At 42.4% G+C, this 72,089-nt stretch overlaps 3 long non-coding RNA genes across 3 annotated transcripts; 2 read left to right on the top strand and 1 right to left on the bottom strand.

The window, feature by feature from the left end:
- Positions 1-17,231: 17,231 nt before the first annotated feature.
- On the bottom strand, positions 17,232-42,313 carry LOC123739872 (uncharacterized). Its single transcript, XR_006767983.1, has 4 exons — positions 42,177-42,313; positions 42,031-42,086; positions 41,707-41,937; positions 17,232-17,270 (listed from the first exon to the last, which is right to left on the bottom strand). It is a non-coding gene; the product is annotated as an uncharacterized lncRNA (long non-coding RNA).
- On the top strand, positions 21,962-22,472 carry LOC106598342 (uncharacterized). Its single transcript, XR_006767982.1, has 3 exons — positions 21,962-22,068; positions 22,159-22,214; positions 22,308-22,472. It is a non-coding gene; the product is annotated as an uncharacterized lncRNA (long non-coding RNA).
- On the top strand, positions 36,296-36,807 carry LOC123739871 (uncharacterized). Its single transcript, XR_006767981.1, has 3 exons — positions 36,296-36,404; positions 36,494-36,549; positions 36,643-36,807. It is a non-coding gene; the product is annotated as an uncharacterized lncRNA (long non-coding RNA).
- Positions 42,314-72,089: the final 29,776 nt, after the last annotated feature.

Here is a 72,089-nt window from a genome sequence, read left to right as displayed (position 1 = left end):
GCGACTGCATTTGAAGAAACTTTGAAAGTTCTTGACATTTTCTGGATTGACTGACCTTCATGTTCTTATTTGAGCTGTTCTTGCCATAATATGGACTTGGTCTTTTACCAAATGAGGCTATCTTCTGTATGCCACCCCTACCTTGTCACAATACAAATGATTGACTCAAACTCAGTAATAAGAAGGAAAGAAATTCCACAAATGGACTTTTAACAAGGCACACCTGTTAATTGAAATGCATTCCAGGTGACTACCTCATGAAGCTGGTTGAGAGAATGCCAACCAAGGCAAAGGGTGGCTACTTAGAACAATCTCAAATATATTTTGATTTGTTTGAAACCTTTTTGGTTACTAAATTATTCCGTATGTGTTATTTAATAATTTTGATGACTTCAATATTATTCTACAAGGTAGAAAGTTGTATAAATAAAGAAAAACCTTGGAATGAGTCGGTGCGTCTAAACTTTTGACTGGTACTGTAAATGGAAAGATCATGTCATAAATGTTGAAATAAAGTGTAAGAAGGTGCTGAATCTTATGAGCTCGGTCTCTGGTTATGAATGGGGTGCTGACAGACAATCGTTGAAAGATATTTATAGAGTTCGAATCAGGACGACAATTGATTACGGGTAAATAGTTTATGGAAAAGCGGCAAAGACTTGGCTTCAGAAGCTGAATCCAGTAAATAGCTTAAAGGTGTCATGCCTCTCCAGGCTGAGGATCCAAGGCCTCATATCAGCTTGGCAAATGGCGGACGATGATCAGACCCATCTCACCCACATAAGAGAAGAGGGGGGGGGCGGTTTTGACACCGTAAAACTGTCAAAAATTCTTCAGTATTGGGAAAGGAATGTTCCTTTGTCTACAGAAGACATTTGCCGCTAAAACTACACTGCTCAAAAAATAAAGGGAACACTTAACCTCTCTGGGTTAGTCGGGACGAATTCGTCCCACCTACGCAACAGCCAGTGTAATCCAGTGGCGCGATTTTCAAATACCTTAAAAATCCTATTACTTCAATTTCTCAAACATATGACTATTTTACAGCTATTTAAAGACAAGACTCTCGTTAACCTCTTACATCTAGTCGTTCCGCTAGCGGAACACCTGCTCCAACATCCAATGATAGGCGTGGCGCGAATTACAAATTCCTCAAAAATACAAAAACTTCAATTTTTCAAACAAATGACTATTTCACAGCATTTTAAAGACAAGACTCTCCTTTATCTAACCACACTGTCCGATTTCAAAAAGGCTTTACAGCGAAAGCAAAACATTAGATTATGTCAGCAGAGTACCAAGCCAGAAATAATCAGACACCCATTTTTCAAGCTAGCATATAATGTCACAAAAACCCAGAAGATAGCTAAATGCAGCACTAACCTTTGATGATCTTCATCAGATGACACACCTAGGACATTATGTTATACAATACATGCATGTTTTGTTCAATCAAGTTCATATTTATATCAAAAAACAGCTTTTTACATTAGCATGTGACGTTCAGAACTAGCATACCCCCGCAAACTTCCGGAGGAATTTGCTAACATTTTACTAAATTACTCACGATAAACGTTCACAAAAAGCATAACAATTATTTTAAGAATTATAGATACAGAACTCCTCTATGCACTCGATATGTCCGATTTTAAAATAGCTTTTTGGTGAAAGCACATTTTGCAATATTCTAAGTACATAGCCCAGGCATCACGGGCTAGCTATTTAGACACCCGGCAGGTTTAGCCTTCACCAAAATCAGATTTACTATTATAAAAGTTTGATTACCTTTTGTTGTCTTCGTCAGAATACACTCCCAGGACTGCTACTTCAATAACAAATGTTGGTTTGGTCCAAAATAATCCATCGTTATATCCAAATTGCGGCGTTTTGTTCGATGCGTTCCAGACACTATCTGAAAGGGTAAATAAGGGTCGCGCGCATGGCGCAATTCGTGACAAAAAAATCTAAATATTCCATTACCGTACTTCGAAGCATGTCAACCGCTGTTTAAAATCAATTTTTATGCCATTTTTCTCGTAAAAAGCGATAATATTCCGACCGGGAATGTCCATTTACCTAAACAGAGGAAAGTAAACAAAGCTTTCGGTCGACGCGGGCACGAGCCTGAGTCTCACAGTACTGTAACCAGCCACTACCCAAACGCGCTACTTTTTTTCAGCCAGAGCCTGCAAAGCCACAATTCAGCTTTTTACCGCCTTCTGAGACCCTATGGCAGCCGTAGGAAGTGTCACGGGACAGCTAAGATCCTCACTCTTCAATAAACAGAGACAAGAAGAACGACACCTTGTCAGACAGGCCACTTCCTGAATGAAACCTTCTCAGATTTTGGCCTGCCATATGAGTTCTGTTATACTCACAGACACCATTCAAACAGTTTTAGAAACTTTAGAGTGTTTTCTATCCATATGTAATAAGTATATGCATATTCTAGTTACTAGGTAGGAGTGGTAACCAGATTAAATAGGGTACTTTTTTATCCAGCCGTGAAAATACTGCCCCCTAGCCATAACAGGTTAAACAACACAATGTAACTCCAAGTCAATCACACTTCTGTGAAATCAAACTGTTCACTTAGGAAGCAACACTGATTGACAATAAATTTCACATGCTGTTGTGCAAATGGAATAGACAACAGGTGGAAATTATAGGCAATTAGCAAGACACCCCCAATAAAGGAGTGGTTCTGCAGGTGGTAACCACAGACCACTTCTCAGTTCCTATGCTTCCTGGCTGATGTTTTGATCACTATAGAGTGCTGGCGGTGCTTTCACTCTAGTGGTAGCATGAGACGGAGTCTACAACCCACACAAGTGGCTCAGGTAGTGCAGCTCATCCAGGATGGCACATCAATGCGAGCTGTGGCAAGAAGGTTTGCTGTGTCTGTCAGCGTAGTGTCCAGAGCATGGAGGCGCTACCAGGAGACAGGCCAGTACATCAGGAGACGTGGAGGAGGCCGTAGGAGGGCAACAACCCAGCAGCAGGACCGCTACCTCCGCCTTTGTGCAAGGAGGAGCAGGAGAAGCACTGCCAGAGCCCTGAAAAATGACCTCCAGCAGCCCACAAAAGTGCATGTGTCTGCTCAAACGGTCAGAAATAGACTCCATGAGGGTGTTATGAGGGCCCGATGTCCACATGTAGGGGTTGTGCTTACAGCCCAACACCGTGCAGGACGTTTGGCATTTGCCAGAGAACACCAAGATTGGCAAATTCGCCACTGGCGCCCTGTGCTCTTCACAGATGAAAGCAGGTTCACACTGAGCATGTGACAGACGTGACAGAGTCTGGAGACGCCCGTGGAGAACGTTCTGCTGCCTGCAACATCCTCCAGCATGACCGGTTTGGCAGTGGGTCAGTCATGGTGTGGGGTGGCATTTCTTTGGTGGGCCGCACAGCCCTCCATGTGCTCGCCAGAGGTAGCCTGACTGCCATTAGGTACCGAGATGAGATCCTCAGACCCCTTGTGAGACCATATGCTGGTGCGGTTGGCCCTGGGTTCCTCCTAATGCAAGACAATGCTAGACCTCATGTGGCTGGAGTGTGTCAGCAGTTCCTGCAAGAGGAAGGCATTGATGCTATGGACTGGCCCACCCGTTCCCCAGACCTGAATCCAATTCAGCACATCTGGGACATCATGTCTCGCTCCATCCACCAACGCCACGTTGCACCACAGACTGTCCAGGAGTTGGTGGATGCTTTAGTCCAGGTCTGGGAGGAGATCCCTCAGGAGACCATCCGCCACCTCATCAGGAGCATGCCCAGGCGTTGTAGGGAGGTCATACAGGCACGTGGAGGCCACACACACTACTGAGCCTCATTTTGACTTGTTTTAAGGACATTACATCAAAGTTGGATCAGCCTGTAGTGTGGTTTTCCACTTTAATTTTGAGTGTGACTCCAAATCCAGACCTCCATGGGTTGATAAATTGGATTTACATTGATTATTTTTGTGTGATTTTGTTGTCAGCACATTCAACTATGTAAAGAAAAAAGTATTTATTAAGATTATTTCTTTCATTCAGATATAGGATGTGTTGTTTAAGTGTTCCCTTTATTTTTTTGAGCAGTATATAACGTCCAAAAAGTAAACACTGGAACAATATATCTATATTTCTTTCTTTGTTAAGAATAGGAATGAGATTGTAGTTCCTAATGAGATAATTGTTCTTCATATAAACTATGCACAGTGACTAGCCACGCCCCAAGTGAGTTCAGAGTACGTGTCAGCATGCCGGAACACCCACTTTGGCCAGAGTGCCTAAAAGGACACGCTAAGAATTAACATACCAGACCAGAAAAGCGTGGAGCGTTAGCTACATGTTGAAAATGGTTACAACTTAACCTCAACCCGAGGTGAAGAAGATAACGCCCAGACTAGACCTGAACATTGCCAGCCTGCAGCTGTGTGTGTAAAGTGCTTCAAACTCAGACTAAAGACACAAGGTGGGAAGGATAAAATCCCATCTCAGATAATCATTGGTGCGTCTGAATATCTGCTGTGAAAACACTCCACTACAAGCACAGACAACTAAGAAGAAGGACGTTGTGACCTCTGGTGGACAATCAGAGCCTTTCAACCACGTGAGAGCCCACCGAAACAACCTTCCGAGAGGGCTTGGTTCTGACCGAGATAGACGACTAATGAAAGCATTCAACACGTAAATACATTCGTTATTTTCTTACCCCAAACGGGCGGTGGTTCATGTGCAAGGTATATGATTATTGTGGGGATAGTTATAGAATGTATCCACGATTAATTCCCTTTTTCTTTCTGTGTTTTCTCAACCCCCTTCTGTATCTCTGTGTAATAAGACGTCATATCTTGTCAGTCCACTAGGGACTTTTGTCTCATGTAAGTGTGTATGTGTAGTCTGTGTTATTATTTAGTTAGTTAGAAAATAAATAATTAAATCAATGTGTAGTACTGAATAATCAGTAAAGCTGGGGTTCTTGCAGATCCAAGAAGGTTACGACTGCTCAGAATGAGACTGATTTGAGGCAATGATTAATAAGCGATTGTTATCGAAAAATAATTTCTTCAAGAATTTAATTTGGGCGATGGTAACTTGTTAAACAACTTCTTCCGTTTTGCCCCAAATTCCTAATTAGTTCATTTAAACGGGTTAACAATTAAACATAGTTAGTGGATTAAATAAATAACAGTCATCACATTAATGAAAGTCACGTCACGACAAAGGATATGTATTGGTGCATTTAAATCAACATCTGTATGTGTCTACTAGTGGAGGCAGGTGAGATGCCTTTGGATATACAAAAAATTGTCAGTAGCTTATTGGGTTGAAAGGCTGTGAGGTTTAGCATACCACTGCTACTGTTCTAGATGAATGTTGGGAATATACTAGTAGACAAGGTAGTGGTTTTGGTTGGACTGTTGGAAAGCTTGCTGATGTGAGTGGTTTGAGGGACGTCGGAGGTTGACCCGTCTGTGGTCATAGGGGATGTTCCTCCATGGTTACTCCCAGATCCTGTTGTTGATCTAACTTTGGTAGAGAAAAGGAAATATTGGTTCAGAAGTCAGTGAAACTGGTTGACAATTACATTGATCTATGTCTTTACTTGGCTCATTGCGCTCTAGCGACTCCTTGTGGTTGGCCGGGCACCTGCAGGCTGACTTCAGTCGTCAGTTGAACTGTGTTTCATCCAACACATTGGTGCAGCTGGCTTCCGGGTTAAGAGGGCAGGTGTCAAGAAAGTAGCGCGGCTTGGCGGGGTCGTGTTTCGGAGGACGCATGTGTCTTAATCATTAATAGCAATTAAATGTATTACAACTATGTTTATATCCACAATTAAATATTACCGCTACTACTGAAACTCTTGTCTATGTCATCGTGTCAGCTAAACTGGATGCCGTGTCAGAATTAAGGCTACTGTTGAACTCGTCATCTTTCTTCTAGAATCCAGAGGACATAAAACAGTATAGAGGCAAGATGGATATCGATTTCAAGACATGTAAATATTTTAATATATGCTTTTCATATTAATGCAAAATTACTGTTCTTTTAAAAATATTTGTCACAAAAACAAGCGTATCTCTGTGAAATGTCAATGGAGCACTGAGCGTACCACAAGCTTTTTATTTTCAAGGCCATTTACATTTAATTCAGGTCTTCTCATGTTCATTTTGCTTTTTGAGACCCACGGAAGAAACTTTGAAGACAATCACCACAACGTGGTGCAAGTAGGCTGTTGGTAGAACTACTATTTACATTTTTTTATTTTCGTGTTTTTGCTTTCAAAATCAACCTTTGTTAATATAAAAACAATAACATTGGATGTACACAAAAAAGTAAAAAGAAAATCAGGAGACCACCTTTAAGGTCTGGGAAAATCCTATGAAATTTAGATTTGTTCTTTTGTGTGAGTTATCCATTAATTCAAGTGAGCAGGCACAGAGTACTGTTGTTGGGTTAGCTGTGTTTCTGTAGTACAGGCAGCTAGCACTGTTGTTGGGTTAGCTGTGTTTCTTTAGTACAGGCACCTAGCACTGTTGTTGGGTTAGCTGTGTTTCTTTAGTACAGGTACCTAGCACTGTTGTTGGGTTAGCTGTGTTTCTGTAGTACAGGCACCGAGCACTGTTGTTGGGTTAGCTGTGTTTCTGAAGAACAGGCACCTAGCACTGTTGTTGGGTTAGCTGTGTTTCTGTAGTACAGGCAGCTAGCACTGTTGTTGGGTTAGCAGTGTTTCTGTAGTACAGGCACCTAGCACTGTTGTTGGGTTAGCAGTGTTTCTGTAGTACAGGCACCTAGCACTGTTGTTGGGTTAGCTGTGTTTCTGTAGAAGACATGAGATGGAGTTTGCCGAACAAAAGGCCACTGGATTGATGCAAGTAGTCATGATATCATTCTGACAGGTAGGTATAGGCTACTTTGTAGCTTTGTAGCTGGTCAACATTTAATAGAGAAGGTTTTAGGGAAAGCCTTTCAGATCTACCAGAAGACAGTTAGGTCTATCATTACCATCTCTATATTTTATTCGTTCCTTAATTGTTTGAAACCTGGACCTTTGTTCTTCATATTATGAGGCATGTCTTACCTTGCTTCAAGGTAGCCAAGCCAAAATACTACCATAAAAATGTTGAGGGAAATATTTTATAAACTCATATGTGCTCTCTAGTTGTTCAAATCAACTTTCTTTTAATGTCTAGCATTCATTGTCTGACTGTCGACAGAGTGCGGATTGGTACTTATCACGGTAGGAGGCCGTTCCTTATCATGCTAGAACAGAAGACATACTTGCTGTGTGTGGATGAACCTGACTTTGGCTGACAACTTGACTTTGAGCCAATCAGAGAGCAGGAACCTCCATATGGGGAAGCGACAAGAAAAAGGAAAAAAAGAAGGCAATTTTCATCAGAATTGTTGTACCTAAAACAATAATGCTGCATAATACAACTTTTTTTTCTATATCAAGTCTTTCTATATTTTATGTCTAGCTAAGAGTTTTGTGTTTGAAGAAGGATTTTTTGTTAGGTTTGATAATGTACACTAGATTATTAGTTAGCTACTGAGCAAGGCAGTCACACACACTTCATATGAAACGAATGGTGTGGTGAGTGCAGCATAATGCTAGCACAACAGCTAGCTAGCTAGCGAATCATGGTAACCATTTAGCTAACTTTAGCCAGGTAGCTAAAAAAATGTATATTTTGGCTGTATGCAATTATGGAGAGTGGATAAAATTGTTTCTTTGTCATCTTGCTAGCTAGTTATCTAGCTGTGGGCATCTGACTAGTATCAACAAGGTCTTTCTACAACACCAGCACAGCTAGCTAACATTGACTAGAACATAAAGCAAAACACACGGACATGCATTGCCAACAAACGCAAGCTTCTGGTTTGGAATATTTTAACAAGGCTGAGTGGTTGACGACTTCACAATCTTTTCTGTGTGAACATAAAAGAGATTGACTGCCGACAATAATTGGAGGTGTTAAATACTAATCGGCAGGCAAACATTTGACAATCCTACCGGTGTGTCTGAGCTGTAACGGATTGATGAATGTTAACCTCTATGGGCTAGGTGGGACGCTTGCGTCCCACCTACTCAACAGCCAGTGTAATCCCGTGGCGCGTTATTCAAATACCTCAAAAATGCAAAAACTTCAATTTTTCAAACATATGACTATTTTACACCATTTTAAAGACAAGACTCTCGTTAATCTAACCACACTGTCCGATTTCAAAAAGGCTTTACAACGAAAGCAAAACATTAGATTATGTCAGCAGAGTACCCAGCCAGAAATAATCAGACACCCATTTTTCAAGCTAGCATATTATGTCACATAAACCCAAACCACAGCTAAATGCAGCACTAACCTTTGATGATCTTCATCAGATGACAACCCTAGGACATTATGTTATACAATACATGCATGTTTTGTTCAATCAAGTTCATATTTATATCAAAAACCAGCTTTTTACATTAGCATGTGACTAGCATGTGACTAGCATTCCCACCGAACACTGCCGGTGAATTTACTAAATTACTCACGATAAAGGTTCACAGAAAGCATAAGAATTATTTTAAGAATTATAGATACAGAACTCCTCTATGCACTCTATGTCCGATTTTAAAATAGCTTTTCGGTGAAAGCACATTTTGCAATATTCTCAGTAGATAGCCCGGCATCACAGGGCTAGCTATTTAGACACCCAGCAAGTTTAGCACTCACCAAAGTCAGATTTACTATAAGAAAAATGTTATTACCTTTGCTGTCTTCGTCAGAATGCACTCCCAGGACTTCTACTTCAATAACAAATGTTGGTTTGGTCCCAAATAGTCCATTGTTATATCCAAATAGCGGCGTTTTGTTCGTGCGTTCAAGACACTATCCGAAAGGGTAAATAAGGGTGACGAGCATGGCGCAATTCGTGACAAAAAAATTCTAAATATTCCATTACCGTACTTCAAAGCATGTCAACTGCTGTTTAAAATACATTTTTATGCCATTTTTCTCATAAAAAGCGATAATATTCCGACCGGGAATCTGCGTTTAGGTAAACAGACGAAAGAAAATAAAGCATGGGGTTCGACTCGGGCACGCGCCTAAGCCCATAGTACTCTGATCGGCCACTTGCCAAACGTGATAATGTGTTTCAGCCAGAGGCTGCCTCGATATCGTTCAGCTTTTTCCCGGGCTCTGAGAGCCTATGGGAGCCGTAGGAAGTGTCACGTTATAGCAAAGATCCTCAGTCTTCAATAAAAAGAGCCAAGATGAACAACAACTTGTCAGACAGGCCACTTCCTGCATGGAATCTTCTCAGGTTTTGGCCTGCCATATGAGTTCTGTTATACTCACAGACACCATTCAAAGAGTTTTAGAAACTTTAGGGTGTTTTCTATCCAAAGCCAATAATTATATGCATATTCTAGTTACTGGGCAGGAGTAGTAACCAGATTAAATCCGGTACGTTTTTTATCCGGCCGTGTCAATACTGCCCCCTAGACCTAAATTTAGTGAATTGTTAGTAAATTCCCCGGAAGTTTGCGGGGGGTATGCTAGTTCTGAACGTCACATGCTAATGTAAAAAGCTGTTTTTTGATATAAATATGAACTTGATTGAACAAAACATGCATGTATTGTATAACATAATGTCCTAGGTGTGTCATCTGATGAAGATCATTAAAGGTTAGTGCTGCATTTAGCTGTCTTCTGGGTTTTTGTGACATTATATGCTAGCTTGAAAAATGGGTGTCTGATTATTTCTGGCTGGGTACTCTGCTGACATAATCTAATGTTTTGCTTTCGCTGTAAAGCCTTTTTGAAATCGGACAGTGTGGTTAGATTAACGAAAGTCTTGTCTTTAAAATGCTGTAAAATAGTCATATGTTTGAAAAATGGAAGTTTTCGGATTTTAGAGGAATTTGTATTTCGCGCCACTCCCATCATTGGATATTGGAGCAGGTGTTCCGCTAGCGGAACGTCTAGATGTAAAACAGATCACCCGACCATTTCGAATCCCACCGTACCTTCTCAGCTATGCAATCTGGTTTCCGAGCTGGTCATGAGTGCACATCAGCCACGCTCAAGGTCCTAAACGATATCATAACCACCATCGATAAGAGACAATACTGGGCAGCAGTATTCATCGACCTGGCCAAGGCTTTCGACTCTGTCAATCACCACATTCTTGTCGGCAGACTCAATAGCCTTGGTTTCTCAAATGACTGCCTCGCCTGGTTCACCAACTACTTCTCAGACAGAGTTCAGTGTGTCAAATCGGAGAGCCTGTTGTCCGGACCTTTGGCAGTCTCTATGGGGGTGCCACAGGGTTCAATTCTCCAGCCGACTCTTTTCTCTGTATACATCAATCATGTCGCTCTTGCTGCTGGTGATTCTCGGATCCACCTCTACGCACACGACACCATTCCGTATACTTCTGGCTCTTCTTTGGACACTGTGTTAACTAACCTCCAGACGAGCTTCAATGCCATACAAATCTCCTTCTGTGGCCTCCAACTGCTCTTAAATGCAAGTAAAACTAAATGCATGCTCTTCAACCGATCGCTGCCCGCACCTGCCCGCCCGTCCAGTATCACTACTCTGGACGGTTCCGACTTAGAATATGTCGACAACTACAAATACCTAGGCATCTGGTTAGACTGTAAACTCTCCTTCCAGACTCACATGAAGCATCTCCAATCCAAAATTAAATCTAGAATCGGCTTCCTATTTTGCAACAAAGCATCCTTCACTCATGCTGCCGAACATACCCTCGTAAAACTGACTTTTCTGCCGATCCTTGACTTCGGCCCACCCGTAGCACGCGCTCCAGCAGGTATATTTCACTGGTCACCCCCAAAGCCAATTCTTCGTTTGGCCGCCTTTCCTTCCAGTTCTCTGCTGCCAATGACTGGAACGAATTGCAAAAATCACTGAAGCTGGAGACCCATTTCTCCCTCAATAACTTTAAGCACCAGCTGTCAGAGCAGCTCACAGATCACTGCACCTGTACATAGCCCATCTGTAAATAGCCCATCCAACTACCTCATCCCCATAAAATAATTTATTATTCATTTTTTTACTCCTTTGCACCCCAGTACCTATCTCTACTTGCACATTCATCTTTTGCACATCTATCACTCCAGTGTTTAATTGCTAAATTGTAATTATTTCGCCACTATGGCCTATTCATTGTCTACCTCATTTATCTTACCTCATTTGCACTCACTGTATATAGACTTTTTCTCTATTGTATTATTGACTGCATGTTTGTTTATTCCATGTGCAACTCTGTGTTGTTTGTGTCTCACTGATTTGTTTTATCTTTGCCAGGTCGCAGTTGTAAATGAGAACTTGTTCTCACCTAGCCTACTTGGTTAAATAAAGATGAAAAAGAATATCAATGTGCAAACTCCACCCTCCAGCACACCAGTGTACACCAGCTGAATGAAATCCAGAGCACCTAATCCAATTGGGAAATTGAACCAATTGAAATGAAGTTCATTGGCTAACAGCTGAACATAATTAGCCATCCAGGATAGAAGGGTCTGGGATTCCTTTATGAGGTGCAACCAAAACAGCTGTTTGACATAGCAACGGGATATTCTGTCAAGGTGTCTCTCTAGCATTTGTTCTTAATACCGTTGTGGTTTTGATCACTAAAATGGCTGTGACTTTTGGACTCTCGTTGAGGTTAGTTTTTCAATGTAGTCATCTGGTTGGTTTACCTTGTCTTAAAGTTTCACTGGTTACTTGTGTTTAACTGTCTGAATGTTTTGTAGTGTTTCTTGGATTTGCTGCCTGCTAATTGGAGGGATAACTTGTTTTACACTTAAAGGTGTGTTTTGGTTTACACTACTTCAGTTCAAATCAGTCTAGTTCCGATAGCTTAAGGCTGGCATTTTACCACAATGTTTATTTTGTTTTCTAGGTAATTCTAATGGGCATCATGCCTACACTGGACCTGAACCAACTGGATCCTATGCCAAAGCAAGTGTGGTGCCTAGTCCAAATGCTAAAGCTACTGGCCACAATGCCACGTCAGCAGAAGCTACTGGCCACAATGCCACGTCAGCAGAAGCTACTGGCCACAATGCCACGTCAGCAGAAGCTACTGGCCACAATGCCACGTCAGCAGAAGCTACTGGCCACAATGCCACGTCAGCAGAAGCTACTGGCCACAATGCCACGCCAGCAGAATCTACTGGCCACAATGCCCCGTCAAGTGTGAAGTCCGGCCCCAGCGCCTCAGCAGAAGCGTCCGGCCCCGGCGCCTCAGCAGAAGCGTCCGGCCCCGGCGCCTCAGCAGAAGCGTCCGGCCCCGGCGCCTCAGCAGAAGCGTCCGGCCCCGGCGCCTCAGCAGAAGCGTCCGGCCCCGGCGCCTCAGCAGAAGCGTCCGGCGCCTCAGCAGAAGCGTCCGGCGCCTCAGCAGAAGCGTCCGGCGCCTCAGCAGAAGCCTCAGCAGAAGCGTCCGGCCCCGGCGCCTCAGCAATAGCGTCCGGCCCCGGCGCCTCAGCAATAGCGTCCGGCCCCGGCGCCTCAGCAATAGCGTCCGGCGCCTCAGCAATAGCGTCCGGCGCCTCAGCAGAAGCGTCCGGCCCCGGCACCTCAGCAGAAGCGTCAAGCCTTGAACAGACCGCCCGACCACTCAACTAGGGAGATCATAATTTGGTTTGCATAACTCCTTAATTGTCGTTCCCCTGTTACTGTGCCTCCCTTTAGAAGAAAAGGTAACTGAGGTGGGGAAATGTGCCAACTAATGCTCTTGTTTGAAATGAGGATCTCCTTCACTTGTCCAGCGTCATGCAAATTGTTTACAGGGGTGGACACTACAATGGTATAAATGGTTTTTATAACCATACGACTAAAATTGACTTCTGACTTGCCAATATTGCTGACACACTTTTAGGTTCTACGGTTATGCTTTTGATTTAGCCTGGTGTTCCTGCTACTCTTCCATGATATGCTCAATAAACAATTTGACTTTCAATATACCTTGTCCTTAAAATATAATATTCTCTTCTGCCTGCCATGTGCTTGCTGTTTGGGAACAGACTGTGGGTCTGGAGTAAAAGGGAATGTGGATCACAACACTTGTGTAAACAGGTATGTTTACCTTTGTTTCTGGTAGTTCAAATGCTCAAGTTCTCTAAATTGTCAGAGCTCCCTCATATGTTCATACTTTACCTGTCCCTTTGTGAAGGGTGTTTGATTTACTGTAATCTGCCTGTTACCATAGGTGCCTAAAGAATGCGAGTGCAGTTTACCTCATCGTCCCATTGCTTGTCACTAACCTGTCCCAGGGACGCTAAAGTTTCTCCTTGGCCTTATTCAGAAACAAATCAACTTGACTCATTTTGCCTGTTCTACAATGTTGGTCTGGCCAGACACATGGATGCAATCGTGTATATGCGTTCATCGCTTTCAGCTGTAAAAAATACTCCACTTGGAGTCGTTCAGACATTCCTTATTTCAACTCTCAATGTGGTCTTCTGCACAATCCATTTCTACCTGAACACAATGAGGTTGCACTTGCAGAACCCCCTGGCAGGAACTTTAGATTTTAAAAGGTGCACTTAAGCTCTCACTTTGTACGAAATTATCTAGAGATGTAAATATGGCCTGGCTGGTGACTAACTTCTTTAGCTTTTTTGTTATCAAGGCTTCAAACAATTTCAAAAAACACTTAGCGTTCTTATATTTTAGGATTTTCAAGCAACTATACTGGGGGGAATTCTCACTGTCAGGCGTTAATTTTCAGCAAACTTAACATACAAAGATTTGTATGAACATAAGATTCAACAACTGAGACAAACTGAACAAGTTCCACAGATGTGACTAACAAATGGAATAATGTGTTGTGGACACCAGATGCATTAAGAACTGCACCAGATTTGCCAGTTCTTTCTTGTGAGATGTTACCCCACTCTTCCACCAAGGCACCTGCAAGTTCCCGGACATTTCTGGGGGGAATGGCCCTAGCCCTCACCCTCCGATCCAACAGGTCCTAGACGTGCTCAGTCTGCAGGAAGGGTACCACATGAGGGAGGAGGATGTCCTCCCTGTAACGCACAGCGTTGAGATTGCCTGCAATGACAACAAGCTCCGTCCGATGATGCTGTGACACACCGCCCCAGACCACGACGGACCCTCCACCTTGTAAAGTGTAGGTCCCATGTTTCATGAGCTAAAATAAAAGATCTGTTGCCAGAGGATTTAATGTTAGGTTTTTTACGATAAGCCGCCTCAACTTCGATTTAGAGAACTTGGCAGCACATCCAACCGGCCTCACAACCACAGACCACGTGTAACCACATCAACCAAGGACATCCACAACCGGCTTCTTTACCTGTGGGATCGTCTGAGACCAGCCATCCGGAGAGCTGATGAAACTAAGGGGTATTTCTGTCTGTAATAAAGCCCTTTTGTGGGGAAAACTCATTCTGATTGGCTGGGCCTGGCTCTCAAGTGGGCCAGGCCCACCCACGGCTGTGCCCCTGCCCAGTCCTGTGAAATCCATAGATTACAACCTTCTAAATATATGTCAATTGAGTAATTTCCTTATATGAACTGTACACTGAGTAAATTTGATAATTGTTGCATGTTGTGTTTATATTTTTTCAGTGTACAGTACCAGTCAAAAGTTTGGACACACCTACTCATTGAAGCATTTTTCTTTATTTTTACTGTTTTCTACATTGTAGAATAATAGAAGACATCACCACTATGAAATAACACATATGGAATCATATAGTAACCAAAACAGTGTTAATCAAATCATAATATATTTTATATGAGATTCATCAAAGTTGCAACCCTTTGCCTTGATGACAGCTTTGCACACTTTTGGCATTCTCTCAACCAGCTTCACCTGGAATGCTTTTCCAACAGTATTGAAGGAGTTCACACATATGCTGAGCACTTGTTGGCTGCTATTCCTTCACTCTGCGGTCCAACTCATCCCAAACCATCTCAATTGGGTTGAGGTCGGGTATTGCAGCACTCCATCACTCTCCTTGGTCAAATGGACCTTAGACAGCCTGGAGGTGTATTGTGGGTCATTGTCCTGTTGAAAAACAAATGATAGTCCCACTAAGCGCAAACCAGATGGGAAGGCGTATCGCTGCAGAAGGCTGTGGACTCATTTGGACTCATCAAACCAAAGGACAGATTTCCACCGGTCTAATATCCATTGCTCGTGTTTCTTGGCCCAAGCAAGTCTCTTCTTATTATTGATGTCCTTAATAGTTTTTTTAAGCAATTCAACTATGAAGGCCTGATTCACGCAGTCTCCTATGAACAGTTGAAGTTGAGATGTGTCTGTTACTTGAACTTTGTGAAGCATTTAATCAGGAAGCAATTTCTGAGGCTGATATCTCTAATGAAGTTATCCTTTGCAGCAGAGGTATTTTTTGATTTTCCTTTCCTGTGGCCGTCTTCATGAGATCCAGTTTCATCATAGCGCTAGATGGTTATGCGACTGCAATTGAAGAAACTTTGAAAGTTCTTGACATTTTCTGGATTGACTGACCTTCATTTTCTTATTTGAGCTGTTCTTGCCATAATATGGACTTGGTCTTTTACCAAATAAGGCTATCTTCTGTATGCCACCCCTACCTTGTCACAATACAAATGATTGACTCAAACTCAGTAATAAGAAGGAATGAAATTCCACAAATGGACTTTTAACAAGGCACACCTGTTAAGAAACAATTCATATTTACATCTCTAGATAATTTCGTACAAAGTGAGAGCTTAAGTGCACCTTTTAAAATCTAAAGTTCCTGCCAGGGGGTTCTGCAAGTGCAACCTCATTGTGGTCAGGTAGAAATGGATTGTGCAGAAGACCACATTGAGAGTTGACATAAGGAATGTCTGAACGACTCCAAGTGGAGTATTTTTTACAGCTGAAAGCGATGAACGCATATACACGATTGCATCCATGTGTCTGGCCAGACCAACATTGTAGAACAGGCAAAATGAGTCAAGTTGATTTAATGTTTCTGAATAAGGCCAAGGAGAAACTTTAGCGTCCCTGGGACAGGTTAGTGACAGGCAATGGGACGATGAGGTAAACTGCACTCGCATTCTTTAGGCACCTATGGTAACAGGCAGATTACAGTAAATCAAACACCCTTCACAAAGGGACAGGTAAAGTATGAACATATGAGGGAGCTCTGACAATTTAGAGAACTTGAGCATTTGAACTACCAGAAACAAAGGTAAACATACCTGTTTACACAAGTGTTGTGATCCACATTCCCTTTTACTCCAGACCCACAGTCTGTTCCCAAACAGCAAGCACATGGCAGGCAGAAGAGAATATTATATTTTAAGGACAAGGTATATTGAAAGTCAAATTGTTTATTGAGCATATCATGGAAGAGTAGCAGGAACACCAGGCTAAATCAAAAGCATAACCGTAGAACCTAAAAGTGTGTCAGCAATATTGGCAAGTCAGAAGTCAATTTTAGTCGTATGGTTATAAAAACCATTTATACCATTGTAGCGTCCACCCCTGTAAACAATTTGCATGACGCTGGACAAGTGAAGGAGATCCTCATTTCAAACAAGAGCATTAGTTGGCACATTTCTCCACCTCAGTTACCTTTTCTTCTAAAGGCACAGTAACAGGGGAACGACGATTAAGGAGTTGGGCAAACCAAAATATGATCTCCCTAGTTGAGTGGTCGGGCCGTCTGTTCAAGGCTTGACGCTTCTGCTGAGGCGCCGGGGCCGGACGCTTCTGCTGAGGCGCCGGACGCTATTGCTGAGGCGCCGGGGCCGGACGCTATTGCTGAGGCGCCCGGGCCGGAAGCTATTGCTGAGGCGCCCGGGCCGGACGCTATTGCTGAGGCGCCCGGGCCGGACGCTTCTGCTGAGGCGCCGGGGCCGGACGCGTCTGCTGAGGCGCCGGGGCCAGACTTCACACTTGACGGGGCATTGTGGCCAGTAGCTTCTGCTGACGTGGCATTGGGGCCAGTAACTGCTGACGTGGCATTGTGGCCAGTAGCTTCTGCTGACGGGGCATTGTGGCCAGTAGCTTCTGCTGACGGGGCATTGTGGCCAGTAGCTTCTGCTGACGGGGCATTGTGGCCAGTAGCTTCTGCTGACGGGGCATTGTGGCCAGTAGCTTCTGCTGACGGGGCATTGTGGCCAGTAGCTTCTGCTGACGGGGCATTGTGGCCAGTAGCTTCTGCTGACGGGGCATTGTGGCCAGTAGCTTCTGCTGACGGGGCATTGTGGCCAGTAGCTTCTGCTGACGGGGCATTGTGGCCAGTAGCTTCTGCTGACGGGGCATTGTGGCCAATAGCTTCTGCTGACGTGGCATTGTGGCCAGTAGCTTCTGCTGACGTGGCATTGTGGCCAGTAGCTTTAGCATTTGGACTAGGCACCACACTTGCTTTGGCATAGGATCCAGTTGGTTCAGGTCCAGAGTAGGCATGATGCCCATTAGAATTACCTAGAAAACAAAATAAACATTTTGGTAAAATGCCAGCCTTAAGCTATCGGAACTAGACTGATTTGAACTGAAGTAGTGTAAACGAAAACACACCTTTAAGTGTAAAACAAGTTATCCCTCCAATTAGCAGGCAGAAAATCCAAGAAACACTACAAAACATTCAGACAGTTAAACACAAGTAACCAGTGAAAACTTTAAGACAAGGTAAACCAACCAGATGACTACATTGAAAAACTAACCTCAACGAGAGTCCAAAAGTCACAGCCATTTTAGTGATCAAAACCACAACGGTATTAAGAACAAATGCTAGCGACACCTTGACCGAATATCCCTGTTGCTATGTCAAACAGCTGTTTTGGTTGCACCTCATAAAGGAACCCCAGACCCTTCTATCCTGGATGGCTAATTATGTACAGCTGTTAGCCAATGAACTTCATTTCAATTGGTTCAATTTCCCAATTGGATTAGGTGCTCTGGATTTCATTCAGCTGGTGTACACTGGTGTGCTGGAGGGTGGAGTTTGCACATTGATATTTTTTTTTCATCTTTATTTAACCAAGTAGGCTAGGTGAGAACAAGTTCTCATTTACAACTGCGACCTGGCAAAGATAAAACAAAGCAGTGAGACACAAACAACACAGAGTTGCACATGGAATAAACAAACATGCAGTCAATAATACAATAGAGAAAAAGTCTATATACAGTGAGTGCAAATGAGGTAAGATAAATGAGGTAGACAATGAATAGGCCATAGTGGCGAAATAATTACAATTTAGCAATTAAACACTGGAGTGATAGATGTGCAAAAGATGAATGTGCAAGTAGAGATAGGTACTGGGGTGCAAAGGAGCAAAAAAATGAATAATAAATTATTTTATGGGGATGAGGTAGTTGGATGGGCTATTTACAGATGGGCTATGTACAGGTGCAGTGATCTGTGAGCTGCTCTGACAGCTGGTGCTTAAAGTTATTGAGGGAGAAATGGGTCTCCAGCTTCAGTGATTTTTGCAATTCGTTCCAGTCATTGGCAGCAGAGAACTGGAAGGAAAGGCGGCCAAACGAAGAATTGGCTTTGGGGGTGACCAGTGAAATATACCTGCTGGAGCGCGTGCTACGGGTGGGCCGAAGTCAAGGATCGGCAGAAAAGTCAGTTTTACGAGGGTATGTTCGGCAGCATGAGTGAAGGATGCTTTGTTGCAAAATAGGAAGCCGATTCTAGATTTAATTTTGGATTGGAGATGCTTCATGTGAGTCTGGAAGGAGAGTTTACAGTCTAACCAGATGCCTAGGTATTTGTAGTTGTCGACATATTCTAAGTCGGAACCGTCCAGAGTAGTGATACTGGACGGGCGGGCAGGTGCGGGCAGCGATCGGTTGAAGAGCATGCATTTAGTTTTACTTGCATTTAAGAGCAGTTGGAGGCCACAGAAGGAGATTTGTATGGCATTGAAGCTCGTCTGGAGGTTAGTTAATAAGCGATTGTTATCGAAAAATAATTTCTTCAAGAATTTAATTTGGGAGATGGTAACTTGTTAAACAACTTCTTCCGTTTTGCCCCAAATTCCTAATTAGTTCATTTAACCTCTTAGGGCTAGGGGCAGTATTTACAACGCCGGATAAAAAACGTACCCGATTTAATCTGGTTACTACTCCTACCCAGTAACTAGAATATGCATATACTTATTTGATATGGATAGAAAACACCCTAAAGTTTCTAAAACTGTTTGAATGGTGTCTGTGAGTATAACAGAACTCATATGGCAGGCAAAAACCTGAGAGATTCCTTTACAGGAAGTGGCCTGTCTGACCATTTATTTGCTTTCTTTGACATCTCTTTCCAAAACAAAGGATCTCTGCGGTAATGTGACACTTCCCACGGCTCCCATAGGCTCTCAGAGCCCGGGAAAAAGCTGAATGTCATCATTCCAGCCCCAGGCTGAAACACATTATCGCCTTTGTCAAGTGGCCGATCAGGGGACAGTGGGCTTAGGCGCGTGCACTGGTCGCCCCCGTCTTTCTTTTTTTTCCTCTGTTTACCGAAACGCAGATTCCCGGTCGGAATATTATCGCTTTTTTACGAGATAAATTGCATAAAAATTGATTTTAAACAGCGGTTGACATGCTTCGAAGTACGGTAATGGAATATTTAGAATTTTTTTGTCACGAAATGCGCCTTGCTCGTAACCCTGATTTACCATTTCGGATAGTGTCTAGAACGCACGAACAAAACGCCGCTGTTTGGATATAACGATGGATTATTTGGGACCAAACCAACATTTGTTATTGAAGTAGAAGTCCTGGGAGTGCATTCTGACGAAGAACACCAAAGGTAATAACATTTTTGTTATAGTAAATCTGATTTTGGTGAAGGCTAAACTTGCTGGGTGTCTAAATAGCTAGCCCGTGATGGCTGGGCTATGTACTGAGAATATTGCAAAATGTGCTTTCACCAAAAAGCTATTTTAAAATCGAACATATCGAGTGCATAGAGGAGTTCTGTATCTATAATTCTTAAAATAATTGTTATGCTTTTTGTGAACGTTTATCGTGAGTAATTTAGTAAATTGTTAGTAAATTCCCCGGAAGTTTGCGGGGGGTATGCTAGTTCTGAACGTCACATGCTAATGTAAAAAGCTGTTTTTTGATATAAATATGAACTTGATTGAACAAAACATGCATGTATTGTCTAACATAATGTCCTAGGGTTGTCATCTGATGAAGATCATCAAAGGTCAGTGCTGCATTTAGCTGTGGTTTGGGTTTATGTGACATTATATGCTAGCTTGAAAAATGGGTGTCTGATTATTTCTGGCTGGGTACTCTGCTGACATAATCTAATGTTTTGCTTTCGTTGTAAAGCCTTTTTGAAATCGGACAGTGTGGTTAGATAAAGGAGAGTCTTGTCTTTAAAATGCTGTAAAATAGTTACATGTTTGAGAAATTGAAGTAATAGCATTTTTAAGGTATTTGAATATTGCGCCACGGGATTAGACTGGCTGTTGCGTAGGTGGGACGATTTGGTGCCACCTACCCTAGAGAGGTTAAACGGGTTAACAATTAAACATAGTTAGTGGATTAAATAAATAACAGTCATCACATTAATGAAAGTCATGTCACGACAAAGGATATGTATTGGTGCATTTAAATCAACATCTGTATGTGTCTACTAGTGGAGGCAGGTGATGCCTTTGGATATACAAAAAATTGTCAGTAGCTTATTGGGTTGAAAGGCTGTGAGGTTTAGCATACCACTGCTACTGTTCTAGATGAATGTTGGGAATATACTAGTAGACAAGGTAGTGGTTTTGGTTGGACTGTTGGAAAGCTAACAGATGAACTGTCATTTTACTCTGTTGAACTGTTGGTGATAATAGTTGCCCTCCAGTGGGTGTCCTACTGGGTAGAGGTGAGGCCAAATGTAAGATCAAAGCCATGTTGATAGATGTGTGGCAGAAGAGATGAGACTCTGAGCACAAGGGCCGGAATTTATATGCCCTCCAAAGACATTTTGGTGGACCAAGATTCAAAGGTCAGATTAGAAAGGGAGAGGTGGTGTTTGCTCGTTTGCGTTTAGGTTATTGTACATTGACCTCGTCATTACATCTGGTTGGAAAACATGTGAATGGTTTGTGTCTGGATTACCTACTATATAGCCTACTATAGCCTGGAGTGTATGGTTGATGAAACGTTGGACAATGTGTTGTTATATTGTTGTAAGTATGTTGAAGAGAGGTAAAGACTGAAGTGTAGGATCATTGAGGTTGGACTGGGTTGGGGGGGGGGTTGGAAGGGATTTGGGGGATGGGGAGGGTCTATTAGAAGTTAGTAGGGCTCTTTTTATTTTCTCAGAAGTACTGAGTTAGGAAGGGGGATTTATAAATGTTGTAAACAGCGATTGACACTGCAGCACAGTAGGTGGCGGCATGCACCTTTTAACATTGGTTTGCGGACCGCCGTTATATCATAGAAGAAAAAGAGGACTACGACAACTGCCTGGACAGTTTCTTATTGCCGGTGCAGATTTTTGTTAGTAGTGTCTCTAAACTTAAGTTATGGGCAAAACAGCTGATCTGATTGGTGAAAAGACCAATTAGAAGGAAAAAGATCAGAATTTGGCAGCTATAGACTCAAGAACATGTATGAAATTGAACATGCATTCTTCAATTGTCTGTTTTCTGTAAAATGTTGAGCTGAATTTGGTGGTTTTCTTTTGTCGTCCAATCATCTCTGTTGTTCACCATACGTCAACGGATGACTCCTGTTGAAAAACAATTTGCTCAATCCGGAATGGGTGGGTAGAGTTCACTCTTTAAAACCGTCGGATTGGTCCATGATATGCAAACTCCACCCTCCAGCACACCAGTGTACACCAGCTGAATGAAATCCAGAGCACCTAATCCAATTGGGAAATTGAACCAATTGAAATGAAGTTCATTGGCTAACAGCTGTACATAATTAGCCATCCAGGATAGAAGGGTCTGGGATTCCTTTATGAGGTGCAACCAAAACAGCTGTTTGACATAGCAACAGGGATATTCGGTCAAGGTGTATCTCTAGCATTTGTTCTTAATACCGTTGTGGTTTTGATCACTAAAATGGCTGTGACTTTTGGACTCTCGTTGAGGTTAGTTTTTCAATGTAGTCATCTGGTTGGTTTACCTTGTCTTAAAGTTTTCACTGGTTACTTGTGTTTAACTGTCTGAATGTTTTGTAGTGTTTCTTGGATTTGCTGTCTGCTAATTGGAGGGATAACTTGTTTTACACTTAAAGGTGTGTTTTGGTTTACACTACTTCAGTTCAAATCAGTCTAGTTCCGATAGCTTAAGGCTGGCATTTTACCACAATGTTTATTTTGTTTTCTAGGTAATTCTAATGGGCATCATGCCTACACTGGACCTGAACCAACTGGATCCTATGCCAAAGCAAGTGTGGTGCCTAGTCCAAATGCTAAAGCTACTGGCCACAATGCCACGTCAGCAGAAGCTACTGGCCACAATGCCACGTCAGCAGAAGCTACTGGCCACAATGCCACGTCAGCAGAAGCTACTGGCCACAATGCCACGCCAGCAGAAGCTACTGGCCACAATGCCCCGTCAAGTGTGAAGTCCGGCGCCTCAGCAGAAGCGTCCGGCCCCGGCGCCTCAGCAGAAGCGTCCGGCCCCGGCGCCTCAGCAGAAGCGTCCGGCCCCGGCGCCTCAGCAGAAGCGTCCGGCCCCGGCGCCTCAGCAGAAGCGTCCGGCCCCGGCGCCTCAGCAGAAGCGTCCGGCCCCGGCGCCTCAGCAGAAGCGTCCGGCGCCTCAGCAGAAGCCTCAGCAATAGCGTCCGGCCCCGGCGCCTCAGCAATAGCGTCCGGCCCCGGCGCCTCAGCAATAGCGTCCGGCGCCTCAGCAGAAGCGTCCGGCCCCGGCACCTCAGCAGAAGCGTCAAGCCTTGAACAGACCGCCCGACCACTCAACTAGGGAGATCATAATTTGGTTTGCATAACTCCTTAATTGTCGTTCCCCTGTTACTGTGCCTCCCTTTAGAAGAAAAGGTAACTGAGGTGGGGAAATGTGCCAACTAATGCTCTTGTTTGAAATGAGGATCTCCTTCACTTGTCCAGCGTCATGCAAATTGTTTACAGGGGTGGACACTACAATGGTATAAATGGTTTTTATAACCATACGACTAAAATTGACTTCTGACTTGCCAATATTGCTGACACACTTTTAGGTTCTACGGTTATGCTTTTGATTTAGCCTGGTGTTCCTGCTACTCTTCCATGATATGCTCAATAAACAATTTGACTTTCAATATACCTTGTCCTTAAAATATAATATTCTCTTCTGCCTGCCATGTGCTTGCTGTTTGGGAACAGACTGTGGGTCTGGAGTAAAAGGGAATGTGGATCACAACACTTGTGTAAACAGGTATGTTTACCTTTGTTTCTGGTAGTTCAAATGCTCAAGTTCTCTAAATTGTCAGAGCTCCCTCATATGTTCATACTTTACCTGTCCCTTTGTGAAGGGTGTTTGATTTACTGTAATCTGCCTGTTACCATAGGTGCCTAAAGAATGCGAGTGCAGTTTACCTCATCGTCCCATTGCCTGTTACTAACCTGTCCCAGGGACGCTAAAGTTTCTCCTTGGCCTTATTCAGAAACATTAAATCAACTTGACTCATTTTGCCTGTTCTACAATGTTGGTCTGGCCAGACACATGGATGCGTTCATCGCTTTCAGCTGTAAAAAATATGTCAACTCTCAATGTGGTCTTCTGCACAATCCATTTCTACCTGACCACAATGAGGTTGCACTTGCAGAACCCCCTGGCAGAAACTTTAGATTTTAAAAGGTGCACTTAATTTTGTACAAAGTGAGAGCTTATCTAGAGATGTAAATATGAATTGTTTCTTAAGCCTGGCTGGTGACTAACTACTTTAGCTTTTTTGTTATCAAGTCTTCAAACAATTTCAAAAAACACTTAGCGTTCTGATATTTTAGGATTTTCAAGCAACTATACTGGGGGGGGAATTCTCACTGTCAGGTGTTAATTTTCAGCAAACTTAACATACAAAGATTTGTATGAACATAAGATTCAACAACTGAGACAAACTGAACAAGTTCCACAGATGTGACTAACAAATGGAATAATGTGTTGTGGACACCAGATGCATTAAGAACTGCACCAGATTTGCCAGTTCTTTCTTGTGAGATGTTACCCCACTCTTCCACCAAGGCACCTGCAAGTTCCCGGACATTTCTGGGGGGAATGGCCCTAGCCCTCACCCTCCGATCCAACAGGTCCTAGACGTGCTCAATGGGATTGAGGTCCGGGCTCTTCGCTGGCAATGGCAGAACACTGACATTCCTGTCTTGCAGGAAATCACGCACAGAACGAGCAGTATGGCTGGTGGCATTGTCATGCTGGAGGGTCATGTCAGGATGAGTCTGCAGGAAGGGTACCACATGAGGGAGGAGGATGTCCTCCCTGTAACGCAGCGTTGAGATTGCCTGCAATGACAACAAGCTCCGTCCGATGATGCTGTGACACACCGCCCCAGACCACGACGGACCCTCCACCTCCAAATCGATCCCGCTCCAGAGTACAGGCCTCGGTGTAACGCTCAAACGCGAATCCGACCATCACCCCTGGTGAGACAAAACCGCGACTCGTCAGTGAAGAGCACTTTTTGCCAGTCCTGTCTTGTCCAGCGACGGTGAGTTTGTGCCCATAGGCGACATCGGTGAGGACCTGCCTTCAGTCCAGCCTCTCTCAGCCTATTGTGGACAGGCTGAGCACTGATGGAGAAATTGTGCGTACCTGGTGCAACTCGAGCAGTTGTTGCCTTCCTGTACCTGTCCCGCAGGTGTGATGTTCCCATGTCCCGATCCTGTGCAGGTGTTGTCACACGTGGTCTGCCACTGCGAGGACGATCAGCTGTCCATCCTGTCTCCCCGTAGCGCTGTCTTAGGCGTCTCACAGTACGAACATTGCAATTTATTGCCCTGGCCACATCTGCAGTCCTCATGCCTCCTTGCAGCATACCTAAGGCACGTTCATGCAGATGAGCTGGGACCCTGGGCATCTTTCTTTTGTGTTTTTCAGAGTCAGTAGAAAGGCCTCTTTTGTGTTTTAAGTTTTCATAACTGTGACCTTAATTGCCTACCGTCAGTAAGCTGTTAGTGTCTTAACGACCGTTCGACAGGTGCATGTTCATTAATTGTTTATGGTTCATTGAACAAGCATGGGAAACAATGTTTAAACCCTTTACAATGAAGATCTGTGAAGTTATTTGGATTTTTACAATTCATCTTTGAAAGACAGGATCCTGAAAAAGGGACGTTTAGTTACTGACAATTTGTTCATAGAGGAATTAAATCTAAAGCTGCAAGTGTGGACTCTAATAAAATGTTTGATTAAAGCACTAAATTTGTGACAGAGGTACATGTCCTCTGGCGCTGCTTTGAAACTTTTTTTTGGTGGTGGGGGGGGGTCTGAATGATTTGGATTCTGTGATCATTTATCCATGATCAGATTGATCTGAGTTTATAAACATTTTTTTCAGAAAATAATCTGATGGCATCAATCTGATCCACATGTCACAGAATCCAGTTTGAGTGCTATGAACAGGCCTACACCTTGCCATCTACTGGACAGGTTGCAGTACTACTTCTACACTTTCATAGGGAGACATGAGTAAACTGTAGTGAACAAAAATAAACGCAACTTGTAAAGTGTTGGTCCCATGTTTCATGAGCTAAAATAAAAGATCTGTTGCCAGAGGATTTAATGTTCAGTTTTTTACCATAAGCCGCCTCCAACTTCGATTTAGAGAACTTGGCAGCACGTCCAACCGGCCTCACAATCATAGACCACGTGTAACCACGCCAACCAAGGACATCCACAACCGGCTTCTTTACCTGTGGGATCGTCTGAGACCAGCCATCCGGACAGCTGATGAAACGAAGGGGTATTTCTGTCTGTAATAAAGCCCTTTTGTGGGGAAAACTCATTGAAAAGTCACTGATTGGCTGGGCTTGGCTCTCAAGTGGGCCAGGCCCACCCACGGCTGTGCCCCTGCCCAGTCCTATGAAATCCATAGATTACAACCTTCTAAATGTGTTTATATGTGTTTATATTTTTTCAGTGTACAGTACCAGTCAAAAGTTTGGTCAAACCTACTCATTGAAGCGTTTTTCTTTATTTTTACTGTTTTCTACATTGTAGAATAATAGAAGACATCAACACTATGAAATAACACATATGGAATCATGTAGTAACCAAAACAGTGTTAATCAAATCAAAATATATTTTATATGAGATTCTTGAAAGTTGCCACCCTTTGCCTTGATGACAGTTTTGCACACTCTTGGCATTCTCTCAACCAGCTTCACCTGGAATGCTTTTCCAACAGTTTTGAAGGAGTTCCCACATATGCTGAGCACTTGTTGGCTGCTATTCCTTCACTCTGCGGTCCAACTCATCCCAAACCATCTCAATTGGGTAGAGGTCGGGTAGTGCAGCACTCCATCATTCTCCTTGGTCAAATAGCCCTTTCACAGCCTGGAGGTGTATTTTGGGTCATTGTCCTGTTGAAAAACAAATGATAGTCCCACTAAGCGCAAACCAGATGCGATGGCGTATCGCTGCAGAATGCTGTGGACTCATCAAACCAAAGGACAGATTTCCACCGGTCTAATGTCCATTGCTCGTGTTTCTTGGCCCAAGCAAGTCTCTTCTTATTATTGGTGTCCTTAGTAGTTTTTTTTAAGCAATTCAACTATGAAGGCCTGATTCACGCAGTCTGAGATGTGTCTGTTACTTGAACTTTGTGAAGCATTTAATCAGGAAGCAATTTCTGAGGCTGGTATCTCTAATGAACTTATCCTCTGCAGCAGAGGTATTTTGGGGTTTTCCTTTCCTGTGGCCGTCTTCATGAGACCTAGTTTCATCATAGCGCTAGTTTCATCATAGCGCTAGATGGTTTTGCGACTGCAATTGAAGAAACTTTGAAAGTTCTTGACATTTTCTGGATTGACTGACCTTCATGTTCTTATTTGAGCTGTTCTTGCCATAATATGGACTTGGTCTTTTACCAAATGAGGCTATCTTCTGTATGCCACCCCTACCTTGTCACAATACAAATGATTGACTCAAACTCAGTAATAAGAAGGAAAGAAATTCCACAAATGGACTTTTAACAAGGCACACCTGTTAATTGAAATGCATTCCAGGTGACTACCTCATGAAGCTGGTTGAGAGAATGCCAACCAAGGCAAAGGGTGGCTACTTAGAACAATCTCAAATATATTTTGATTTGTTTGAAACTTTTTTGGTTACTAAATTATTCCGTATGTGTTATTTAATAATTTTGATGACTTCAATATTATTCTACAAGGTAGAAAGTTGTATAAATAAAGAAAAACCTTGGAATGAGTCGGTGCGTCTAAACTTTTGACTGGTACTGTAAATGGAAAGATCATGTCATAAATGTTGAAATAAAGTGTAAGAAGGTGCTGAATCTTATGAGCTCGGTCTCTGGTTATGAATGGGGTGCTGACAGACAATCGTTGAAAGATATTTATAGAGTTCGAATCAGGACGACAATTGATTACGGGTAAATAGTTTATGGAAAAGCGGCAAAGACTTGGCTTCAGAAGCTGAATCCAGTAAATAGTTTAAAGGTGTCATGCCTCTCCAGGCTGAGGATCCAAGGCCTCATATCAGCTTGGCAAATGGCTGACGATGACCAGACCCATCTCACCCACATAAAAAAATTCTTCAGTATTGGGAAAGGAATGTTCCTTTGTCTACAGAAGACATTTGCCGCTAAAACTACACTGCTCAAAAAAATAAAGGGAACACTTAAACAACACAATGTAACTCCAAGTCAATCACACTTCTGTGAAATCAAACTGTTCACTTAGGAAGCAACACTGATTGACAATAAATTTCACATGCTGTTGTGCAAATGGAATAGACAACAGGTGGAAATTATAGGCAATTAGCAAGACACCCCCAATAAAGGAGTGGTTCTGCAGGTGGTAACCACAGACCACTTCTCAGTTCCTATGCTTCCTGGCTGATGTTTTGATCACTATAGAGTGCTGGCGGTGCTTTCACTCTAGTGGTAGCATGAGACGGAGTCTACAACCCACACAAGTGGCTCAGGTAGTGCAGCTCATCCAGGATGGCACATCAATGCGAGCTGTGGCAAGAAGGTTTGCTGTGTCTGTCAGCGTAGTGTCCAGAGCATGGAGGCGCTACCAGGAGACAGGCCAGTACATCAGGAGACGTGGAGGAGGCCGTAGGAGGGCAACAACCCAGCAGCAGGACCGCTACCTCCGCCTTTGTGCAAGGAGGAGCAGGAGAAGCACTGCCAGAGCCCTGCAAAATGACCTCCAGCAGCCCACAAATGTGCATGTGTCTGCTCAAACGGTCAGAAAAAGACTCCATGAGGGTGTTATGAGGGCCCGATGTCCACATGTGGGGGTTGTGCTTACAGCCCAACACCGTGCAGGACGTTTGGCATTTGCCAGAGAACACCAAGATTGGCAAATTCGCCACTGGCGCCCTATGCTCTTCACAGATGAAAGCAGGTTCACACTGAGCATGTGACAGACGTGACAGAGTCTGGAGACGCCCGTGGAGAACGTTCTGCTGCCTGCAACATCCTCCAGCATGACCGGTTTGGCAGTGGGTCAGTCATGGTGTGGGGTGGCATTTCTTTGGTGGGCCGCACAGCCCTCCATGTGCTCGCCAGAGGTAGCCTGACTGCCATTAGGTACCGAGATGAGATCCTCAGACCCCTTGTGAGACCATATGCTGGTGCGGTTGGCCCTGGGTTCCTCCTAATGCAAGACAATGCTAGACCTCATGTGGCTGGAGTGTGTCAGCAGTTCCTGCAAGAGGAAGGCATTGATGCTATGGACTGGCCGCCCGTTCCCCAGACCTGAATCCAATTGAGCACATCTGGGACATCATGTCTCGCTCCATCCACCAACGCCACGTTGCACCACAGACTGTCCAGGAGTTGGTGGATGCTTTAGTCCAGGTCTGGGAGGAGATCCCTCAGGAGACCATCCGCCACCTCATCAGGAGCATGCCCAGGCGTTGTAGGGAGGTCATACAGGCACGTGGAGGCCACACACACTACTGAGCCTCATTTTGACTTGTTTTAAGGACATTACATCAAAGTTGGATCAGCCTGTAGTGTGGTTTTCCACTTTAATTTTGAGTGTGACTCCAAATCCAGACCTCCATGGGTTGATAAATTGGATTTCCATTGATTATTTTTGTGTGATTTTGTTGTCAGCACATTCAACTATGTAAAGAAAAAAGTATTTATTAAGATTATTTCTTTCATTCAGATCTAGGATGTGTTGTTTAAGTGTTCCCTTTATTTTTTTGAGCAGTATATAACGTCCAAAAAGTAAACACTGGAACAATATATCTATATTTCTTTCTTTGTTAAGAATAGGAATGAGATTGTAGTTCCTAATGAGATAATTGTTCTTCATATAAACTATGTACAGTGACTAGCCACGCCCCAAGTGAGTTCAGAGTACGTGTCAGCATGCCGGAACACCCACTTTGGCCAGAGTGCCTAAAAGGACACGCTAAGAATTAACATATCAGACCAGAAAAGCGTGGAGCGTTAGCTACATGTTGAAAATGGTTACAACTTAACCTCAACCCAAGGTGAAGAAGATAACGCCCAGACTAGACCTGAACATTGCCAGCCTGCAGCTGTGTGTGTAAAGTGCTTCAAACTCAAACTAAAGACACAAGGTGGGAAGGATAAAATCCCATCTCAGGTAATCATTGGTGTGTCTGAATATCTGCTGTGAAAACACTCCACTACAAGCACAGACAACTAAGAAGAAGGACGTTGTGACCTCTGGTGGACAATCAGAGCCTTTCAACCACGTGAGAGCCCACCGAAACAACCTTACGAGAGGGCTTGGTTCTGAACGAGATAGACGACTAATGAAAGCATTCAACACGTAAATACATTCGTTATTTTCTTACCCCAAACGGGCGGTGGTTCATGTGCAAGGTATATGATTATTGTGGGAATAGTTATAGAATGTATCCACGATTAATTCCCTTTTTCTTTCTGTGTTTTCTCAACCCCGTTCTCTATCTCTGTGTAATAAGACGTCATATCTTGTCAGTCCACTAGGGACTTTTGTCTCATGTAAGTGTGTATGTGTAGTCTGTGTTATTATTTAGTTAGTTAGAAAAGAAATAATTAAATCAATGTGTAGTACTGAATAATCAGTAAAGCTGGCGTTCTTGCAGATCCAAGAAGGTTACGACTGCTCAGAATGAGACTGATTTGAGGCAATGATTAATAAGCGATTGTTATCGAAAAATAATTTCTTCAAGAATTTAATTTGGGCGATGGTAACTTGTTAAACAACTTCTTCCGTTTTGCCCCAAATTCCTAATTAGTTCATTTAAACGGGTTAACAATTAAACATAGTTAGTGGATTAAATAAATAACAGTCATCACATTAATGAAAGTCACGTCACGACAAAGGATATGTATTGGTGCATTTAAATCAACATCTGTATGTGTCTACTAGTGGAGGCAGGTGAGATGCCTTTGGATATACAAAAAATTGTCAGTAGCTTATTGGGTTGAAAGGCTGTGAGGTTTAGCATACCACTGCTACTGTTCTAGATGAATGTTGGGAATATACTAGTAGACAAGGTAGTGGTTTTGGTTGGACTGTTGGAAAGCTTGCTGATGTGAGTGGTTTGAGGGAGTCGGAGGTTGACCCGTCTGTGGTCATAGGGGATGTTCCTCCATGGTTACTCCCAGATCCTGTTGTTGATCTAACTTTGGTAGAGAAAAGGAAATATTGGTTCAGAAGTCAGTGAAACTGGTTGACAATTACATTGATCTATGTCTTTACTTGGCTCATTGCGCTCTAGCGACTCCTTGTGGTTGGCCGGGCACCTGCAGGCTGACTTCAGTCGTCAGTTGAACTGTGTTTCATCCAACACATTGGTGCAGTTGGCTTCCGGGTTAAGAGGGCAGGTGTCAAGAAAGTAGCGCGGCTTGGCGGGGTCGTGTTTCGGAGGACGCATGTGTCTTAATCATTAATAGCAATTAAATGTATTACAACTATGTTTATATCCACAAATTAAATATTACCGCTACTACTGAAACTCTTGTCTATGTCATCGTGTCAGCTAAACTGGATGCCGTGTCAGAATTAAGGCTACTGTTGAACTCGTCATCTTTCTTCTAGAATCCAGAGGACATAAAACAGTATAGAGGCAAGATGGATATCGATTTAACGACATGTAAATATTTTAATATATGCTTTTCATATTAATGCAAAATTACTGTTCTTTTAAAAATATTTGTCACAAAAACAAGCGTATCTCTGTGAAATGTCAATGGAGCACTGAGCGTACCACAAGCTTTTTATTTTCAAGGCCTTTTACATTTAATTCAGGTCTTGTCATGTTCATTTTGCTTTTTGAGACCCACGGAAGCAACTTTGAAGACAATCACCACAACGTGTAAAACAAAACAAAAATGATTAGAGAAAGCTGCGTGGCTCTGTCAACAGAAGGTGATGAAATCTGACTTTTTGTGTATAATGATATGCTAAAGAAACACCCCACTGAACGACTTAGAACATGAAGACTCATATCTGTCTTGGTAAAAATGTATTTAAAAGTAAAATTGTATCACCAAAGCGCATTTTCACTCACAATGGGTAGAGTGGGTGAGCATTCTATACTGTGCAAGTAGGCTGTTGGTAGGCCTACTATTGACATTTTTTTTATTTTCGTGTTTTTGCTTTCAAAATCAACCTTTGTTAATATAAAAACAATAACATTGGATGTACACAAAAAAGTAAAAAGAAAATCAGGAGACCACCTTTAAGGTCTGGGAAAATCCTATGAAATTTAGATTTGTTCTTTTGTGTAGTTATCCATTAATTCAAGTGAGCAGGCACAGAGTACTGTTGTTGGGTTAGCTGTGTTTCTGTAGTACAGGCAGCTAGCACTGTTGTTGGGTTAGCTGTGTTTCTTTAGTACAGGCACCTAGCACTGTTGTTGGGTTAGCTGTGTTTCTTTAGTACAGGCACCGAGCACTGTTGTTGGGTTAGCTGTGTTTCTGAAGAACAGGCACCTAGCACTGTTGTTGGGTTAGTTGTGTTTCTGTAGTACAGGCAGCTAGCACTGTTGTTGGGTTAGCAGTGTTTCTGTAGTACAGGCACCTAGCACTGTTGTTGGGTTAGCAGTGTTTCTATAGTACAGGCACCTATCACTGTTGTTGGGTTAGCTGTGTTTCTGTAGAAGACATGAGATGGAATTTGCCGAACAAAAGGCCACTGGATTGATGCAAGTAGACATGATATCATTCTGACAGGTAGGTATAGGCTACTTTGTAGCTTTGTAGCTAGTCAACATTTAATAGAGAAGGTTTTAGGGAAAGCCTTTCCATCTACCAGAAGACAGTTAGGTCTATCATTACCATCTCTATATTTTATTCGTTCCTTAATTGTTTGAAACCTGGACCTTTGTTCTTCATATTATGAGGCATGTCTTACCTTGCTTCAAGGTAGCCAAGCCAAAATACTACCATAAAAATGTTGAGGGAAATATTTTATAAACTCATATGTGCTCTCTAGTTGTTCAAATCAACTTTCTTTTAATGTCTAGCATTCATTGTCTGACTGTCGACAGAGTGCGGATTGGTACTTATCACGGTAGGAGGCCGTTCCTTATCATGCTAGAACAGAAGACATACTTGCTGTGTGTGGATGAACCTGACTTTGGCTGACAACTTGACTTTGAGCCAATCAGAGAGCAGGAACCTCCATATGGGGAAGCGACAAGAAAAAGGAAAAAAGAATGCAATTTTCATCAGAATTGTTGTACCTAAAACAATAATGCTGCATAATACAACTTTTTTTTCTATATCAAGTCTTTATATATTTTATGTCTAGCTAAGAGTTTTGTGTTTGAAGAAGGATTTTTTGTTAGGTTTGATAATGTACACTAGATTATTAGTTAGCTACTGAGCAAGGCAGTCACACACACTTCATATGAAACGAATGGTGTGGTGAGTGCAGCATAATGCTAGCACAACAGCTAGCTAGCTAACGAATCATGGTAACCATTTAGCTAACTTTAGCCAGGTAGCTAAAAAAATGTATATTTTGGCTGTATGCAATTATGGAGAGTGGATAAAATTGTTTCTTTGTCATATAGCTAGCTAGTTATCTAGCTGTGGGCATCTGACTAGTATCAACAAGGTCTTTCTACAACACCAGCACAGCTGGCTAACATTGACCAGAACATAAAGCAACACACACGGACATGCATTGCCAACAAACGCAAGCTTCTGGTTTGGAATATTTTAACAAGGCTGAGTGGTTGACGACTTCACAATCTTTTCTATGTGAACATAAAAGAGATTGACTGCCGACAATAATTGGAGGTGTTAAATACTAATCGGCAGGCAAACATTTGACAATCCTACCGGTGTGTCTGAGCTGAAACGGATTGATGAATTTTAAACGGACTGTTTTTCTGTAAAATGTTGAACTGAATTTGGTGTTTCTTTTGTCATACAATCATCTCTGTTGTTCACCATACGTCAACGGTTGACTCTTGTTGAAAAACAATTGGCTCAATCCAGAATGGGTGGGTAGAGTTCACCCTTTTAAAACCTGTCGGATTGGTCCATGATGTGATGCAGAGTTCTGTCTTACTATCCAGGTCTGTGCCCAAACAATTTGAGTTTCTACTTTTAAAAATCCACCTTTCCAGAAACAAGTCTCTAACCATTGCCGCTTGCTATAGACCACCTACTGCCCCCAGCTGTGCCCTGGACACCATATGTGAATTGATTGCCCCCCATCTATCTTCAGAGCTCGTGCTGTTAGGTGACCTAAACTGGGACATGCTTAACACCCCGGCCATCCTACAATCTAAGCTTGATGCCCACAATCTCACCCAAATTATCAATGAACCTACCAGGTACAACCCCAAATCCGTAAACACAGGCACCCTCATAGATATCATCCTAACCAACCTTCCCTCCAAATACACCTCTGCTGTCTTCAACCAGGATCTCAGCGATCACTGCCTCATTCATTGCGTCCGTAATGGGTCTGCGGTCAAACGACCACCCCTCATCACTGTCAAACGCTCCCTAAAACACCTCAGCGAGCAGGCCTTTCTAATCTACCTGGCCCGGGTATCCTGGAAGGATATTGACCTCATTCCGTCAGTAGAAGATGCCTGGTTATTCTTTAAAAGTGCTTTCCTCACAATCTCAAATAAGCATGCCCCATTCAAAAAATGTTGAACCAGGAACAGATATATCCCGTGGTTAACTCCAGACCTGTTCAACCTCTCTTTCGTAGCGTCTGAGTTCCCCAAAGATTGGAAAGCTGCCGCAGTCATACCCCTGTTCACAGGGGGAGACACTCTAGACCCAAACTGCTACAGACCTATATCTATCCTACCCTGCCTTTCTAAGGTCTTCGAAAGCCAAGTTAACAAACAGATCACCGACCATTTCGAATCCCACCGTACCTTCTCTGCTATGCAATCTGGTTTCCGAGCTGGTCATGAGTGCACCTCAGCCACGCTCAAGGTCCTAAACGATATCATAAACACCATCGATAAGAGACAATACTGGGCAGCAGTATTCATCGACCTGGCCAAGGCTTTCGACTCTGTCAATCACCACATTCTTGTCGGCAGACTCAATAGCCTTCGTTTCTCAAATGACTGCCTCGCCTGGTTCACCAACTACTTCTCAGACAGAGTTCAGTGTGTCAAATCGAAGGGCCTGTTGTCCGGACCTTTGGCAGTCTCTATGGGGGTGCCACAGGGTTCAATTCTCCAGCCGACTCTTTTCTCTGTATACATCAATCATGTCGCTCTTGCTGCTGGTGATTCTCGGATCCACCTCTACACACACGACACCATTCCGTATACTTCTGTCTCTTCTTTGGACACTGTGTTAACTAACCTCCAGACGAGCTTCAATGCCATACAACTCTCCTTCTGTGGCCTCCAACTGCTCTTAAATGCAAGTAAAACTAAATGCATGCTCTTCAACCGATCGCTGCCCGCACCTGCCCGCCCGTCCAGTATCACTACTCTGGACGGTTCCGACTTAGAATATGTCGACAACTACAAATACCTAGGCATCTGGTTAGACTGTAAACTCTCCTTCCAGACTCACATGAAGCATCTCCAATCCAAAATGAAATCTAGAATCGGCTTCCTATTTTGCAACAAAGCATCCTTCACTCATGCTGCCGAACATACCCTCGTAAAACTGACTTTTCTGCCGATCCTTGACTTCGGCGATGTCATTTACAAAATAGCCTCCAACACTCTACTAAGCAAACTGGATGCCGTCTATCACAGTGCAATCAGTTTTGTCACCAAAGCCCCATATACTTCCCACCACTGCGACCTGTATGCTCTCGTTGGCTGGCCCTCGCTACATATTCATCGCCAAACCCACTGGCTCCAGGTCATCTATAAGTCTTTGCTAGGTAAAGCCCCGCCTTATCTCAGCTCACTGGTCACCATAGCAGCACCCACCCGTAGCACGCGCTCCAGCAGGTATATTTCACTGGTCACCCCCAAAGCCAATTCTTCGTTTGGCCGCCTTTCCTTCCAGTTCTCTGCTGCCAATGACTGGAACGAATTGCAAAAATCACTGAAGCTGGAGACCCATTTCTCCCTCAATAACTTTAAGCACCAGCTGTCAGAGCAGCTCACAGATCACTGCACCTGTACATAGCCCATCTGTAAATAGCCCATCCAACTACCTCATCCCCATAAAATAATTTATTATTCATTTTTTTACTCCTTTGCACCCCAGTACCTATCTCTACTTGCACATTCATCTTTTGCACATCTATCACTCCAGTGTTTAATTGCTAAATTGTAATTATTTCGCCACTATGGCCTATTCATTGTCTACCTCATTTATCTTACCTCATTTGCACTCACTGTATATAGACTTTTTCTCTATTGTATTATTGACTGCATGTTTGTTTATTCCATGTGCAACTCTGTGTTGTTTGTGTCTCACTGATTTGTTTTATCTTTGCCAGGTCGCAGTTGTAAATGAGAACTTGTTCTCACCTAGCCTACTTGGTTAAATAAAGATGAAAAAGAATATCAATGTGCAAACTCCACCCTCCAGCACACCAGTGTACACCAGCTGAATGAAATCCAGAGCACCTAATCCAATTGGGAAATTGAACCAATTGAAATGAAGTTCATTGGCTAACAGCTGAACATAATTAGCCATCCAGGATAGAAGGGTCTGGGATTCCTTTATGAGGTGCAACCAAAACAGCTGTTTGACATAGCAACGGATATTCTGTCAAGGTGTCTCTCTAGCATTTGTTCTTAATACCGTTGTGGTTTTGATCACTAAAATGGCTGTGACTTTTGGACTCTCGTTGAGGTTAGTTTTTCAATGTAGTCATCTGGTTGGTTTACCTTGTCTTAAAGTTTCACTGGTTACTTGTGTTTAACTGTCTGAATGTTTTGTAGTGTTTCTTGGATTTGCTGTCTGCTAATTGGAGGGATAACTTGTTTTACACTTAAAGGTGTGTTTTGGTTTACACTACTTCAGTTCAAATCAGTCTAGTTCCGATAGCTTAAGGCTGGCATTTTACCACAATGTTTATTTTGTTTTCTAGGTAATTCTAATGGGCATCATGCCTACACTGGACCTGAACCAACTGGATCCTATGCCAAAGCAAGTGTGGTGCCTAGTCCAAATGCTAAAGCTACTGGCCACAATGCCACGTCAGCAGAAGCTACTGGCCACAATGCCACGTCAGCAGAAGCTACTGGCCACAATGCCACGTCAGCAGAAGCTACTGGCCACAATGCCACGTCAGCAGAAGCTACTGGCCACAATGCCACGTCTGCAGAAGCTACTGGCCACAATGCCACGTCAGCAGAAGCTACTGGCCACAATGCCACGTCAGCAGAAGCTACTGGCCACAATGCCACGCCAGCAGAATCTACTGGCCACAATGCCCCGTCAAGTGTGAAGTCCGGCCCCGCGCCTCAGCAGAAGCGTCCGGCCCCGGCGCCTCAGCAGAAGCGTCCGGCCCGGCGCCTCAGCAGAAGCGTCCGCCCGCGCCTCAGCAGAAGCGTCCGCCCGGCGCCTCAGCAGAAGCGTCCGGCCCGCGCCTCAGCAGAAGCGTCCGCCCGGCGCCTCAGCAGAAGCGTCCGGCCCCGCGCCTCAGCAGAAGCGTCCGGCGCCTCAGCAGAAGCCTCAGCAGAAGCGTCCGCCCGGCGCCTCAGCAATAGCGTCCGGCCCGCGCTCAGCATAGCGTCCGGCGCTCAGCAATAGCGTCCGGCCCGGCGCCTCAGCAATAGCGTCCGGCCCGGCGCCTCAGCAATAGCGTCCGGCGCCTCAGCAGAAGCGTCCGGCCCCGGCACCTCAGCAGAAGCGTCAAGCCTTGAACAGACCGCCCGACCACTCAACTAGGGAGATCATAATTTGGTTTGCATAACTCCTTAATTGTCGTTCCCCTGTTACTGTGCCTCCCTTTAGAAGAAAAGGTAACTGAGGTGGGGAAATGTGCCAACTAATGCTCTTGTTTGAAATGAGGATCTCCTTCACTTGTCCAGCGTCATGCAAATTGTTTACAGGGGTGGACACTACAATGGTATAAATGGTTTTTATAACCATACGACTAAAATTGACTTCTGACTTGCCAATATTGCTGACACACTTTTAGGTTCTACGGTTATGCTTTTGATTTAGCCTGGTGTTCCTGCTACTCTTCCATGATATGCTCAATAAACAATTTGACTTTCAATATACCTTGTCCTTAAAATATAATATTCTCTTCTGCCTGCCATGTGCTTGCTGTTTGGGAACAGACTGTGGGTCTGGAGTAAAAGGGAATGTGGATCACAACACTTGTGTAAACAGGTATGTTTACCTTTGTTTCTGGTAGTTCAAATGCTCAAGTTCTCTAAATTGTCAGAGCTCCCTCATATGTTCATACTTTACCTGTCCCTTTGTGAAGGGTGTTTGATTTACTGTAATCTGCCTGTTACCATAGGTGCCTAAAGAATGCGAGTGCAGTTTACCTCATCGTCCCATTGCTTGTCACTAACCTGTCCCAGGGACGCTAAAGTTTCTCCTTGGCCTTATTCAGAAACAAATCAACTTGACTCATTTTGCCTGTTCTACAATGTTGGTCTGGCCAGACACATGGATGCAATCGTGTATATGCGTTCATCGCTTTCAGCTGTAAAAAATACTCCACTTGGAGTCGTTCAGACATTCCTTATTTCAACTCTCAATGTGGTCTTCTGCACAATCCATTTCTACCTGACCACAATGAGGTTGCACTTGCAGAACCCCCCTGGCAGGAACTTTAGATTTTAAAAGGTGCACTTAAGCTCTCACTTTGTACGAAATTATCTAGAGATGTAAATATGGCCTGGCTGGTGACTAACTTCTTTAGCTTTTTTGTTATCAAGGCTTCAAACAATTTCAAAAAACACTTAGCGTTCTTATATTTTAGGATTTTCAAGCAACTATACTGGGGGGGGAATTCTCACTGTCAGGCGTTAATTTTCAGCAAACTTAACATACAAAGATTTGTATGAACATAAGATTCAACAACTGAGACAAACTGAACAAGTTCCACAGATGTGACTAACAAATGGAATAATGTGTTGTGGACACCAGATGCATTAAGAACTGCACCAGATTTGCCAGTTCTTTCTTGTGAGATGTTACCCCACTCTTCCACCAAGGCACCTGCAAGTTCCCGGACATTTCTGGGGGGAATGGCCCTAGCCCTCACCCTCCGATCCAACAGGTCCTAGACGTGCTCAGTCTGCAGGAAGGGTACCACATGAGGGAGGAGGATGTCCTCCCTGTAACGCACAGCGTTGAGATTGCCTGCAATGACAACAAGCTCCGTCCGATGATGCTGTGACACACCGCCCCAGACCACGACGGACCCTCCACCTTGTAAAGTGTAGGTCCCATGTTTCATGAGCTAAAATAAAAGATCTGTTGCCAGAGGATTTAATGTTAGGTTTTTTACGATAAGCCGCCTCAACTTCGATTTAGAGAACTTGGCAGCACATCCAACCGGCCTCACAACCACAGACCACGTGTAACCACATCAACCAAGGACATCCACAACCGGCTTCTTTACCTGTGGGATCGTCTGAGACCAGCCATCCGGAGAGCTGATGAAACTAAGGGGTATTTCTGTCTGTAATAAAGCCCTTTTGTGGGGAAAACTCATTCTGATTGGCTGGGCCTGGCTCTCAAGTGGGCCAGGCCCACCCACGGCTGTGCCCCTGCCCAGTCCTGTGAAATCCATAGATTACAACCTTCTAAATATATGTCAATTGAGTAATTTCCTTATATGAACTGTACACTGAGTAAATTTGATAATTGTTGCATGTTGTGTTTATATTTTTTCAGTGTACAGTACCAGTCAAAAGTTTGGACACACCTACTCATTGAAGCATTTTTCTTTATTTTTACTGTTTTCTACATTGTAGAATAATAGAAGACATCACCACTATGAAATAACACATATGGAATCATATAGTAACCAAAACAGTGTTAATCAAATCATAATATATTTTATATGAGATTCATCAAAGTTGCAACCCTTTGCCTTGATGACAGCTTTGCACACTTTTGGCATTCTCTCAACCAGCTTCACCTGGAATGCTTTTCCAACAGTATTGAAGGAGTTCACACATATGCTGAGCACTTGTTGGCTGCTATTCCTTCACTCTGCGGTCCAACTCATCCCAAACCATCTCAATTGGGTTGAGGTCGGGTATTGCAGCACTCCATCACTCTCCTTGGTCAAATGGACCTTAGACAGCCTGGAGGTGTATTGTGGGTCATTGTCCTGTTGAAAAACAAATGATAGTCCCACTAAGCGCAAACCAGATGGGAAGGCGTATCGCTGCAGAAGGCTGTGGACTCATTTGGACTCATCAAACCAAAGGACAGATTTCCACCGGTCTAATATCCATTGCTCGTGTTTCTTGGCCCAAGCAAGTCTCTTCTTATTATTGATGTCCTTAATAGTTTTTTTAAGCAATTCAACTATGAAGGCCTGATTCACGCAGTCTCCTATGAACAGTTGAAGTTGAGATGTGTCTGTTACTTGAACTTTGTGAAGCATTTAATCAGGAAGCAATTTCTGAGGCTGATATCTCTAATGAAGTTATCCTTTGCAGCAGAGGTATTTTTTGATTTTCCTTTCCTGTGGCCGTCTTCATGAGATCCAGTTTCATCATAGCGCTAGATGGTTATGCGACTGCAATTGAAGAAACTTTGAAAGTTCTTGACATTTTCTGGATTGACTGACCTTCATTTTCTTATTTGAGCTGTTCTTGCCATAATATGGACTTGGTCTTTTACCAAATAAGGCTATCTTCTGTATGCCACCCCTACCTTGTCACAATACAAATGATTGACTCAAACTCAGTAATAAGAAGGAATGAAATTCCACAAATGGACTTTTAACAAGGCACACCTGTTAAGAAACAATTCATATTTACATCTCTAGATAATTTCGTACAAAGTGAGAGCTTAAGTGCACCTTTTAAAATCTAAAGTTCCTGCCAGGGGGTTCTGCAAGTGCAACCTCATTGTGGTCAGGTAGAAATGGATTGTGCAGAAGACCACATTGAGAGTTGACATAAGGAATGTCTGAACGACTCCAAGTGGAGTATTTTTTACAGCTGAAAGCGATGAACGCATATACACGATTGCATCCATGTGTCTGGCCAGACCAACATTGTAGAACAGGCAAAATGAGTCAAGTTGATTTAATGTTTCTGAATAAGGCCAAGGAGAAACTTTAGCGTCCCTGGGACAGGTTAGTGACAGGCAATGGGACGATGAGGTAAACTGCACTCGCATTCTTTAGGCACCTATGGTAACAGGCAGATTACAGTAAATCAAACACCCTTCACAAAGGGACAGGTAAAGTATGAACATATGAGGGAGCTCTGACAATTTAGAGAACTTGAGCATTTGAACTACCAGAAACAAAGGTAAACATACCTGTTTACACAAGTGTTGTGATCCACATTCCCTTTTACTCCAGACCCACAGTCTGTTCCCAAACAGCAAGCACATGGCAGGCAGAAGAGAATATTATATTTTAAGGACAAGGTATATTGAAAGTCAAATTGTTTATTGAGCATATCATGGAAGAGTAGCAGGAACACCAGGCTAAATCAAAAGCATAACCATAGAACCTAAAAGTGTGTCAGCAATATTGGCAAGTCAGAAGTCAATTTTAGTCGTATGGTTATAAAAACCATTTATACCATTGTAGCGTCCACCCCTGTAAACAATTTGCATGACGCTGGACAAGTGAAGGAGATCCTCATTTCAAACAAGAGCATTAGTTGGCACATTTCTCCACCTCAGTTACCTTTTCTTCTAAAGGGAGGCACAGTAACAGGGGAACGACGATTAAGGAGTTGGGCAAACCAAATTATGATCTCCCTAGTTGAGTGGTCGGGCCGTCTGTTCAAGGCTTGACGCTTCTGCTGAGGCGCCGGGGCCGGACGCTTCTGCTGAGGCGCCGGGGCCGGACGCTATTGCTGAGGCGCCGGGGCCGGACGCTATTGCTGAGGCGCCGGGGCCGGACGCTATTGCTGAGGCGCCGGGGCCGGACGCTTCTGCTGAGGCGCCGGGCCGGACGCTGTCTGCTGAGGCGCCGGGCCAGACTTCACACTTGACGGGGCATTGTGGCCAGTAGCTTCTGCTGACGTGGCATTGGGGCCAGTAACTGCTGACGTGGCATTGGGGCCAGTAACTTCTGCTGACGTGGCATTGGGGCCAGTAACTTCTGCTGACGTGGCATTGTGGCCAGAAGCTTTAGCATTTGGACTAGGCACCACACTTGCTTGGGCATAGGATCCAGTTGGTTCAGGTCCAGTGTAGGCAGGATGCCCATAAGAATTACCTAGAAAACAAAATAAACATTGTGGTAAAATGCCAGCCTTAAGCTATCGGAACTAGACTGATTTGAACTGAAGTAGTGTAAACCAAAACACACCTTTAAGTGTAAAACAAGTTATCCCTCCAATTAGCAGGCAGCAAATCCAAGAAACACTACAAAACATTCAGACAGTTAAACACAAGTAACCAGTGAAAACTTTAAGACAAGGTAAACCAACCAGATGACTACATTGAAAAACTAACCTCAACGAGAGTCCAAAAGTCACAGCCATTTTAGTGATCAAAACCACAACGGTATTAAGAACAAATGCTAGAGAGACACCTTGACCGAATATCCCTGTTGCTATGTCAAACAGCTGTTTTGGTTGCACCTCATAAAGGAATCCCAGACCCTTCTATCCTGGATGGCTAATTATGTACAGCTGTTAGCCAATGAACTTCATTTCAATTGGTTCAATTTCCCTATTGGATTAGGTGCTCTGGATTTCATTCAGCTGGTGTACACTGGTGTGCTGGAGGGTGGAGTTTGCATATCATGGACCAATCCGACGGTTTTAAAGAGTGAACTCTACCCACCCATTCCGGATTGAGCAAATTGTTTTTCAACAGGAGTCATCCGTTGACGTATGGTGAACAACAGAGATGATTGGACGACAAAAGAAAACCACCAAATTCAGCTCAACATTTTACAGAAAACAGACAATTGAAGAATGCATGTTCAATTTCATACATGTTCTTGAGTCTATAGCTGCCAAATTCTGATCTTTTTCCTTCTAATTGGTCTTTTCACCAATCAGATCAGCTGTTTTGCCCATAACTTAAGTTTAGAGACACTACTAACAAAAATCTGCACCGGCAATAAGAAACTGTCCAGGCAGTTGTCGTAGTCCTCTTTTTCTTCTATGATATAACGGCGGTCCGCAAACCAATGTTAAAAGGTGCATGCCGCCACCTACTGTGCTGCAGTGTCAATCGCTGTTTACAACATTTATAAATCCCCCTTCCTAACTCAGTACTTCTGAGAAAATAAAAAGAACCCTACTAACTTCTAATAGACCCTCCCCATCCCCCAAATCCCTTCCAACCCCCCCCCCCCCCCAACCCAGTCCAACCTCAATGATCCTACACTTCAGTCTTTACCTCTCTTCAACATACTTACAACAATATAACAACACATTGTCCAACGTTTCATCAACCATACACTCCAGGCTATAGTAGGCTATATAGTAGGTAATCCAGACACAAACCATTCACATGTTTTCCAACCAGATGTAATGACGAGGTCAATGTACAATAACCTAAACGCAACGAGCAAACACCACCTCTCCCTTCCTAATCTGACCTTTGAATCTTGGTCCACCAAAATGTCTTTGGAGGGCATATAAATTCCGGCCCTTGTGCTCAGAGTCTCATCTCTTCTGCCACACATCTATCAACATGGCTTTGATCTTACATTTGGCCTCACCTCTACCCAGTAGGACACCCACTGGAGGGCAACTATTATCACCAACAGTTCAACAGAGTAAACTGACAGTTCATCTGTTAGTCTTCTACATATCTGCACATCAAATTCAGAAACGTAAACACCTGCTCCTGTGAGACCAATATCTGGGTCCTTGGAGCCATCTGTGAAAAGCTGTATGAAAGCCTAAAAAACATAGATCAATGTAAATGTCATCCAGTTTCACTGACTTCTGACCAATATTTCCTTTTCTCTACCAAGGTTAGATCAACAACAGGATCTGGGAGTAACCATGGAGGAACATCCCCTATGACCACAGACGGGTCAACCTCCGACTCCCTCAAACCACTCACATCAGTAAGATTTCCAACAGTCCAACCAAAACCACTACCTTGTCTACTAGTATATTCCCAACATTCATCTAGAACAGTAGCAGTGGTATGCTAAACCTCACAGCCTTTCAACCCAATAAGCTACTGTCATGACGTTGCCCTCTTTGAGTACAGGGAGGACAGTTGACCCCCCCCCTCTTGCACCATCCCCCAACCTACCTCCCCCCACCCAGGCCCTGTGTGAAGGGGTTGTAAAATTCTAGAGCAGAATCTCCTACCACATGGCCCAGTTGAGACACAGAGGGGTTTCATAGAGAGACACAGGAAATTCTTCCAACTCACAGAATTGGGGAACCAAACGCCATTTATGTTCTGGAGAAGGTATAAAAGATTGGTGAAGAATCCAGCTACGAACTGGTCCACTTGGTACAATTTTGTGATACTCAGAAGAGCCAATATAGCCATATTACCATAATACTGTTTATATAATAGCCTCAGCTATGGGACTTGCATCAAAATGGTTGTATAAAATGTATTAATAAGGATAAAGCTATTTGTAATACATTGAGATGCTATGTACTGATGTTAATGCGATAGAATGTATTTCCGTTCAAAGATTAAATCAGTCATCGGCACGCCCCCAGGGACACAGACAGGACCAGGCATCATGTGACAAGTCTGTTCTATGTTCACGTATAAAACCCCACCCTGATTTACTTTCTGGAGACCAGCTTACCTCAGAAGAGAGCCAAGGTTTGACCACCCAATTCCTCTACTGAAAGTTACCTATACCACGTGGTTAAACTTTTAGACTATCGAGACCGACAGAATAGGATCAAGTCTTTGATATTAATTATTAGTCTGCAGCTAAGTAAATTATATCATTGAACTGCGAAGACCAACGAAACATACATTCTATAACGACATTAATGAATGTCGCTTTGAAAGATCCATTCTAACTTCGAGAGAGAGAGAGAGAGAGAGAGAGAGAGAGAGAGAGAACTCTCCAACAGAACGACTCTCCAACAAGGATGCCGACGACACACTGAGGGTAAATATATATTGATTGCAATTGTTCCCGAATGAGTGAGCGTTCATCTGCAAAGGATTAGCATATCAATTGTTAATATTAATGAACTCTGTGTGCCTCCTCAGCTGTCCTTTATGACCCTTTGTTTAACAAGACACCAGCCATGTTTAGCCCACTAGGGCACATTACTCTACCAATTCTTTGTGACGATAATTACTGTTTGTATACTTTCTGTGAATTACTTAGTTTAGTAAATAAATGATTTTAAGACAATTGATGTATGGATGACTTTAGTAAAGGCTGGATTCGTGCAGATACAACAATTTACGACGTTTGGAATGAGACTCGACGCGAGGTAAAATACACCATTTAAACCAGAAGATAATCGGCCTATTCTATAATAGAATATAATATATAATGTTATAATTTTGGAAAGTTATATTAGGAAAATTATAATTTTGTAATCTGAATATTTTCCTTGGTGCCCCGATCTCCTAGTTAATTACAATTAAACGATTAATCAGTTTAATCGCATGATAATAATTACAGGGAGTTAATTGATCATTGATAAACATGTCTTCAGTTTAACCTGTTAGGGCTAGGGGGCAGTATTTGCACGGCTGGATAAAAAAATGTACCCGATTTAATCTGGTTACTAATCCTACCCAGTAACTAGAATATGCATATACTTATTATATATGGATAGAAAACACCCTAAAGTTTCTAAAACTGTTTGAATGGTGTCTGTGAGTATAACAGAACTCATTTGGCAGGCAAAACCCTGAGACAGATTCTGACAGGAAGTGGATACCTGATGTGTTGTATTACCTTTAAACCTATGCCATTGAAAAACACAGGGGCTGAGGAATATTTTGGCACTTCCTATTGCTTCCACTAGATGTCACCAGCCTTTACAAAGTGTTTTGAGTCTTCTGGAGGGAGATCTGACCGAACAAGAGCCATGGAACGATGATGGCCCATTAGACACCTGGCGCGCGAGTTCATGTTGGGTACCCTCGTTCCAATACGTTATAAAAGAGAATGCATTCGTCCACCTTGAATATTATTCATGTTCTGGTTAAAAAAGGCCCTAATGATTTATGCTATACAACGTTTGACATGTTTGAACGAACGTAAATATATTTTTTCCCCTCGTTCATGAAGTGAAGTCCGGCGGGCTTAGATCATGTGCTAACAAGACGGAGATTTTTGGACATAAATGATGAGCTTTTTTGAACAAAACTACATTCGTTATGGACCTGTGATACCTGGAAGTGACATCTGATGAAGAGAATCAAAGGTAATGGATTATTTACATAGTATTTTCGATTTTAGATCTCCCCAACATGGCGGCTAGTCTGTATCGCAACGCGTATTTTTCTGGGCGCAGTGCTCAGATTATTGCAAAGTGTGATTTCCCAGTAAGGTTATTTTTAAATCTGGCAAGTTGATTGCGTTCAAGAGATGTAAATCTATAATTCTTTAAATGACAATATAATATTTTACCAATGTTTTCTAATTTTAATTATTTAATTTGTGGTGCTGACTTGACTGCCGGTTATTGGAGGGAAACGATTTCCTGAACATCAACGCCACAGTAAAACGCTGTTTTTGGATATAAATATGAACTTGATAGAACTAAAAATGCATGCATTGTCTAACACAATGTCCTAGGAGTGTCATCTGTTGGAGATTGTAAAAGGTTAGTGCATAATTTTAGCTGATTTTATGGTTTTGGTGACGCCTGTCTTTGAAATGGCACAACATTACACACAACTCTTGTAAATGTACTGTCCTAACATACTCTAAATTGATGCTTTCGCCATAAAACCTTTTTGAAATCGTAAAACGTGGTTAGATTAACCTCTCTAGGCTAGGCGGGACGAATTCGTCCCACCTACGTAACAGCCACTGCTATCCTGTGGCGCGATTTTCAAAACCTTAAAAATCCTATTACTTCAATTTCTCAAACATATGACTATTTTACAGCCATTTAAAGACAAGACTCTCGTTAATCTAACCACACTGTCCGATTTCAAAAAGGCTTTACAACGAAAGCAAAACATTAGATTATGTCAGCAGAGTACCAAGCCAGAAATAATCAGACACCCATTTTTCAAGCCAGCATATAATGTCACCAAAACCCAGAAGACAGCTAAATGCAGCACTCACCTTTGATGATCTTCATCAGATGACAACCCTAGGACATTATGTTATACAATACATGCATGTTTTGTTCAATCAAGTTCATATTTATATCAAAAACCAGCTTTTTACATTAGCATGTGACGTTCAGAACTAGCATACCCCCGCAAACTTCCGGGAATTCGCTAACATTTTACTAAATTACTCACGATAAACGTCACAAAAAGCATAAAATTATTTTAAGAATTATAGATACAGACCTCCTCTATGCACTCGATATGTCCGATTTTAAAATAGCTTTTTGGTGAAAGCACATTTTGCAATATTCTAAGTACATAGCCCAGGCATCACGGGCTCGCTATTTAGACACCCGGCAAGTTTAGCACTCACCATAATCATATTTACTATTATAAAATTTCATTACCTTTTGTTGTCTTCGTCAGAATACACACCCAGGACTGCTACTTCAATAACAAATGTTGGTTTGGTCCAAAATAATCCATCGTTATATCCGAATAGCGGCGTTTTGTTCGATGCGTTCCAGACACTATCCGAAATAGTAAAGAAGTGTCACGCGCATGGCGCAATTCGTGACAATAAAATTCTAAGTATTCCATTACCGTACTTCGAAGCATGTCAACCGCTGTTTAAAATCAATTTTTACGACATTTTTCTCGTAGAAAAGCGATAATATTCCGACAGGGAATCTCCTTTTCGGCAAACAGAGGAAAAAATCCCAAAGGCGGGGGCGGTCGGGGTCACGCGCATAAGCTAGTGTCTCTTGATCGGCCACTTGAGAAAGGCGATAATGTGTTTCAGCCTGGGGCTGGAATGACGACATTCTGTTTTTTCCCGGGCTCTGAGCGCCTATGGACGACGTGGGAAGTGTCACGTTAGAGCAGAGATCCTTAGTAAATGATAGAGATGGAAAAGAAGTTCAACAAATGGTCAGACAGGCCACTTCCTGTAAAGGAATCTCTCAGGTTTTGACCTGCCATTTGAGTTCTGTTATACTCACAGACACCATTCAAACAGTTTTAGAAAATTTAGGGTGTTTTCTATCCATATGTAATAAGTATATGCATATTCTAGTTACTGGGTAGGAGTGGTAACCAGATTAAATCGGGTATGTTTTTTATCCAGCCGTGTCAATGCTGCCCCCTAGCCCTAACAGGTTAAGGAGATGTTTATCTTTCAAAGGGTGTAAAATAGTTGTGTGTTTGAAAAATTTGAATTTTGACATTTATTTGGATTCAAATTTGCCGCTCTTGAAATGCACCTGCTGTTGATGGAGTGCACCACGGGTGGGACGCTTGCGTCCCACCTAGCCCATAGAGGTTAATGGTGCCCCAAAGACACAACACTACTGACAATTGTTTGTATATCCAAAGGCATCTCACCTGCCTCCACTAGTAGACACATACAGATGTTGATTTAAATGCACCAATACATATCTTTTGTCGTGATATGACTTTCATTCATGTGATGACTGTTATTTATTTAATCCACTAACTATGTTTAATTGTTAACCCGTTTAAATGAACTAATTAGAAATTTGGGGCAACACGGAAGAAGTTGTTCAACGAGTTACCATCTCCCAAATTAAATTCTTGAAGAAATTATTTTTCGATAACAGTCGCTTATTAATCATTGCCTCATATCAGTCTCATTCTGAGCAGTCGTAACCTTCTTGGATCTGCAAGAACCCCACCTTTGCTGATTATTCAGTACTACACATTGATTTAATTATTTACTAACTAACTAAATAATAACACAGACTACACATACACACTTACATGAGACGAAAGTCCCTAGTGGACTGACAAGATATGACGTCTTATTAAACAGAGATAGAGAAGGGGGTTGGGAAAATAGAGAGAGAAAAAGGGAATTAATCGTGGATACATTCTATGCCTATTCCCACAATAATCATATACCTTGCACATGAACCACCGCCCGTTTGGGGTAAGAAAAAAACGAATGTATTTACGTGTTGAATGCCTTCATTAGTCGTCTATCTCGGTCAGAACCAAGCCCTCTCGGAAGGTTGTTTCGGTGGGCTCTCCCGTGGTTGAAAGGCTCTGATTGTCCACCAGAGGTCACAATGTCCTTCTTCTTAGTTGTCTGTGCTTGTAGTGGAGTGTTTTCACAGCAGATATTCAGACGCACCAATGATTATCTGAGATGGGATTTTATCCTTCCCACCTTGTGTCTTTAGTCTGAGTTTAAAGCACTTTACACGCACAGCTGCAGACTGGCAATGTTCAGGTCTACTCTGGGTCTTATCTTCTTCACCTCGGGATGAGGTTAAGTTGTAACCATTTTCAACATGTAGCTAACGCTCCACGCATTTCTGGTCTGGTATGTTAATTCTTAGCGTGTCCTTTTAGGCACTCAGGCCAAAGGGGGTGTTCCGTCATGCTGACATGAACTCTGAACTCACTTGGGGCGTGGCTAGTCACTGTGCATAGTTTATATGAAGAACAATTATCTCATTAGGAACTAAAATCTCATTCCTATCTTAACAAAAATAGTTTCATCCATTTTCATATCACACAGACAGCGTATTGGATGGAAACTGGACAGATAAAACATGTACACTTTCCGAGTTACAGTATTTTCTTGATAGCATTCTTAACCTGTTATGGCTAGGGGGCAGTATTTTCACGGCTGGATAAAAAACATACCCGATTTAATCTGGTTACCACTCCTACCCAGTAACTAGAATATGGATATACTTATTACATATGGATAGAAAACACCCTAAAGTTTCTAAAACTGTTTGAATGGTGTCTGTGAGTATAACAGAACTCAAATGGCAGGTCAAAACCTGAGAGATTCCTTTACAGGAAGTGGCCTGTCTGACCATTTCTTGAACTTCTTTTCCATCTCTATCTTTTACTAAGGATCTCTGCTCTAACGTGACACTTCCTACGTCGTCCATAGGCGCTCAGAGCCCGGGAAAAAAACAGAATGTCGTCATCCCAGCCCCAGGCTGAAACACATTATCGCCTTTCTCAAGTGGCCGATCAAGGGACTCTGGGCTTAGGCGCGTGACCCGACCGCCCCCGCCTTTGTGATTTTTTTCTTCTGTTTGCCAAAAAGGAGATTCCCTGTCAGAATATTATCGCTTTTCTACGAGAAAAATTGCGTATAAATTGATTTTAAACAGCGGTTGACATGCTTCGAAGTAAGGTAATGGAATATTTCGAATTTCTTTGTCACGAATTGCGCCATGCGCACGACCCTTCTTTACCATTTCGGATAGTGTCTGGAACGCACGAACAAAACGCCGCTATTCGGATATAACGATGGATTATTTTGGACCAAACCAACATTTGTTATTGAAGTAGCAGTCCTGGGAGTGCATTCTGACGAAGACAACAAAAGGTAATGAAACTTTTATAATAGTAAAGCTGATATTGGTGAATGCTAAACTTGCCGGGTGTCTAAATAGCTAGCCCGTGATGCCTGGGCTATGTACTTAGAATATTGCAAAATGTGCTTTCACCAAAAAGCTATTTTAAAATCGGACATATCGAGTGCATAGAGGAGGTCTGTATCTATAATTCTTAAAATAATTGTTATGCTTTTTGTGAACGTTTATCGTGAGTAATTTAGTAAAATGTTAGCGAATTCCCCGGAAGTTTGCGGGGGGTATGCTAGTTCTGAACGTCACATGCTAATGTAAAAAGCTGGTTTTTGATATAAATATGAACTTGATTGAACAAAACATGCATGTATTGTATAACATAATGTCCTAGGGTTGTCATCTGATCAAGATCATAAAAGGTTAGTGCTGCATTTAGCTGTCTTCTGGGTTTTTGTGACATTATATGCTAGCTTGAAAAATGGGTGTCTGATTATTTCTGGCTTGGTACTCTGCTGACATAATCTAATGTTTTGCTTTCGTTGTAAAGCCTTTTTGAAATCGGACAGTGTGGTTAGATAAAGGAGAGTCTTATCTTTAAAATGCTGTGAAATAGTCATATGTTTGAAAAATTGAAGTTTTTGTATTTTAGAGGAGTTTGTATTTTGCGCCACGCCCATCATTGGATATTGGAGCAGGTGTTCCGCTAGCGGAACGTCTAGATGTAAGAGGTTAATGACATCACAAAATAATAAACAACGTGGCATGATTATTCTTTAGATCCCCATTGACCATTCCAAAAAGACGGATGTTAGAAATATTGTTCCAGTGTTTACTTTTTGGACGTTATAGTCTTAGCGGCAAAGGTCTTCCGTAGACAAAGGAACATTTCTTTCCCAATACTGAAGAGCAAGCGGGAGATTTCCCTCGAATTTTTGACAGAGTTTTAAGGTGTCAAAACCGGCCCAGCCCCCCCTCTCTTCTCTTATGTGGGTGAGATGGGTCTGGTCATCGTCAGCCATTTGCCAAGCTGATATGAGGCCTTGGATCCTCAGCCAGGAGAGTCATGACACCTTAAAGCTATATACTGGATTCTGTCCAGCTTCTAAAGCCAAGTCGTTGCCGCTTTTCCATAAACTATTTACCCGTAATCAATTGTCATCCTGATTCGAACTCTATAAATATCTTTCAACGATTGTCTGTCAGCACCCCATTCATAACCAGAGACCGAGCTCATAAGATTCAGCACCTTCTTACACTTTATTTCAACATTTATGACATGATCTTTCCATTTCCATTTCAATTGGTTCAATTTCCCTATTGGATTAGGTGCTCTGGATTTCATTCAGCTGGTGTACACTGGTGTGCTGGAGGGTGGAGTTTGCACATTGATATTGTTTTTTCATCTTTATTTAACCAAGTAGGCTAGGTGAGAACAAGTTCTCATTTACAACTGCGACCTGGCAAAGATAAAACAAAGCAGTGAGACACAAACAACAGAGTTACACATGGAATAAACAAACATGCAGTCGATAATACAATAGAGAAAAAGTCTATATACAGTGAGTGCAAATGAGGTAAGATAAATGAGGTAGACAATAAATAGGCCATAGTGGCGAAATAATTACAATTTAGCAATTAAACACTGGAGTGATAGATGTGCAAAAGATGAATGTGCAAGTAGAGATAGGTACTGGGGTGCAAAGGAGCAAAAAAATGAATAATAAATTATTTTATGGGGATGAGGTAGTTGGATGGGCTATTTACAGATGGGCTATGTACAGGTGCAGTGATCTGTGAGCTGCTCTGACAGCTGGTGCTTAAAGTTATTGAGGGAGAAATGGGTCTCCAGCTTCAGTGATTTTTGCAATTCGTTCCAGTCATTGGCAGCAGAGAACTGGAAGGAAAGGCGGCCAAACGAAGAATTGGCATTGGGGGTGACCAGTGAAATATACGTGCTGGAGCGCGTGCTACGGGTGGGTGCTGCTATGGTGACCAGTGAGCTGAGATAAAGCGGGGCTTTACCTAGCAAAGACTTATAGATGACCTGGAGCCAGTGGGTTTGGCGATGAATATGTAGCGAGGGCCAGCCAACGAGAGCATACAGGTCGCAGTGGTGGGAAGTATATGGGGCTTTGGTGACAAAACTGATTGCACTGTCATAGACTGCATCCAGTTTGCTTAGTAGAGTGTTGGAGGGTATTTTGTAAATGACATCGCCGAAGTCAAGGATCGGCAGAAAAGTCAGTTTTACGAGGGTATGTTCGGCAGCATGAGTGAAGGATGCTTTGTTGCAAAATAGGAAGCCGATTCTAGATTTCATTTTGGATTGGAGATGCTTCATGTGAGTCTGGAAGGAGAGTTTACAGTCTAACCAGATGCCTAGGTATTTGTAGTTGTCGACATATTCTAAGTCGGAACCGTCCAGAGTAGTGATACTGGACGGGCGGGCAGGTGCGGGCAGCGATCGGTTGAAGAGCATGCATTTAGTTTTACTTGCATTTAAGAGCAGTTGGAGGCCACAGAAGGAGAGTTGTATGGCATTGAAGCTCGTCTGGAGGTTAGTTAACAGTGTCCAAAGAAGAGACAGAAGTATACGGAATGGTGTCGTGTGCGTAGAGGTGGATCCGAGAATCACCAGCAGCAAGAGCGACATGATTGATGTATACAGAGAAAAGAGTCGGCTGGAGAATTGAACCCTGTGGCACCCCCATAGAGACTGCCAAAGGTCCGGACAACAGGCCCTTCGATTTGACACACTGAACTCTGTCTGAGAAGTAGTTGGTGAACCAGGCAATGCAGTCATTTGAGAAACCAAGGCTATTGAGTCTGCCGACAAGAATGTGGTGATTGACAGAGTCGAAAGCCTTGGCCAGGTCGATGAATACTGCTGCCCAGTATTGTCTCTTATCGATGGTGTTTATGATATCGTTTAGGACCTTGAGCGTGGCTGAGGTGCACTCATGACCAGCTCGGAAACCAGATTGCATAGCAGAGAAGGTACGGTGGGATTCGAAATGGTCGGTGATCTGTTTGTTAACTTGGCTTTCGAAGACCTTAGAAAGGCAGGGTAGGATAGATATAGGTCTGTAGCAGTTTAGGTCTAGAGTGTCTCCCCCTGTGAACAGGGGTATGACTGCGGCAGCTTTCCAATCTTTGGGGAACTCAGACGCTACGAAAGAGAGGTTGAACAGGTCTGGAGTTAACCACGGGATATATCTGTTCCTGGTTCAACATTTTTTGAATGGGGCATGCTTATTTGAGATTGTGAGGAAAGCACTTTTAAAGAATAACCAGGCATCTTCTACTGACGGAATGAGGTCAATATCCTTCCAGGATACCCGGGCCAGGTAGATTAGAAAGGCCTGCTCGCTGAGGTGTTTTAGGGAGCGTTTGACAGTGATGAGGGGTGGTCGTTTGACCGCAGACCCATTACGGACGCAATGAATGAGGCAGTGATCGCTGAGATCCTGGTTGAAGACAGCAGAGGTGTATTTGGAGGGAAGGTTGGTTAGGATGATATCTATGAGGGTGCCTGTGTTTACGGATTTGGGGTTGTACCTGGTAGGTTCATTGATAATTTGGGTGAGATTGTGGGCATCAAGCTTAGATTGTAGGATGGCCGGGGTGTTAAGCATGTCCCAGTTTAGGTCACCTAACAGCACGAGCTCTGAAGATAGATGGGGGCAATCAATTCACATATGGTGTCCAGGGCACAGCTGGGGGCAGTAGGTGGTCTATAGCAAGCGGCAATGGTTAGAGACTTGTTTCTGGAAAGGTGGATTTTTAAAAGTAGAAACTCAAATTGTTTGGGCACAGACCTGGATAGTAAGACAGAACTATGCATCACATCATGGACCAATCCGACAGGTTTTAAAAGGGTGAACTCTACCCACCCATTCTGGATTGAGCCAATTGTTTTTCAACAAGAGTCAACCGTTGACGTATGGTGAACAACAGAGATGATTGTATGACAAAAGAAACACCAAATTCAGTTCAACATTTTACAGAAAAACAGTCCGTTTAAAATTCATCAATCCGTTACAGCTCAGACACACCGGTAGGATTGTCAAATGTTTGCCTGCCGATTAGTATTTAACACCTCCAATTATTGTCGGCAGTCAATCTCTTTTATGTTCACACAGAAAAGATTGTGAAGTCGTCAACCACTCAGCCTTGTTAAAATATTCCAAACCAGAAGCTTGCGTTTTTGGTAATGCATGTCCGTGTGTGTTGCTTTATGTTCTAGTCAATGTTAGCCAGCTGTGCTGGTGTTGTAGAAAGACCTTGTTGATACTAGTCAGATGCCCACAGCTAGATAACTAGCTAGCTATATGACAAAGAAACAATTTTATCCACTCTCCATAATTGCATACAGCCAAAATATACATTTTTTTAGCTACCTGGCTAAAGTTAGCTAAATGGTTACCATGATTCGCTAGCTAGCTAGCTGTTGTGCTAGCATTATGCTGCACTCACCACACCATTCGTTTCATATGAAGTGTGTGTGACTGCCTTGCTCAGTAGCTAACTAATAATCTAGTGTACATTATCAAACCTAACAAAAAATCCTTCTTCAAACACAAAACTCTTAGCTAGACATAAAATATATAAAGACTTGATATAGAAAAAAAAGTTGTATTATGCAGCATTATTGTTTTAGGTACAACAATTCTGATGAAAATTGCATTCTTTTTTTCCTTTTTCTTGTCGCTTCCCCATATGGAGGTTCCTGCTCTCTGATTGGCTCAAAGTCAAGTTGTCAGCCAAAGTCAGGTTCATCCACACACAGCAAGTATGTCTTCTGTTCTAGCATGATAAGGAACGGCCTCCTACCGTGATAAGTACCAATCCGCACTCTGTCGACAGTCAGACAATGAATGCTAGACATTAAAAGAAAGTTGATTTGAACAACTAGAGAGCACATATGAGTTTATAAAATATTTCCCTCAACATTTCTATGGTAGTATTTTGGCTTGGCTACCTTGAAGCAAGGTAAGACATGCCTCATAATATGAAGAACAAAGGTCCAGGTTTCAAACAATTAAGGAACGAATAAAATATAGAGATGGTAATGATAGACCTAACTGTCTTCTGGTAGATGGAAAGGCTTTCCCTAAAACCTTCTCTATTAAATGTTGACCAGCTACAAAGCTACAAAGTAGCCTATACCTACCTGTCAGAATGATATCATGTCTACTTGCATCAATCCAGTGGCCTTTTGTTCGGCAAATTCCATCTCATGTCTTCTACAGAAACACAGCTAACCCAACAACAGTGCTAGGTGCCTGTACTATAGAAACACTGCTAACCCAACAACAGTGCTAGGTGCCTGTACTACAGAAACACTGCTAACCCAACAACAGTGCTAGCTGCCTGTACTACAGAAACACAACTAACCCAACAACAGTGCTAGGTGCCTGTTCTTCAGAAACACAGCTAACCCAACAACAGTGCTCGGTGCCTGTACTAAAGAAACACAGCTAACCCAACAACAGTGCTCGGTACCTGTACTAAAGAAACACAGCTAACCCAACAACAGTGCTAGGTGCCTGTACTAAAGAAACACAGCTAACCCAACAACAGTGCTAGCTGCCTGTACTACAGAAACACAGCTAACCCAACAACAGTACTCTGTGCCTGCTCACTTGAATTAATGGATAACTACACAAAAGAACAAATCTAAATTTCATAGGATTTTCCCAGACCTTAAAGGTGGTCTCCTGATTTTCTTTTTACTTTTTTGTGTACATCCAATGTTATTGTTTTTATATTAACAAAGGTTGATTTTGAAAGCAAAAACACGAAAATAAAAAAAATGTCAATAGTAGGCCTACCAACAGCCTACTTGCACAGTATAGAATGCTCACCCACTCTACCCATTGTGAGTGAAAATGCGCTTTGGTGATACAATTTTACTTTTAAATACATTTTTACCAAGACAGATATGAGTCTTCATGTTCTAAATCGTTCAGTGGGGTGTTTCTTTAGCATATCATTATACACAAATAGTCGGATTTCATCACCTTCTGTTGACAGAGCCACGCAGCTTTCTCTAATCATTTTTGTTTTGTTTTACACGTTGTGGTGATTGTCTTCAAAGTTGCTTCCGTGGGTCTCAAAAAGCAAAATGAACATGACAAGACCTGAATTAAATGTAAAAGGCCTTGAAAATAAAAAGCTTGTGGTACGCTCAGTGCTCCATTGACATTTCACAGAGATACGCTTGTTTTTGTGACAAATATTTTTAAAAGAACAGTAATTTTGCATTAATATGAAAAGCATATATTAAAATATTTACATGTCGTTAAATCGATATCCATCTTGCCTCTATACTGTTTTATGTCCTCTGGATTCTAGAAGAAAGATGACGAGTTCAACAGTAGCCTTAATTCTGACACGGCATCCAGTTTAGCTGACACGATGACATAGACAAGAGTTTCAGTAGTAGCGGTAATATTTAATTTGTGGATATAAACATAGTTGTAATACATTTAATTGCTATTAATGATTAAGACACATGCGTCCTCCGAAACACGACCCCGCCAAGCCGCGCTACTTTCTTGACACCTGCCCTCTTAACCCGGAAGCCAGCTGCACCAATGTGTTGGATGAAACACAGTTCAACTGACGACTGAAGTCAGCCTGCAGGTGCCCGGCCAACCACAAGGAGTCGCTAGAGCGCAATGAGCCAAGTAAAGACATAGATCAATGTAATTGTCAACCAGTTTCACTGACTTCTGAACCAATATTTCCTTTTCTCTACCAAAGTTAGATCAACAACAGGATCTGGGAGTAACCATGGAGGAACATCCCCTATGACCACAGACGGGTCAACCTCCGACGTCCCTCAAACCACTCACATCAGCAAGCTTTCCAACAGTCCAACCAAAACCACTACCTTGTCTACTAGTATATTCCCAACATTCATCTAGAACAGTAGCAGTGGTATGCTAAACCTCACAGCCTTTCAACCCAATAAGCTACTGACAATTTTTTGTATATCCAAAGGCATCTCACCTGCCTCCACTAGTAGACACATACAGATGTTGATTTAAATGCACCAATACATATCCTTTGTCGTGACGTGACTTTCATTAATGTGATGACTGTTATTTATTTAATCCACTAACTATGTTTAATTGTTAACCCGTTTAAATGAACTAATTAGGAATTTGGGGTAAAACGGAAGAAGTTGTTTAACAAGTTACCATCTCCCAAATTAAATTCTTGAAGAAATTATTTTTCGACAACAATCGCTTATTAATCATTGCCTCAAATCAGTCTCATTCTGAGCAGTCGTAACCTTCTTGGATCTGCAAGAACCCCAGCTTTACTGATTATTCAGTACTACACATTGATTTAATTATTTATTTTCTAACTAACTAAATAATGACACAGACTACACATACACACTTACTTGAGACAAAAGTCCCTAGTGGACTGACAAGATATGACGTCTTATTACACAGAGATAGAGAAGGGGGTTGAGAAAACACAGAGAGAAAAAGGGAATTAATCGTGGATACATTCTATAACTATTCCCACAATAATCATATACCTTGCACATGAACCACCGCCCGTTTGGGGTAAGAAAATAACGAATGTATTTACGTGTTGAATGCTTTCGTTAGTCGTCTATCTCGGTCAGAACCAAGCCCTCTCGGAAGGTTGTTTCGGTGGGCTCTCACGTGGTTGAAAGGCTCTGATTGTCCACCAGAGGTCACAACGTCCTTCTTCTTAGTTGTCTGTGCTTGTAGTGGAGTGTTTTCAAAGCAGATATTCAGACACACCAATGATTATCTGAGATGGGATTTTATCCTTCCCACCTTGTCTTTAGTCTGAGTTTGAAGCACTTTACACACACAGCTGCAGGCTGGCAATGTTCAGGTCTAGTCTGGGCGTTATCTTCTTCACCTCGGGTTGAGGTTAAGTTGTAACCATTTTCAACATGTAGCTAACGCTCCACGCTTTTCTGGTCTGGTATGTTAATTCTTAGCGTGTCCTTTTAGGCACTCTGGCCAAAGTGGGTGTTCCGGCATGCTGACACGTACTCTGAATTCACTTGGTGCGTGGCTAGTCACTGTGCATAGTTTATATGAAGAACAATTATCTCATTAGGAACTACAATCTCATTCCTATTCTTAACAAAGAAAGAAATATATATATATTGTTCCAGTGTTTACTTTTTGGACGTTATATACTGCTCAAAAAATAAAGGGAACACTTAAACAACACATCCTAGATCTGAATGAAAGAAATAATCTTAATAAATACTTTTTTCTTTACATAGTTGAATGTGCTGACAACAAAATCACACAAAAATAATCAATGGAAATCCAATTTATCAACCCATGGAGGTCTGGATTTGGAGTCACACTCAAAATTAAAGTGGAAAACCACACTACAGGCTGATCCAACTTTGATGTAATGTCCTTAAAACAAGTCAAAATGAGGCTCAGTAGTGTGTGTGGCCTCCACGTGCCTGTATGACCTCCCCTACAACGCCTGGGCATGCTCCTGATGAGGTGGCGGATGGTCTCCTGAGGGATCTCCTCCCAGACCTGGACTAAAGCATCCACCAACTCCTGGACAGTCTGTGGTGCAACGTGGCGTTGGTGGATGGAGCGAGACATGATGTCCCAGATGTGCTCAATTGGATTCAGGTCTGGGGAACGGGCGGCCAGTCCATAGCATCAATGCCTTCCTCTTGCAGGAACTGCTGACACACTCCAGCCACATGAGGTCTAGCATTGTCTTGCATTAGGAGGAACCCAGGGCCAACCGCACCAGCATATGGTCTCACAAGGGGTCTGAGGATCTCATCTCGGTACCTAATGGCAGTCAGGCTACCTCTGGCGAGCACATGGAGGGCTGTGCGGCCCACCAAAGAAATGCCACCCCACACCATGACTGACCCACTGCCAAACCGGTCATGCTGGAGGATGTTGCAGGCAGCAGAACGTTCTCCACGGCGTCTCCAGACTCTGTCACGTCTGTCACATGCTCAGTGTGAACCTGCTTTCATCTGTGAAGAGCACAGGGCGCCAGTGGCGAATTTGCCAATCTTGGTGTTCTCTGGCAAATGCCAAACGTCCTGCACGGTGTTGGGCTGTAAGCACAACCCCCACATGTGGACATCGGGCCCTCATAACACCCTCATGGAGTCTTTTTCTGACCGTTTGAGCAGACACATGCACATTTGTGGGCTGCTGGAGGTCATTTTGCAGGGCTCTGGCAGTGCTTCTCCTGCTCCTCCTTGCACAAAGGCGGAGGTAGCGGTCCTGCTGCTGGGTTGTTGCCCTCCTACGGCCTCCTCCACGTCTCCTGATGTACTGGCCTGTCTCCTGGTAGCGCCTCCATGCTCTGGACACTACGCTGACAGACACAGCAAACCTTCTTGCCACAGCTCGCATTGATGTGCCATCCTGGATGAGCTGCACTACCTGAGCCACTTGTGTGGGTTGTAGACTCCGTCTCATGCTACCACTAGAGTGAAAGCACCGCCAGCACTCTATAGTGATCAAAACATCAGCCAGGAAGCATAGGAACTGAGAAGTGGTCTGTGGTTACCACCTGCAGAACCACTCCTTTATTGGGGGTGTCTTGCTAATTGCCTATAATTTCCACCTGTTGTCTATTCCATTTGCACAACAGCATGTGAAATTTATTGTCAATCAGTGTTGCTTCCTAAGTGAACAGTTTGATTTCACAGAAGTGTGATTGACTTGGAGTTACATTGTGTTGTTTAAGTGTTCCCTTTATTTTTTTGAGCAGTGTAGTTTTAGCGGCAAATGTCTTCTGTAGACAAAGGAACATTCCTTTCCCAATACTGAAGAATTTTTTTATGTGGGTGAGATGGGTCTGGTCATCGTCAGCCATTTGCCAAGCTGATATGAGGCCTTGGATCCTCAGCCTGGAGAGGCATGACACCTTTAAGCTATTTACTGGATTCAGCTTCTGAAGCCAAGTCTTTGCCGCTTTTCCATAAACTATTTACCCGTAATCAATTGTCGTCCTGATTCGAACTCTATAAATATCTTTCAACGATTGTCTGTCAGCACCCCATTCATAACCAGAGACCGAGCTCATAAGATTCAGCACCTTCTTACACTTTATTTCAACATTTATGACATGATCTTTCCATTTACAGTACCAGTCAAAAGTTTAGACGCACCGACTCATTCCAAGGTTTTTCTTTATTTATACAACGTTCTACCTTGTAGAATAATATTGAAGTCATCAAAATTATTAAATAACACATACGGAATAATTTAGTAACCAAAAAGGTTTCAAACAAATCAAAATATATTTGAGATTGTTCTAAGTAGCCACCCTTTGCCTTGGTTGGCATTCTCTCAACCAGCTTCATGAGGTAGTCACCTGGAATGCATTTCAATTAACAGGTGTGCCTTGTTAAAAGTCCATTTGTGGAATTTCTTTCCTTCTTATTACTGAGTTTGAGTCAATCATTTGTATTGTGACAAGGTAGGGGTGGCATACAGAAGATAGCCTCATTTGGTAAAAGACCAAGTCCATATTATGGCAAGAACAGCTCAAATAAGAACATGAAGGTCAGTCAATCCAGAAAATGTCAAGAACTTTCAAAGTTTCTTCAATTGCAGTCGCAAAACCATCTAGCGCTATGATGAAACTAGCGCTATGATGAAACTAGGTCTCATGAAGACGGCCACAGGAAAGGAAAACCCCAAAATACCTCTGCTGCAGAGGATAAGTTCATTAGAGATACCAGCCTCAGAAATTGCTTCCTGATTAAATGCTTCACAAAGTTCAAGTAACAGACACATCTCAGACTGCGTGAATCAGGCCTTCATAGTTGAATTTCTTTAAAAAAAACTACTAAGGACACCAATAATAAGAAGAGACTTGCTTGGGCCAAGAAACACGAGCAATGGACATTAGACCGGTGGAAATCTGTCCTTTGGTTTGATGAGTCCACAGCATTCTGCAGCGATACGCCATCCCATCTGGTTTGCGCTTAGTGGGACTATCATTTGTTTTTCAACAGGACAATGACCCAAAATACACCTCCAGGCTGTGAAAGGGCTATTTGACCAAGGAGAATGATGGAGTGCTGCACTACCCGACCTCTACCCAATTGAGATGGTTTGGGATGAGTTGGACCGCAGAGTGAAGGAATAGCAGCCAACAAGTGCTCAGCATATGAGGGAACTCCTTCAAAACTGTTGGAAAAGCATTCCAGGTGAAGCTGGTTGAGAGAATGCCAAGAGTGTGCAAAGCTGTCATCAAGGCAAAGGGTGGCAACTTTCAAGAATCTCATATAAAATATATTTTGATTTGATTAACACTGTTTTGGTTACTACATGATTCCATATGTGTTATTTCATAGTGTTGATGTCTTCTATTATTCTACAATGTAGAAAACAGTAAAAATAAAGAAAAACGCTTCAATGAGTAGGTTTGACCAAACTTTTGACTGGTACTGTACACTGAAAAAATATAAACACATATAAACACATTTAGAAGGTTGTAATCTATGGATTTCATAGGACTGGGCAGGGGCACAGCCGTGGGTGGGCCTGGCCCACTTGAGAGCCAAGCCCAGCCAATCAGTGACTTTTCAATGAGTTTTCCCCACAAAAGGGCTTTATTACAGACAGAAATACCCCTTCGTTTCATCAGCTGTCCGGATGGCTGGTCTCAGACGATCCCACAGGTAAAGAAGCCGGTTGTGGATGTCCTTGGTTGGCGTGGTTACACGTGGTCTATGATTGTGAGGCCGGTTGGACGTGCTGTTCTCTAAATCGAAGTTGGAGGCGGCTTATGGTAAAAAACTGAACATTAAATCCTCTGGCAACAGATCTTTTATTTTAGCTCATGAAACATGGGACCAACACTTTACAAGTTGCGTTTATTTTTGTTCACTACAGTTTACTCATGTCTCCCTATGAAAGTGTAGAAGTAGTACTGCAACCTGTCCAGTAGATGGCAAGGTGTAGGCCTGTTCATAGCACTCAAACTGGATTCTGTGACATGTGGATCAGATTGATGCCATCAGATTATTTTCTGAAAAAAATGTTTATAAACTCAGATCGATCTGATCATGGATAAATGATCACAGAATCCAAATCATTCAGACCCCCCCACCACCAAAAAAAGTTTCAAAGCAGCGCCAGAGGACATGTACCTCTACCACAAATGTGGTGCTTTAATCAAACATTTTATTAGAGTCCACACTTGCAGCTTTAGATTTAATTCCTCTATGAACAAATTGTCAGTAACTAAACGTCCCTTTTTCAGGATCCTGTCTTTCAAAGATGAATTGTAAAAATCCAAATAACTTCACAGATCTTCATTGTAAAGGGTTTAAACATTGTTTCCCATGCTTGTTCAATGAACCATAAACAATTAATGAACATGCACCTGTCGAACGGTCGTTAAGACACTAACAGCTTACTGACGGTAGGCAATTAAGGTCACAGTTATGAAAACTTAAAACACAAAAGAGGCCTTTCTACTGACTCTGAAAAACACAAAAAGAAAGATGCCCAGGGTCCCAGCTCATCTGCATGAACGTGCCTTAGGTATGCTGCAAGGAGGCATGAGGACTGCAGATGTGGCCAGGGCAATAAATTGCAATGTTCGTACTGTGAGACGCCTAAGACAGCGCTACGGGGAGACAGGATGGACAGCTGATCGTCCTCGCAGTGGCAGACCACGTGTGACAACACCTGCACAGGATCGGGACATGGGAACATCACACCTGCGGGACAGGTACAGGAAGGCAACAACTGCTCGAGTTGCACCAGGTACGCACAATTTCTCCATCAGTGCTCAGCCTGTCCACAATAGGCTGAGAGAGGCTGGACTGAAGGCAGGTCCTCACCGATGTCGCCTATGGGCACAAACTCACCGTCGCTGGACAAGACAGGACTGGCAAAAAGTGCTCTTCACTGACGAGTCGCGGTTTTGTCTCACCAGGGGTGATGGTCGGATTCGCGTTTGAGCGTTACACCGAGGCCTGTACTCTGGAGCGGGATCGATTTGGAGGTGGAGGGTCCGTCGTGGTCTGGGGCGGTGTGTCACAGCATCATCGGACGGAGCTTATTGTCATTGCAGGCAATCTCAACGCTGCGTTACAGGGAGGACATCCTCCTCCCTCATGTGGTACCCTTCCTGCAGACTCATCCTGACATGACCCTCCAGCATGACAATGCCACCAGCCATACTGCTCGTTCTGTGCGTGATTTCCTGCAAGACAGGAATGTCAGTGTTCTGCCATTGCCAGCGAAGAGCCCGGACCTCAATCCCATTGAGCACGTCTAGGACCTGTTGGATCGGAGGGTGAGGGCTAGGGCCATTCCCCCAGAAATGTCCGGGAACTTGCAGGTGCCTTGGTGGAAGAGTGGGGTAACATCTCACAAGAAAGAACTGGCAAATCTGGTGCAGTTCTTAATGCATCTGGTGTCCACAACACATTATTCCATTTGTTAGTCACATCTGTGGAACTTGTTCAGTTTGTCTCAGTTGTTGAATCTTATGTTCATACAAATCTTTGTATGTTAAGTTTGATGAAAATTAACACCTGACAGTGAGAATTCCCCCCCAGTATAGTTGCTTGAAAATCCTAAAATATAAGAACGCTAAGTGTTTTTTGAAATTGTTTGAAGCCTTGATAACAAAAAAGCTAAAGTAGTTAGTCACCAGCCAGGCTTAAAGCTATATACTGGATTCTGTCCAGCTTCTGAAGCCAAGTCGTTGCCGCTTTTCCATAAACTATTTACCCGTAATCAATTGTCATCCTGATTCGAACTCTATAAATATCTTTCAACGATTGTCTGTCAGCACCCCATTCATAACCAGAGACCGAGCTCATAAGATTCAGCACCTTCTTACACTTTATTTCAACATTTATGACATGATCTTTCCATTTACAGTACCAGTCAAAAGTTTAGACGCACCGATTCATTCCAATGTTTTTCTTTATTTATACAACTTTCTACCTTGTAGAATAATATTGAAGACATCAAAATTATTAAATAACACATATGGAATAATTTAGTAACCAAAAAGTTTCAAACAAATCAAAATATATTTGAGATTGTTCTAAGTAGCCACCCTTTGCCTTGGTTGGCATTATCTCAACCAGCTTCATGAGGTAGTCACCTGGAATGCATTTCAACCTGTTGGGGCTTCTGGTTAGCAATGAACCCCGAGCCGGGATTGCTAACAAGGCTGGAAATTCAAAACATCAAAAATCTAATAATTTCAATTTCTCAAACAATCAACTGTTTTACACAATTTAAATGATAAACATCTCCTTAATCTAACCACATTGTTCGATTTTCAAAGAGGCTTTACGGCAAAAGCATAAAGTTAGATTATGTTAGGACAGTACATAGCCACAAAAGTACAAACATCCATTTTCAATTCAAGGTCAGGCGTCACCAAAAGCAGAAACCAGCTTGAATTATGCACTAACTTTTGTCAATCTCCATCAGATGACACTCCTAGGACATTATGTTATACAATACATGCATTTTTTGTTCCATCAAGTTCATATTTATATCCAAAAACAGCATTTTACAGTAGCGTGAAATTCAGATTTTTTTCTTCTCTGAAATGCTTCCGGTGAACATAACAAAATTACTATTCGAAAACATTGGTAAATTATAATATTGTCATTCAAAGAATAATATATTATCATCTCGTAATTGCTACCGAATGGCCAGATCTCAAAATAACTTTACTGGGAAATCACATTTTGCAATAAACGGGGTGCTATGCTAAGAACAACAGGCTATGCTATACAGTTAGCATCATCTAAAATCGATAATAACATTGTAAATACCCCCTTACCTTTGATTATCTCCATCAGAAGGCAGGATCCCAGGTCCGGAAGGCATTCCAGGTCCGGAACAAATGTGGTTTCTTTTGACAAAGTTCATAATTTATGTCCAAATAACACCAAGTACTTAGCGTTCATTATGCTCCCACAAAACGTGGTGGGGGGCTGGTAAAATAACGCCGAAAAGCTAAAAAAACCTAGTAAATAATCTATTTATGTTCGTTCAAACATGTCAAATGTTGTTTAGCATTAATCTTTTGGTCCATTTTTAACGTTAAACATCAGTAATATTTTCACACAACCTATCCTATGTCTAGATAAAAAATGATGACAAACTCACGTTTCTCAGATTTATGAGCAGGCGCAAAAAAATGAACTGATGACATGTCAACTTCCTTGGATTCTAATTTGCTCTCTGTTTATCATAGACGCTTCAAACAACTTTATAAAGATCGTTGACATCTAGTGGAAGCCGTAGGTGTTGCGAAATGAATCCTTTCTCACTATGGTATCTATAAAACAATGACACTAAATAGTACAGTCACAAAATTCACATTTTTTTAAATCTATTTTTCACAGGTTTTTGCCTGCAATATGAGTTTTGTTATACTTACAGACACCATTCAAACTGTTTTAGAAAATTCAGAGTGTTTTCTATCCGAATGTGTTAATAATATGCATATCCTAGCTTCTGAGTTGGTGTAGGAGGCAGTTAAAAATGGGCACATATTTTTTTCAAAATGTCTCAATACTGCCCCCGAGCCCCAACAGGTTAAGGTGTCATGACTCTCCTGGCTGAGGATCCAAGGCCTCATATCAGCTTGGCAAATGGCTGACGATGACCAGACCCATCTCACCCACATAAGAGAAGAGAGGGGGGGCTGGGCCGGTTTTGACACCTTAACCTCTATGGGCTAGTTGGGACGCTAGCGTCCCCCCCGTGGTGCACTCCATCAACAGCAGGTGCATTTCAAGAGCGGCAAATTTGAAACCAAATAAATGTCAAAATTCAAATTTTTCAAACATACAACTATCTTACACCCTTTGAAAGATAAACATCTCCTTAATCTAACCACGTTGTCCGTTTTCAAAAAGGTTTTACGGCGAAAGCATAAAGTTAGATTATGTTAGGAGAGTACATTGACAATAGCTGTGTGTAATGTTTTGTCAATTCAAAGACAGGGTCACCAAAACCATAAAACCAGCTAAAATGATGCACTAACCTTTTACAATCTCCATCAGATGACACTCCTAGGACATTATGTTAGACAATGCATGCATTTTTAGTTCTATCAAGTTCATATTCATATCCAAAAACAGCGTTTTACTATGGCATTGATGTTGAGGAAATCGTTTCCCTCCAATAACCGGCAGTCAAGTCAGCACCACAAATTAAATAATTAAAATTAGAAAACATTGGTAAAATATTATATTGTCATTTAAAGAATTATAGATTTACATCTCTTGAACGCAATCAACTTGCCAGATTTAAAAATAACCTTACTAGGAAATCACACTTTGCAATAATCTGAGCACTGCGCCCAGAAAAATACGCGTTGCGATACAGACTAGCCGCCATGTTGGGGAGATCTAAAATCGAAAATACTATGTAAATAATCCATTACCTTTGATTCTCTTCATCAGATGTCACTTCCAGGTATCACAGGTCCATAACGAATGTAGTTTTGTTCAAAAAAGCTCATCATTTATGTCCAAAAATCTCCGTCTTGTTAGCACATGATCTAAGCCCGCCGGACTTCACTTCATGAACGAGGGGAAAAAATATATTTACGTTCGTTCAAACATGTCAAACGTTGTATAGCATAAATCATTAGGGCCTTTTTTAACCTGTTAGGGCTAGGGGGCAGCATTGACACGGCTGGATAAAAAACATACCCGATTTAATCTGGTTACCACTCCTACTCAGTAACTAGAATATGCATATACTTATTACATATGGATAGAAAACACCCTAAATTTTCTAAAACTGTTTGAATGGTGTCTGTGAGTATAACAGAACTCAAATGGCAGGTCAAAACCTGAGAGATTCCTTTACAGGAAGTGGCCTGTCTGACCATTTCTGGAACTTCTTTGCCATCTCTATCATTTACTAAGGATCTCTGCTCTAACGTGACACTTCCCACGTCGTCCATAGGCTCTCATAGCCCGGGAAAAAGAGAATGTCGTCATTCCAGCCCCAGGCTGAAACACATTATCGCCTTTCTCAAGTGGCCCATCAAGAGACACTAGCTTATGCGCGTGACCCCGACCGCCCCCGCCTTTGGGATTTTTTCCTCTGTTTGCCGAAAAGGAGATTCCCTGTCGGAATTTTACCGCTTTTCTACGAGAAAAATGACGTAAAAATTGATTTTAAACAGCGGTTGACATGCTTCGACGTACGGCAATTGAATACTTTGAATTTTATTGTCAGGAATTGCGCCAAGCGCGACACTTCTTTACTATTTCGGATAGTGTCTGGAACGCACGAACAAAACGCCGCTATTCGGATATAACGATGGATTATTTTGGACCAAACCAACATTTGTTATTGAAGTAGACGTCCTGGGTGTGCATTCTGACGAAGACAACAAAAGGTAATGACATTTTTATAATAGTAAATATGATTATGGTGAGTGCTAAACTTGCCGGATGTCTAAATAGCGAGCCCGTGATGCCTGGGCTATATACTTAGAATATTGCAAAATGTGCTTTCACCAAAAAGCTATTTTAAAATCGGACATATCGAGTGCATAGAGGAGGTCTGTATCTATAATTCTTAAAATAATTGTTATGCTTTTTGTGAACGTTTATCGTGAGTAATTTAGTAAAATGTTAGCGAATTCCCCGTAAGTTTGCGGGGGTATGCTAGTTCTGAACGTCACATGCTAATGTAAAAAGCTGGTTTTTGATATAAATATGAACTTGATTGAACAAAACATGCATGTATTGTATAACATAATGTCCTAGGGTTGTCATCTGATGAAGATCATCAAAGGTGAGTGCTGCATTTAGCTGTCTTCTGGGTTTTGGTGACATTATATGCTGGCTTGAAAAATGGGTGTCTGATTATTTCTGGCTTGGTACTCTGCTGACATAATCTAATGTTTTGCTTTCGTTGTAAAGCCTTTTTGAAATCGGACAGTGTGGTTAGATTAACGAGAGTCTTATCTTTAAATGGCTGTAAAATAGTCATATGTTTGAGAAATTGAAGTAATAGGATTTTGAAGATTTTGAAAATCGCGCCACAGGCTGGCAGTGGATGTTACGTAGGTGGGACGAATTCGTCCCGCCGGTCCCATAGAGGTTAACCAGAACATGAATAATATTCAAGGTGGACGAATGCATTCTCTTTTATAACGTATTGGAACGAGGGTACCCAACATGAACTCGCGCGCCAGAGTCTAATCGGCCATCACCGTTCCATGGCTCTTGTTCGGTCAGATCTCACAGTAAAAGACTCAAAATAGTTTGTAAAGGCTGGTGACATCTAGTGGAAGCAATAGGAAGTGCCAAAACATTAATCAACCCCTGTGTGTTTCAATGGCATAGGCTTAAAGGTAATTCAACACATCAGGTATCCACTTCCTGTCAGAAAATGTCTCAGGGTTTTGCCTGCCAAATGAGTTCTGTTATACTCACAGACACCATTCAAACAGTTTTAGAAACTTTAGGGTGTTTTCTATCCATATATAATAAGTATATGCATATTCTAGTTACTGGGTAGGATTAGTAACCAGATTAAATCGGGTACGTTTTTTTATCCAGCCGTGAAAATACTGCCCCCTAGCCCCAACAGGTTAAAACTCTGTCAAAAATTAGAGGGAAATCTCCCTCTTGCTCTTCAGTATTGGGAAAGAAATGTTCCTTTGTCTACGGAAGACCTTTGCCGCTAAGACTATAACGTCCAAAAAGTAAACACTGGAACAATATTTCTAACATCCGTCTTTTTGGAATGGTCAATGGGGATCTAAAGAATAATCATGCCACGTTGTTTATTATTTTGTGATGTCATTAAGAATGGTATCAAGAAAATACTGTAACTCGGAAAGTGTACATGTTTTATCTGTCCAGTTTCCATCCAATACGCTGTCTGTGTGATATGAAAATGGATGAAACTATTTTTGTTAAGATAGGAATGAGATTTTAGTTCCTAATGAGATAATTGTTCTTCATATAAACTATGCACAGTGACTAGCCACGCCCCAAGTGAGTTCAGAGTTCATGTCAGCATGACGGAACACCCCCTTTGGCCTGAGTGCCTAAAAGGACACGCTAAGAATTAACATACCAGACCAGAAATGCGTGGAGCGTTAGCTACATGTTGAAAATGGTTACAACTTAACCTCATCCCGAGGTGAAGAAGATAAGACCCAGAGTAGACCTGAACATTGCCAGTCTGCAGCTGTGCGTGTAAAGTGCTTCAAACTCAGACTAAAGACACAAGGTGGGAAGGATAAAATCCCATCTCAGATAATCATTGGTGCGTCTGAATATCTGCTGTGAAAACACTCCACTACAAGCACAGACAACTAAGAAGAAGGACATTGTGACCTCTGGTGGACAATCAGAGCCTTTCAACCACGGGAGAGCCCACCGAAACAACCTTCCGAGAGGGCTTGGTTCTGACCGAGATAGACGACTAATGAAGGCATTCAACACGTAAATACATTCGTTTTTTCTTACCCCAAACGGGCGGTGGTTCATGTGCAAGGTATATGAATATTGTGGGAATAGGCATAGAATGTATCCACGATTAATTCCCTTTTTTTCTGTGTTTTCTCAACCCCCTTCTCTATCTCTGTGTAATAAGACGTCATATCTTGTCAGTCCACTAGGGACTTTTGTCTCATGTAAGTGTGTATGTGTAGTCTGTGTTATTATTTAGTTAGTTAGAAAATAAATAATTAAATCAATGTGTAGTACTGAATAATCAGTAAAGCTGGGGTTCTTGCAGATCCAAGAAGGTTACGACTGCTCAGAATGAGACTGATTTGAGGCAATGATTAATAAGCGATTGTTATCGAAAAATAATTTCTTCAAGAATTTAATTTGGGAGATGGTAACTTGTTAAACAACTTCTTCCGTTTTGCCCCAAATTCCTAATTAGTTCATTTAACCTCTTAGGGCTAGGGGCAGTATTTACAACGCCGGATAAAAAACGTACCCGATTTAATCTGGTTACTACTCCTACCCAGTAACTAGAATATGCATATACTTATTAGATATGGATAGAAAACACCCTAAAGTTTCTAAAACTGTTTGAATGGTGTCTGTGAGTATAACAGAACTCATATGGCAGGCAAAAACCTGAGAGATTCCTTTACAGGAAGTGGCCTGTCTGACCATTTATTTGCTTTCTTTGACATCTCTTTCCAAAACAAAGGATCTCTGCGGTAATGTGACACTTCCCACGGCTCCCATAGGCTCTCAGAGCCCGGGAAAAAGCTGAATGTCGTCATTCCAGCCCCAGGCTGAAACACATTATCGCCTTTGTCAAGTGGCCGATCAGGGGACAGTGGGCTTAGGCGCGTGCACTGGTCGCCCCCGTCTTTCTTTTTTTCCTCTGTTTACCGAAACGCAGATTCCCGGTCGGAATATTATCGCTTTTTACGAGATAAATTGCATAAAAATTGATTTTAAACAGCGGTTGACATGCTTCGAAGTACGGTAATGGAATATTTAGAATTTTTTGTGACGAAATGCGCCTTGCTCGTAACCCTGATTTACCATTTCGGATAGTGTCTAGAACGCACGAACAAAACGCCGCTGTTTGGATATAACGATGGATTATTTGGGACCAAACCAACATTTGTTATTGAAGTAGAAGTCCTGGGAGTGCATTCTGACGAAGAACACCAAAGGTAATAACATTTTTGTTATAGTAAATCTGATTTTGGTGAAGGCTAAACTTGCTGGGTGTCTAAATAGCTAGCCCGTGATGGCTGGGCTATGTACTGAGAATATTGCAAAATGTGCTTTCACCAAAAAGCTATTTTAAAATCGGACATATCGAGTGCATAGAGGAGTTCTGTATCTATAATTCTTAAAATAATTGTTATGCTTTTTGTGAACGTTTATCGTGAGTAATTTAGTAAATTGTTAGTAAATTCCCCGGAAGTTTGCGGGGGTATGCTAGTTCTGAACGTCACATGCTAATGTAAAAAGCTGTTTTTTGATATAAATATGAACTTGATTGAACAAAACATGCATGTATTGTCTAACATAATGTCCTAGGGTTGTCATCTGATGAAGATCATCAAAGGTTAGTGCTGCATTTAGCTGTGGTTTGGGTTTATGTGACATTATATGCTAGCTTGAAAAATGGGTGTCTGATTATTTCTGGCTGGGTACTCTGCTGACATAATCTAATGTTTTGCTTTCGTTGTAAAGCCTTTTTGAAATCGGACAGTGTGGTTAGATAAAGGAGAGTCTTGTCTTTAAAATGCTGTAAAATAGTTACATGTTTGAGAAATTGAAGTAATAGCATTTTTAAGGTATTTGAATATCGCGCCACGGGATTAGACTGGCTGTTGCGTAGGTGGGACGATTTGGTGCCACCTACCCTAGAGAGGTTAAACGGGTTAACAATTAAACATAGTTAGTGGATTAAATAAATAACAGTCATCACATTAATGAAAGTCACGACAAAGGATATGCATTGGTGCATTTAAATCAACATCTGTATGTGTCTACTAGTGGAGGCAGGTGAGATGCCTTTGGATATACAAAAAATTGTCAGTAGCTTATTGGGTTGAAAGGCTGTGAGGTTTAGCATACCACTGCTACTGTTCTAGATGAATGTTGGGAATATACTAGTAGACAAGGTAGTGGTTTTGGTTGGACTGTTGGAAAGCTTGCTGATGTGAGTGGTTTGAGGGACGTCGGAGGTTGACCCGTCTGTGGTCATAGGGGATGTTCCTCCATGGTTACTCCCAGATCCTGTTGTTGATCTAACTTTGGTAGAGAAAAGGAAATATTGGTTCAGAA

The sequence above is a fragment of the Salmo salar genome, unplaced genomic scaffold (genome assembly GCF_905237065.1).
Source record: "Salmo salar unplaced genomic scaffold, Ssal_v3.1, whole genome shotgun sequence".
In the NCBI taxonomy this organism is placed as follows: domain Eukaryota; kingdom Metazoa; phylum Chordata; class Actinopteri; order Salmoniformes; family Salmonidae; genus Salmo; species Salmo salar.
Note: the sequence above shows the minus strand (reverse complement) of the source record. Positions and strands in the feature narration are given on the sequence as shown.